This window comes from Manis javanica, chromosome 14, assembly GCF_040802235.1.
Source record: "Manis javanica isolate MJ-LG chromosome 14, MJ_LKY, whole genome shotgun sequence".
In the NCBI taxonomy this organism is placed as follows: Eukaryota; Metazoa; Chordata; class Mammalia; order Pholidota; family Manidae; genus Manis; species Manis javanica.
In genome coordinates this window covers 43,767,582-43,839,670 of record NC_133169.1, presented here as the reverse complement: position 1 = coordinate 43,839,670, position 72,089 = coordinate 43,767,582, and the positions used below count along the sequence as shown (strand labels likewise).

At 41.7% G+C, this 72,089-nt stretch overlaps 1 protein-coding gene across 1 annotated transcript; it reads right to left on the bottom strand.

Moving 5' to 3' along the window:
• Window positions 1-41,173: 41,173 nt before the first annotated feature.
• On the bottom strand, window positions 41,174-43,579 carry LOC108403934 (olfactory receptor 10AC1-like). The gene is given in 4 exon segments (XM_073221431.1): window positions 41,174-41,262; window positions 42,413-42,556; window positions 42,626-43,312; window positions 43,315-43,579. Coding segments are annotated over 4 exon segments (1,185 nt in total).
• Between the last annotated feature and the right edge of the window lie 28,510 nt (window positions 43,580-72,089).

Sequence of the window (72,089 nt, the reverse complement as noted above, 5' to 3'; positions counted from 1 at the left end):
CTTTTAAAGGCAGCTAGAGACAAAAAGGTCACCTATAAAGGAAAACCCATCAGGCTAACATCAGACTTCTCGACAGAAACCCTACAGGCCAGAAGAGAATGGCATGATATACTTAATGCAATGAAACAGAAGGGCCTTGAACCAAGGATACTGTATCCAGCACGACTATCATTTAAATATGATGGCAGGATTAAACAATTCCCAGACATGCAAAAGCTGAGGAAATTTTCTTCCCACAAACCACCTCTACAGGGCATCTTACAGGGAGTGCTCTAGATGGGAGCACTCCTAAAAAGAGCACAGAACAAAACATACAACATATGAAGAATGGAGGAGGAGGAATAAGAAGGGAGAGAAGAAAAGAATCTCCAGACAGTGTATATAACAGCTCAATAAGTAAGCTAAGTTAGGCAGTAAGATACTAAAGATGCTAACCTTGAACCTTTGGTAACCACGAATCTAAAGCCTGCAATGGCAATAAGTACATATCTCTCAATAGTCACCCTAAATGTAAATGGACTTAATGCACCAATCAAAAGACACAGAGTAATAGAATGGATAAAAAAGCAAGACCCATCTATATGCTGCTTACAAGAAACTCACCTCAAACCCAAAGACATGCACAGACTAAAAGTCAAAGGATGGAAAAACATAGTTCAGGCAAACAACAGTGAAAAGAAAGCAGGGGTTGCAGTACTAATATCAGACAAAATAGACTTCAAAACAAAGAAAGTAACAAGAGATAAAGAAGGACACTACACAATGATAAAGGGCTCAGTCCAACAAGAGGATATAACCATTCTAACTATATATGCACTCAACACAGGAGCTCCAGCATTTGTGAAACAAATACTAAGAGAACTAAAGAGGGAAATAGACTGCAATGCATTCATCTTAGGAGACTTCAACACACCACTCACCCCAAAGGATAGATCCACTGGGCAGAAAATACGTAAGGACACACAGGCATTGAACAACACACTAGAACAGAAGGACCTAACAGACATCTATAGAACTCTACATCCAAAAGCAACAGGATATACATTCTTCTCAAATGCAAATGGAACATTCTCCAGAATAGACCACATACTAGGTCACAAAAAGAGCCTCAGTAAATTCCATAATATTGAAATTCTACCAACCAATTTTTCAGACCACAAAGGTATAAAACTAGAAATAAATTCTACAAGGAAAACAAAATGGCTCACAAACACATGGAGGCTTAACAACATGCTTCTAAATAATCAATGGATCAATGAACAAATCATTGATTTGTAAGCAGTATATTTCTTTGAGAAAATATACAAAATAGATAAGCCTCTCGCCAAACTTATTAAGAGAAAAAGAGAATCAACAAAAATCTACATAATCATAAATGAGAATGGAAAAATCACAACAGACCCCACAGAAATACAAAGAATTATTAAAGACTACTATGAAAACCTATATGCCAACAAGCTGGAAAACCTAGAAGAAATGGACAACTTCCTAGAATAATACAACCTCCAATGACTGACCAAGGAAGAAACACAAAAGTTAAACAAACCAATTACGAGCAAAGAAACTGAAACGGTAATCAAAAAACTACCCAAGAACAAAACCCAGGGGCTGGACGGATTTACCTCGGAATTTTATCAGACACACAGAGAAGACATAATACCCATTCTACTTAAAGTGTTCAAAAAAATAGAAGAGGAAAGAATACTCCCAAACTCATTCTATGAAGCCAACATCACCCTAATACCAAAACCAGGCAAAGACCCGACCAGAAAAGAAAATTAGAGACTAATGTCCCTGATGAATGTAGATGCAAAAATACTCAATAAAATATTAGCAAACAGAATTTAACAGTATATTAAAAGGATCATACACCATGACCAAGTGGGATTCATCCCAGGGATGCAAGGATGGTACAACATTCGAAAATCCATCAACATCATCCACCACATCAACAAAAAGAAAGACAAAAACCACATGATCATATCCATAGATGCTGAAAAAGCATTTGACAAAAGTCAACATCCATTCATGATAAAAACTTTCAGCAAAATGGAATAGAGGGCAAGTACCTCAACATAATAAAGGCCATATATGATAAAACCATAGCCAGCATTATACTGAACAGCAAGAAGCTGAAAGCATTTCCTCTGAGATCGGGAACCAGACAGGGATGCCCACTCTCCCCACTGTTATTTAACATAATACTGTAGGTTCTAGCCATGGCAATCAGACAAAACAAAGAAATACAAGGAATCCATATTGCTAAAGAAGAAGTTAAACTATCACTATTTGCAGATGATATGATACTGTACATAAAAAACCCTAAAGATTCCACTCAGCAAAATTGCAGGATACAAAATTAACACACAGAAATCTGAAGCTTTCCTATACACTAACAATGAACCAATAGAAAGAGAAATCGGGAAAACAATTCCATTCACAATTGCATCAAAAAGAATAAAATACCTAGGAATAAACCTAACCAAAGAAGTGAAAGACTTATACTCTGAAAACTACAAGTCACTCTTAAGAAAAATTAAAGGGGACACTCACAAATGGAAACTCATCCCCTGCTCATGGCTAGGAAGAATTAATATCGTCAAAATGGCCATCCTGCCTAAAGCAATATACAGATTTGATGCAATCCCTATCAAATTACCAGCAACATTCTTCAATGAATTGGAACAAATAATTCAAAAATTCATATGGAAACAACAAAGACCACGAATAGCCAAAGCGATCCTGAAAAAGAAGAGTAAAGTAGGGGGGATCTCACTCCCCAACTTCAAGCTCTACTACAAAGCCATAGTAATCAAGACAATTTGGTACTGGCACAAGAACAGAGCCACAGACCAGTGGAACAGATTAGAGACTCCAGAAATTAACCCAAACATATATGGTCAATTAATATTTGACAAAGGAGCCATGGACATACAATGGCAAAATGACAGTCTCTTCAACAGATGGTGCCGGCAGAACTGGACAGCTACATGTAGGAGAATGAAACTGGACCTTTGTCTAACCCCATATACAAAGGTAAACTCAAAATGGATCAAAGACCTGAATGTAAGTCATGAAATCATTAAACTCTTGGAAAAAAACATAGGCAAAAACCTCTTAGACATAAACATGAGTGACCTCTTCTTGAACATATCTCCCCGGGCAAGGAAAACAACAGCAAAAATAAGCAAGTGGGACTACATTAAACTGAAAAGCTTCTGTACAGCGTAAGACACCATCAATAGAACAAAAAGGAACCCTACAGTATGGGAGAATATATTTGAAAATGACAGATCCGATAAGGCTTGACGTCCAGAATATATAAAGAGCTCACACGCCTCAACAAACAAAAAACAAATAACTCAATTAAAAAATGGGCAGAGGAACTGAACAGACAGTTCTCTAAAAAAGAAATACAGATGGCCAAGAGACACATGAAAAGATGCTCCACATCGCTAATTATCAGAGAAATGCAAATTAAAACTACAATGAGGTATCACCTCACACCAGTAAGGATAGTTGCCATCCAAAAGACAAACAACAACAAATGTTCAAGGCTGTGGAGAAAAGGGAACCCTCCTACACTGCTGGTGGGAATGTAAATTAGTTCAACCATTGTGGAAAGCAGTATGGAGGTGCATCAAAATGCTCAAAACAGACCTACCATTTGATCCAGGAATTCCACTCCTAGGAATTTACCCTAAGAACGCAGCAATCAAGTTTGAGAAAGACAGATACACCCCTATGTTTATCGCAGTGCTATTTACAACAGCCAAGAATTGGAAGCAACCTAAATGTCCATTGGTAGATGAATGGATAAAGAAGATGTGGTACATATACACAATGGAATACTACTCAGCCATAAGAAGAGGAAATATCCTACCATTTGCAGCAACATGGATGGAGCTGGAGAGTATTATGCTCAGTGAAATAAGCCAAGCGGAGTAAGAGAAATACCAAATGATTTCACTCATCTGAGGAGTATAAGCACAAAGGAAAAACTGAAGGAACAAAACAGCAGCGGAATTACAGAACCCAAAAATGGACTAACAGGTACCAAAGGGAAAGGAACTGGGGAGGATGGGTGGGCAAGGTGGGATAAGGGGGAGGAAGAAGAAGGGGGCTATTAAGATTAGCATGCATGGTGGGGAGGGAGAAAGGGGAGGGAGCGTTGTTCAACACAGAGAGGATAAGTAGTGATTCTACATTTTGCTATGCTGATGAACAGTGACCATAATGTGGTTTTTAGGAGGGGCCTGATAGAGGGGAGAGCATAGTAAACATAGTATTCTTCATGTAAGTGTAGCTTAAAGATTAAAAAAAAAGAAAGAAAGAAAAGGGGGATTACTCCTTGATAGGATAAAACAATTGGTACATCAAAGATTAACACATGCTTTAAATATCCTTAATGTTGATCACTTAAATGGTGTCAGATGATCAGCTATGGAGGTACTCTTTTCTGGTAATACTCCTTTCTCATAATAAAAATAAATAAATAAAAATCAGTTCCTGTGTGCTGACCTCCAATGAGTTCTACACAGTGGTATAGAGGGCATGTCCAAGTGTGAGCAAAGGGTCTGTTTGTTTCTATGCAGAAGATCAAGGCCTAGCTTGGCTACCCAGAAAAATGAACTAAGATATGATATGAGGAGGAGCTTCCGGCATCAGCACTCTCTGGAGGACTCGTCCCGGGGCATGATCATCAAAAAGCTTCCACAGGGATCCGGGCGATGCTGCGGTTGTGGCTGCGTCCACCACACCATTTCTCGGACTTGCCATTGGAATGAGGAGGGAGATGTCTAGGCTGGCATGTGCATACAGTGAGACAATGAATTTGACCGGATCTGTACTGTTGGAACTCAATCAGGAGTTGGGAGGGGTGCAAGTTGTAGCGCTCCAAAATCTTATGACTATAGACTATCTACAGTTAAAAGAACATATGGGATGTGAACAGATCCCAGAAATGGGTTGCTTTAATTTGTCTGACTTCTCTCAGACAGTTCAAGTACAGTTGGACAATATCCATCATATCATAGACTAATTTTCACAAATGCCTAGGGTGCCTAAATGGTTTTCTTGGCTTCACTGGAGATGGCTGGTAATTATAAATTTGCTTTGCTTATGTCACCGTATTCCTATTATGTTAATATGTGTGCGCAAGTTAGTTAGTAGTTTAAAACCTATACATACTTAAGGTACTCTACAAGAAGATATGTCAAAGAAATAATCAATCCTCCCATGTTTTCTTCCATATGCTACCTCTATAGCTTTTCTTCTTCCTTCCTAATTACAACCCTTAAATAGAATTCGTACCTCATATCGAATTTACCGAGTATCATAATTCCTCCAGGTGGTAAAGATACCTCGAGACAATTTCTGGGCATAGAAGCCACAGGGCATAAATCTGCAAAGAAGTAAAAAGCTAACCTTTTCAAACAATATGGCTTCTCTCTCACTTACCAACTTTACATTTCCCTGTATGGCCCTGTAAGATGAATGATTAGCCAGAGACGGGTAAGATTCCTCAAGGGAGGAACAACCTAAGACAGGCACAGTCGCAGGGGGCCATCAGGTGAGAAATTGGGGAACAACAGTGGTGAAGCTTAGAACCTCACCCCCACCCTGTGTTGAGAGAAAGCTTCTGCATCCGTGGATGTTTTAATGCCCTTGTCTAGCTCGGATTAGCACATAGTCTACAGGCACACACCTGATCATCTACAATTGCTCTCTTACAACACTGAACTATGTTTTCTACCTTTATCTTGCATCTACCTACCACTTCAGCATTTTATTAAAAATAAAAATAATAATAATAATAAAGGGAGAAATGTGTGATCCACATATAAATCAAGTATAAAATTCAAATGAATATTCATATTTGACCTGATTGTTTATAGTTCATAATGCGTGATCAGAACCGAAAGTTTCGGTGATGAATGCCCTTGTACTGTTCACCATGTAAGAACTTATTCACTATGTAAGAATTCGTTCACCATGTAAGAACATGTTCGTTATGCTTCAGAAGAGTGGAGACTGAAGAGAACTGGGTTTGAGGTGGATTAATGACTATGCATTGAGCATTGACCCCTCTATACAGAATTTTATTGTTGTTAACTACAATTTGATCAATAAATATGAGAGATGCCCTCCTAAAAAAAAAGTTGGCTCATAATAAATGTTCAAAGGGAAAAAAAAGAAAAAAAGAAAAGGGAATGAAAAATAAAGTTGAGAAAAAAAGAGAATATATAGCAATGGAGAAAACATTAAAATTTAGAAATGATAGGCACAGTGAATGCAATAAAAAAGGTAAGTAATATGTATGACTTTTAATAAAAATACAATATATCAATATTAGATAAAAAAATAGAGAATGACAAGAACTGAAGGGGAAAGTGGATAAGTTATCAAAGAGGCACACTTCCTTCCCCTACCTACCCTATTCACCAGTGTTTGAAAGTTTTATCTAAATTTTCAAAAAGTAAATAATCTTTTTTTTTCCAAAACATGGCATCATACCTATGTTGTACATTTGTCACATTTGTGGCTGACAAATATCTTTTGAATACCTTCCTGTGTTTGGGGAATTTCCCGTATTATCAATCCCTCTTCTCCATTGTGGAAGCCAGGCCATGCCACCCCCCGCCTCTCCTGCAGTCAGACACAGGCTCAGTCAGAGACACATGCAAAGTGAAATATAGGAAACAGAGTATGTAGTGTGGATCAACTTTGGGCAATATTAGTGCCAGGGCTTCTGCTGTCTGTTCCCCTCATCACTGATGGGAGCCACAGGGTCTAGGCCACAGTGGTGGCACAGAAGTGACCAGAGCATGGTGCCATTCTGGTCTTTTTGATGCATATGTCTCTGCCCATCCCAGGTGTTGTGAACTTCCAAATACCATTGAATAGATTCCCTTTCTGACTAAACTATGTAGAGTAGATTCTGTTGCTTGCAAAAAGAATCCGACTGATACATTATCCAGTTCACTCTACGGGGCAATGATAGAACCTCTTCCAATTTGACAACTATTTTTAAATTAGCTTTTTCAATTTTGAGATATTTGAAGATTCACAGTACCCTCTACTTAGTTTCCCCCAGTGGTAACATCTTGCAAAGCTATATCACAGCCAGGATATTGACACTGATATGACATTGATACAGTCAACCTTCGGAACATTTCCATCACCACCAGCATCCTTCATGTGCCTTGTAAAGCCACCCCCACATCCATCCTACTCCTCCCCCTGCTTAAACCCTGGCAACCATTAATTTGCTCTCTCCATTTCTATAATTTTGGCATGTAAAGTATGTTACATAAGTGGAATTATAGTATGTAATCTTTGGGGATTGACATGTTTTCATTCAACATAACTCTTTGGAGATTCTTCCATGTGACATAAATGGATTGTTCCTTTTTATTTGCTGAGTATTATTCCGCTGTATGGGTTACTGTAGTGTGTTTGCTTTATTTATTTATTCATTTTTTATTCAAGTATAGTTGATACAAAATATTATATTGGTTTCAAGTAAACAGCACAGTGGTTCAACAGCTATCCACATTATTAAATCCTCTCTCCAACTAGTGCAGTTACTGTCTGTCAACATAGGAAGCTGTTCATAGTGTGTTCATCTACCAGTTGAAGGACATCAGAGTCGTATCCAATTTGTCTATTATGAATAAAGCTGCTGCCAATATTTGGGTACACGTTTCGTGTGAACATAAGTTTTTATTTCTTTGCAATACATACCCAGGAGTGAATTGGTGGGTCACATAGTAGTTGCATATGTAGTTTTTTATGAAAATGTCAAACCGTTTTCTAGAGTGGCTTTACCATTTTACATTTCCACAAACAAAGTAGAGTCATATGGTTTCTCAGAATTTGGTGTCACTATTTATAGTAATTCTGATACATACCAGTGATATCTTGTTGAAATTCAAATTCACATTTATCTAATGACTAATGACATTGAACATCTTTTCATGTGCTAATTTGCCATCTTTATATCCTCTTAGGAAAAAATGCCTGTCCATGTCTATTTTCTAATTGGATTAATTTATCCATTTTCTAATCGGGTTGTTCATTTTTTTAATGTTGAGTTTTGAGAGGTTTTTAAAAATATGTACTTTAGATACTAGTCATTGTCAGATATGTGGTTTTCAAAATTTTTATTTTTTGAGAAAAGTATTTCTCCTCTTAACATGGTTTGTTGCACAGCAAAAATTTTTATTTTAATGAAGTCCAATTTATTAATTACTCCTTTTTTGGATTGGCTTTTGGTCCAAAGGCCTGAGAATCAGAAGGACCGGTGTCCAAGGCCTGGAGAAGGCAGATGTCTCAGGTAAAGTGATGACAGCAAATTTGCCCGTCCTCCAGCTTTCTGGTCTATGGGAGCAGGCAGCAGATTGGACGAGGCCCACTCACACTGGTAAGGGTGATCTTTTTTCTTTCCAGCTTCATTGAGATATAATTGACATATAACATTGTGTAAGTTTAAGATGTACAGTGTGGTGATTTGATACACTTATATAAAGACTGGAGGGTTGACATGGAAAAAATACTAAGAAAAAAAAGATAAGGATCATCCCTTTGAGTCATGTTGACATATACACATTTCAGACTTCAGTGTTTTGGGGATTACCTTCAAGTGTTTTCCATATTCATTACCAACCGAACTGTTACCTGTTAAATGTATTTTTTATTGATTTACTAATTTAATTGAGCAGGGATTATATATTCTAGTCATATCTATAAAAGAAAAAGTATATATGAAAATGAAAATACTAAGAGCGGTCCATCTACTTGTCACTTAAATTGTTTCAAAAGCCATAAATTCTTCTTTCCCAAAGGTGATGCCCAGTTCTTTATATGGCTTCTTTTGAAAGATGAATGTCCCCAAACCCAACCCAGTGACCTGTTTCTTCCTCTTCTTATCAAACTCCCCAACATTGCCTATGACATCAAGACTTCTCTGGTTTGTTCAGAATGTGGTTTATTGCTCCTTAGGAGGCAGCTCTTTAGCTGTTTTCACTGCCATTAGGTGATTTTAGAAGTGAATTGCCACTGAAGTACATACCTAAGAGTGTCACAATATGTAGGTAAATGTCCCATCCTTGGTTTTCATAATTTAACCATGGTGGTTATTATGGACATGGTGTACATGGTGGCTGATTATGGACAGACAACAAAGGCATGACTCTCAAAAGTGAAGCTTTTTTTTGGAGTCTGAAGAATAATAGCCCTCAAGGCAGTGATGTAACACAGTCAAGCCGTGAAGGAAGAGACTTCCCAAAACAGAACCTTAATGACTACGAGGCTCCATGGTAAAGCTTTGGCTCATTTCCCAGCTCTGATAATTATTAACTTTATAACTTTGGGCAAGTTTACTGTACTTCTATGTATCTCTATTCTCTCATTTGTAAATTGGGAAAAACAGCTCTCATCTCCCTCATGAAATTACTGTGAAGACCAAGTGGCAAAATCTATATAAGCAAAGCATCCATTAGACCCTGGCACATAGGAAATGCTCAGTAAAAAATAGGTGTTATAATTATTATTATTACTTTGATATTATTAAGGTATCAAACAAAATATCCTGAACTTTGAGTAGACTAGACAAAACAGTTAAAGCAACCAGAAGGCAGGGTCTGCAAAGATGAACACGGGCCTGCCCCACAAGCCTGTGCCTGCTAGCTGGAACTCCCTCCGTGCTTAGAGCTGGGTGGTGACTACTGACCTGTTGTGCATGGTGTGACTGGGCATGGCCGTGGGGGTGCTTGCTCCCAGCAGAGCAGGACATGGGAGCTAAGGGGAGGTGTGCTCCTGAGACAGCTCCCAGAATAGAGATTCCTCTGCCTCCAGGAGGTGGCAAGGTAGGGATGGGTGGCTGGTTCAGCTCTCTAGCAGAAAGCGAACCCAAGCCTAGGCCACAGTGACTGTTCCCAAGGCTGATGTCACACAGCACACCTGCTCTTACCTAACCCGAGTTGTCCCCATGATAATTTTTCCAGGGAAACATCAGCCCAGAGGACCTGACTGGTAAAAAAGGAGTGGGAAGGCAACAGGTGTGAAGGAAGCCAGGTGTTCACAGGTAGACTACTGGACATTCCAGGGAAGGGAGGGTATGAGAGGGCACAATCGATTTGTATCCAAATATACCCAAACCTCTAAACCCTGGATCAGCATTTTGCTCACAGGATGATCCCTGTTCCAACCTTCAACTAAAATTCCAATTTTGCCATCCCTGGCATCATTATTCTCCTGGTCATCTGGGAATAAACTGTGAAACTCATTTGTGCCTCTTCTATATTCTGCCACCACCATCCAATCAGCTCCCATGACTTTATTTCCTTCCTTTAAATATTTTCCTCCCATGTGTTTCTATCTCTCTGCCATCACGCTGGGCCAGGACCTCACTTCATCACTCACCATGTGCCACCGAACTGGTACTGTGTCTCTTGTCCCTTTTTATATTGAAGTATAGTTGATATACAACAGTATATTAGTTTCAAGTATATGAGAAAGCGATTTGACAGTTCCCTACATTATTAAATGCTCACCCCAACTAGTGCAGTTACTATCTATCAGAAAGATGTTACAGAATTGTTATCCTGTCTCTTATCCCATCAGTCCAGATCCCCAGTACCACAGCAGCCTTTAGTAGCTACCATTTTCATCATGTCAAACTCTTCCTCCAAAGCCTTCAGCCCCACCTTTGATAACGCACAAAGCCCTGATTTTTCTTCACAGCTTTCTTGATGCTCTACAGTATGGCCTCCACGGGCGCAGGGACATAGCAGCTTTGTTCTAGTCTTCAGCCCTGAGGCATCTTTACCTCCATCCCAACACATGCACCACAGCGAGTGCTGTTGTGTTCGGGACATACTGGCAACATGTCATTCATGTGACCATCTTAATGAATCCAATTCTGCTTGCAATGGGCAAGCAACGGACAGAGGTGAAATGTGCTCACTGAGACGGAAGATGAAGACTCAGTATGATGTGGGCAAGAGCATTTCTGGCTTAGAATGCCATTCATTCCTACAAATATTTATGAAGCATCTTAGGTGGATGTGAAGGTGAAAGGGGACTGTCCCTGCCACTAGAGTCTGCAGTCATTAGGGAGATGAAGATGCAAGCCAGGGTGTCCTGGGTAGTTGGTCATTTTTTTAAATTAAGCTATCATTGATATATAAGGTTATGAAAGTTTCACATGAGCAACATTGTGGTTTCAACATTCACCCATATTACCAATTCCCTCCCCCAACTGCAATCACTGTCCATCAGCAAAGTAAGATGCTATAGAGTCATTACTTGTCTTCTCCGTGCTGTACTGCCTTCCCCATGTCCTACCTATATTGTCTGTACTAATTATAATACTCCTTAATCCCCTTCTCCCTCCTCCCCACTCCCCAGCCACCCTCCCCAACCCCTCCCCTTTGGTAACCACTAATCCCTTCTTGGGTTCTGTGAGTCTGCTGCTGTTTTGGTCCTTCAGTTTTGCTTTGTTGTTATACTCCACAAATGAGAGAAATCATTTGCCATCATTTGGTACTTGTCTTTCTCCACCTGGCTTATTTCACTGAGCATAATACCCTCTAGCCCCATCTATGTTGTTGCAAATAGTAGGATTTGTTATCTTACTATGCCTGAAAAATATTCCATTGTGTATATGTACCACATCATCTTTAGCCACTCATCTACTGATGGACACTTAGGTTGCTTCCATATCTTGGCTATTGTAAATAGTGCTGCAATAAACATAGGGGTGCATAAATATTTTTGAATCTGAAATCTTGTATTCTTCAGGTAAATTCCTAGGAGTGGAATTCCGGGGTCAAATGGTATTTCTATTTTTAATTTTATAAGGAACCTCCATACTGCTTTCCACAATGACTGAACTAATTTACCTTCCCACCAGGTTTGTTGGTCTTCTCTGCACACTGCCCTGCCTGCACCACCACTGTTTTTGACATACTAAGAGGAGTTTGGGCTCCTACTCAGGAGTAGGGGGTATGGGTGCAGAGCTGGAAGACTGCCCAGGTAAGGCAGCATTTGACCTAAGAATCTAAGGAGCTGAAAGATTTCAATCATACGAGGAAGGAGAGGAAAGAATATCCCGGAAATAACTCCATGAGCAAAGGCACAGAGCAGGGCAAGAGGAGCCAGCCAAGGGCCAGAGTGCTTGGGAAGTGAAGACTCCCTCCCAACACCTCCCCTGAGACACTGAGATCAAGGAGGAGGGGAGGCTGGGTGTCTCCAGGTCGATAAACAGGCTCCAACCAGAGGCCAGTAGCATGTGCATGGGTTGGGGGAGAGGCAGAAGTTCCCCTTCTCCAGGACAGAGGAACTGGGGTGGGGGTAGGAGGAAGGTCATTTCCTGAATCTTAGTTCTCAGACTCGGCACCTAGAGCAGAACCAGGAAGGATCCTAGGAGCCAGAGAGGACAAACAGACGGCAAGTCCCCTGGAGAAAACCATTCTGTTTGGGAGTCAGAAGCCTAGGGTGGGGGAGGGGACAGTGTCCCCCACTTGCCCCCAGAGGAGGGAATGTGAGGTTTGGAGACTGAAGCAAATGGGAAAGGACAGCAGGTGCTGGGCGAGGGCGGGAAATGGGTGCCACCTGGGGAGAGTTCACACCGAAGCCCGGGTGGGAACACCATCAGGTGGAAGAATGTTTGGGGGCTGTGCCAACACGACCTGAGGTGATGTGCTTTAACGCACCCACCTACTGAACCAGCTTCTCTGTGCCCCCCTCTGCACTCAGGTCAGGAGGGTGGGGACCAGAGAGGCCACAAACCTCAGGGAACCCCCGCGACCGAGCCAGCAGAGTGGAATAGGGACTCTTTGGAGCCAGGAGGTAAATGACTCTTGTGCCTTTGCAGGGCAGGTGTAGGACATCCTTCCTGCTCTAAAGTCCTATCAATACCCACGCCTGCATAGCCTGCCTGATCCTTACCCAGGATGCGTGACAGGCCCCGCTGGTGCAGCCCCCGGGTGCACATGGCGCAGGGTGCCAGGGGGCTGGGGAGTCTTATCTCCATGAAGAGGGGCCCTGGCACTGACTTACTCGTCACCCCCACCCCCTATCCTGCCCTGTCCCCGCCCCTCTCTCATGACGCTTCCACCCTGCGGTTGTCCCTTGCTGGTTCCCGCAGAGAGGTCTCCAGAACAGGGCCTGCCCGCCGTACAGAGCCGACCGTGTCGACCGCGGGCCCTGGCCCAGCGGGGGCTGATGGCTGCCCTGCTCTTCGGTCTGCTCCTTGGTTCTTCTGTGCTTTTGTTCTACACCTTCTGGAGCTGTGGCCCTCATAAGCAAGATCCGGGAACCCCCCCACTGAGTCGCCCCCCCCCCCCACATGTGGGCCCTGTCCGTCTGTCCGTCCGTTCCCCTGAGGCTCCCGCCCTCTGACTGGTTCCTTCTCCCTGGGGTCTCCCCCTGGTCCTGCAGGCGTTCTCTGCTGAGACCCCGGGGAGCCCTCGCCTCTCTCCGTCCCCCAGCTCTGAGCCTTCCCCGCAGGCCCCTGTGAGACGCCTGTGTGCAGTGATCTCTGGGCTCGTACCTGGCCTCCGGGAACCGCAGTGCGGCGCCCTGTGCCGATTTCTTCAGCTCTGCCTGGTGAAAGGCCACAGGAACCAGTACTTCCTTCCAGACCCTTGCAAATGGGCATGTGTCTGGGGTGTTGTCCGTGTCTGTGTGTCTGCTTCCTGGGGTCCGCGCCTCCGCCTCCCCTTTGCTGAACATTCCCGTACGAGGGCTCCTCTCTGCAGTCCTTCCAGGCTCTCTGGCTTCCCGAATGTTCCTGATGTCTTCATCCAGTCTCCTCCTGCCTTCCCTGCCCACCCTTTCTCCATCACCCGTGGCCTGCTTTTTCCTCTTGCATCCTTTCCTCCCCTTTGTTTTCCTCCTATTTTCACATTGACCTTGCCTGTATTTCCCTCGCAGCCTTCTCCACACTCCCTTTCCCCACTCTCGTTCCTCCGTGGAGTCCATCTGTCCCACGATGAGCGGTTGTCCCATCTTCCCGATTTTCCTCCATTCCTCCCCGTCCTTCTGTTCCCGCAGAGGCTTCCCTTTCCTTCCTGTGAACAAAGTGTCTCCCAGCGACCCTGCATGTCTCTGCATCTTTAATTCTCCCACGCTTCCTTTTTTAGAAGCCCCCGGTTCCTGGCATCTGGGCTCTGGGCAGGAGAAAGCCTTCCAGCTCTACATGGCCTGCATGGACGCAGGTGCCACTGAGGCTGCAGGGGCTGGTCCCCTCGGACAAGGTACTGAGGAGGTAAGACCTCGGGCATCCACTTTCCTAGATACCAATGTATGCTCAGGGCTGCCTTTTTTGTATCTAGAGGGTGGGTCTCTTTCCTAGGGATCCCCAAGGGCTAGGAAGGACATGGAAATGACAACCCTGCAGAAGTATCTTAACCCTTGGGTGAGAGTGGAGGAAGGAGGATAGAGGTGGGGCCCCAGAGGGATGAGGGGGCATGAGGAGAGGTCAGCAAGGAGCAGCCGTCTGCGGATGGGGGTGAGTCTCAGAGAGGGTGCTCCCGTGCTGAGCCGTGTCTCTCCTCTTCCCAGCTTGGAGGCTGGTGAATCTCTAGGAACTGGACTTCCTTGGACTTTAACCAAACTCTCAGACTTCTTATGAATCAGTACCATTACTTCCCATTTTCAGAGCCTATCTGCGACCTCACCCCAGCCTGCCACACGCTCCAGTCATCCAGGTGAGGGGGGCACGAGCAACAGGGCAGTGAGACCTGGGCTGTCATCACTGCAAGGAGGCCGGGTGGGGGGGGGGGAGACAGGACGAATACACAGCGTAGGGAAGAGACCTATCTTTAGGGAAAATTACGGGTGTGAGGGGCAGGGCCACTAGGTGAGATGAGGGAAGGGCACCGCAGGGCCAGTCTGAGAAGGTGCCAATGCTCTGCTCCTCCTGACTGCTTGCCTGGACGACCCCCAGAGCCTCTTACTTAGTCCCCTATCTCCAGTCCTGCCCTCCTCATATTTGTTTTTCATTTTTGCCAGAGGGACCTTTCTAAAATGAGCAAATTATGCTATTGTCTCTGAATGCCTTCGATGGCTCACCAGGTCACTAGGACCTCATTCTTCATCCTTAGCAAAGCATTGCAAGTCCTGCTGCAGTCTGACCTGTACATGCTTTGCCAGCCTCATCTCCCACCACAACCCTCCCCCTGAAGCCCCAAGCCATTCCTTTACAGCTCCAAGAATATTCCTCAGTTCTTTGCACACATGGCTCTCTGCCTGCAACATTCCTCCCCAACATCCCACTCAGCCTGGAAAACTTGTACAGATTTTTCAAATTTTGGCTTTATTATCTCTTCCAGGAAGCCCTCCCTGACTCCCTGGCTATGAGTTGGGTGAACCCTGTGTCCTCCCATTCCCCACGCTCTTAGCATTAAACACAGGTTGAAAACCGAGTCTCTTACAAGTAGGACCACACCTTACTCACCTTTGTTCTCCAGGACCTAGCACAGGGCCAGGCATCTAGAGGCCCACAACACATGTATGTTCAACAAGTAAATAAATATAAACATTGGCAGCGTCAGTATTGTGCTGGGCATCATGATGCTGCATATTCAGCTCCTACTTTCAAAATTTCCTCAAAATTATATGAGGATAAATATTTAAGAGGAACTGATCATCAGTGTGAGGCGTTCTAAGGTTCGGTTCTAAGCCGTGTGCTCAGTGTAACTGGTGTGGACTATGGGGATAGTTAAGAACTGAAATGGTTTCGGGAAAGGATCAGAGCGGGGGGATTGTGAGCCGAACCTCGAAGCCTGGTTGGTCTGAACAGGTGAAGGTGGAGCTGCAGGGCCTCAGAAGGGCTGCAGGGAGGTCCTGAGCTAAGGGGGGAGCCTGGGATGGTGTGCTCCTCTGTGAGCTCAGGAGGAGGCTGGTTTGTTGAGCAGAAGTTTTGGGGTAGGGATGAGGTGCCGTGGGCAGTGAGAGTAGGGCTGAAAACATGAGATCGGGCCTGATTATTCCTGGGCTAAGAAACCAGACCAAGGCAATCACTTTTGACATAACAGGAAAAAAAAGGGGGGCCGCCTACTGAGGTCTTTCAAATGTGGTGGTTGTACACTGAGCTTTAGGTTGAGTCAGCAGTTTTGGAGGGAAACCTGGGGAAATTCAGATGAGCAATTCAGAGGCTCTGAACTAAGATGACTGTGGCAGAAATGGAAAGGAAGGCCAGGCACGAGGATTTAGGCCACGGAATCTTCGTGGTGATGGTCCACGGTGACTGGAGGGCTTGGAGACAGAATATAAATAAGCAAAACGCAGAAATCAGAGAAAGACTGCGGTTTTGATTTGGTGTGAATCAGAGGAGGTTGGTTACATCCTGAGAATGGATGGACTCTCAGGGGAATCATGGGTGCAGGGAAAGCAGAGAAGCACCCCAGTGAGGGGCAAGGGGGCCGAGAAGACCAAGAGCACCAGGAAGGGGGGAGTCAGAGCCCCAGGGGTGACCTGAGAGGACGGGGAGGAGCCAGCTTTGGGAGGGTGGGTCACTTATGTCCAGGGATTTTAGAGCCCAGAGAACAAGGAATGCTCCTTCCTTCTAGGAGGAAAGCTTCTGGAAGATACTAGGAAGACAGTTCTGGGAATGGACACAGATTGCAGGGAGTCTAGGAGGGGAGGTAAGGAAGTGAAAGCAGGGGTACAGATGACTTTTAGTTCTTGAATGTTTGGACATAAAATATGACAATGGAGTCATGTGGAAGTGTTTTTAAGATAGGGGGAAAGTAATCGCATGAGGATTTCTCTCCCCAGCCTTCTCGACCTCGTTGCTTGATCTTCCTGGCTCCATCCCTTCCGTCAGCCACCTCCCTCTGTAGTCCCTCTCAAACCCTGAGGGAGGGGACTCCCTGTCTCTTCCTTTCCTGCCCCTCACAGTCAACCTTTGTCTCCCAGCTCTAAGGCAATGGCCCCTGCCATCGACTGGTTGTCCTGCTTGCAAGCGACATTCACACCCATGTCCCTGAGCCCCTCCCAGCCCCTTGTGGTCCATGACCTGGATTATTTGAAAAACATGTCACAATTAATGGAAGAGCACCTGCTGGAGCACAGGTTTGCAGAGCCGGTATCAGGGAAGGAGGGTGGTGGGGAGAGGGGTTGAGGGCCCAGGGGCCTCAGGGCCAAGGAAGATTTTGGAGAATGAAGGATGGTAAGAGCCTTCAGGAGGATGGGAGGGATCCACAGACATGTGAGAAAAGAGAGAAGGGGTGGGATGGATGGCCTAAGAGGCAGTGGAGGAAACAGGAGGTCTGAGAGGCTTGGGATCATGGGGAAGGGGAACGCACATGAGATGAAGGATGCAGGCATCCAGCAGAACCTGGCCTGTGGGGAGCCACTGAGCAGGAGGGGATGCTGGGTGGCCAGTCACTGGGGACAGCTCAGGTGTGCATGCCTTGCTAACAGCTGAGGGGTGTGGGCAGGAGGTAGAGGCACATGAGAGGAGTGGGTGGAGAAGGTAAAGGCTGGGGTGCTCTGGGTAAAGAGCTGAAGGAGAGGCCATTTCTCAGCTGGGTGAGAGGATTCTGGGGTCCTTATGGGGAAGACAGGCTGAGGAGGGTGCAGGACATCAGGTGAAGCTTGGTGTTGAGCTCTCTGCCACCACTGATGACTGTGTGGCCACCATATGAAGACAGTGGCTTCCTTCCAGGGGCTTGAGTTCAGGGCCCTTATTAATGGTCCCTTCAGAACTAAATGGCAGCTACATCTAGAAATTTCCTTTTGAAGGAAGCAAACAAGCATACAGGCAGGTGTGAACAGGTTTACATAAGGGTGCAGACCATACCTGGGAACAGAGTTGCCAGCAGGGCAGAGAAAGGTCTTAATCCCAGCTGTGTTGTGCTTATAGGTACATCTTCAAATGAGCTGAGATTTCTTGGTTGTGGAAGTAGACAAATCTGTGTTGTTAAATCCTTTAGTCGAGTCTTCATAGAGCCCAGATCTTTCTCTCCCTGTGACTGGAGATATCTGCCTTTTAAGCTAGTTCCTTCTATCATTCTACAGCCCAAGAAAAGCTCTTCTTGATGTCAAACAGCTATTTTCTATAAATATGGAGAAGGGGCTTCTCTTAGGAGTCTCAAGGCACCTCTGCAAGGGAGCATCCCCAGAGCCCTGGAGTGGTTGTGTGGGTCTCTTTACTCCTCACAGGGACTTTCTGCAGAGCCACATGATCTTGGGGCTGGTTGGGGCCCTTTCTCCAGCCTTGGACAATAAATTCCAGGAGGCACGCAGAATGCTGAACCAGAAACTATGAGAGCTGACAAATTGACCACTCATGGTGAGGAGAGGAGGGGACGAGTTTTCCCATACTGGGGGCTAACAAAGGAGCATCTGCCATTTTGTGGGATACATGTCTGCATATCTCTTTCAGGGAGGGGACCTGAGGGCAAATACCCCTCCATGTCTGGGCTTTCCATGGAAGCAGACAAGTTGGGTATACAACGTTCATGTTGATAACTGATGCAGCAGGTACCAGATTTTAGGCACACATCTGGCCACCTTTATGGCCTTGTGTTGAGTATTAAAGTTTAAATATAAAATCCCAAAATTATCAACAACTTCTTTTCCTGTGTCATGACCCTTAAACTCTTTGCCTAGTTATTCAGAGCTCTGTGATTTAAGGACCTGGACCTACAGCTAAGTATTCATCAGAGTGAGAGACAAGTATAGCAAGCAGTGGCCTTCCCTCTGTCTAGGTGATTCCAGTGTTCAGTGTGCAAATGTGTTCCACACAGAGTTCATTTCTGATGTCCAGTAGGATCCATTGGGCTAAAGCACAGGCTTCATGGTATAGATGCTGACACACATTAGGAGGGGGCTGTGTAGCAAATGCACTTCACTAACTGAGGTCCACTGTGTTATGTAAGATGTGGAGACACTCCTTTACTGAGAACTTTGAAATCCGAGGTTGAATACATCCAGATGCAAGTGGAGGTATTTAAAACATTAGTTATGCTCTGCCCTCAGTGAAGGAAGGCCTTAGTTTAGTATTGAAAATGACAGAAGTTTTTTTCTTGGTAATTTGTGGACCTTTTTTTCTACCTTAGAGAAATTCACTGCTTTGGCAACCTGAAATATCTATGGAATGCAGAAAGGGGAAATGTATGTACTGGGCACTGGAATGCAGTTTTTGCTTATTAAGACTGTATAATGTGCTATTCATTTTTCTATACCCTTTAGATACATGGGCTGATTTAATAATCACAATTCCATGAAGTAGGCACACCATTTTATCCCTGTTTTACAGACAGGGAAATTGAGCCCTAAAGTTAAGGAACTTGCTCAAACAAATATAGCTTTTAAATTGATAGAGCTAGGATTTGAACTCTGGCAGTCTGGCTCCAGGGTCTGTGTGTTTAATCACTGTGCTAAAAACAGGCAGATACATCTCCTTAGGACTTTCCCTCAGGTGAGCACTTCACCAAGAAGCTTCTGCCCGGCCTTTCTGTCGCCTCCGATGAAGCAGAACAGAGCCCCAGCTCCTCTTAGCTGTGGTTGCTACACAATCCCTGGCAAAAAAACAGCCTCCTGTAGATCTCAGAACCATGGCCTGATGGCACTTCTTGAACAGTGTTAACCGCCAACATCAAAACTCACACCTAGGCAACTTAGAAGGCTTACAAATTGCTAAATTCTCCATCATTTATATACATAAATACATGTATATATATATCCCTTATATATTATACACATCCTCACATACATGCATTATGGTACAGAGTTGTCCTTGTACTTAAAAGCTGAGTCAAGCTCTACCAACCAAAAGTTGCATGACCTTGGGGCCTCTTCGCTTCTTTGGAACAACAGTATGAAATACGACCCCTAATAATAACAGCTGGTAAACACTGAGCAGTTACTGTACTTCAGGCACTGCATGAGCACTTTGTGTAAATGATTTTATTTAATCCTCCCTGAAATGCTCTGAGGTCCTCAGAAAGGATGAATAGCATTCCCAAGATCACATAGCTCATAATTGAAGGAACAGATTCTAAAACAGATTTCTCTGGCTCACAAGGCCATTTTTTTTTAACCACATACTGCACAGGATTGAGAAATAAGCAGTGTTGCAGAAAATGGGTTGACAAATTCTTTCTATAAAGGTCAAGATAGTAAATATTTTTGTTTTTGCAGTCCATACAGTCTGTGTTGCAACTACTTAGCTCTGTCCATGAAGCATAAAAGCAGCTGTACACTAAGTAAATGAATGGGTGTGGCTGCATTCCAAGAAACCTGTTTTAACAATGGATACTCTTGGAGCTCCCAAGAGGGAGAGGTCAGAAAAGGGTTGAATGACCAGCAGATCTCTGCAGGAGGTTCAACTGATGAAGTGTCTACAGACTTGAAGGGGTTTTCTGGCAAAGAAAGGGATGCCATTTCATTGGGACAAGGCCTGTAGTGGGCTAGCTAGAACTTGGGTCCTCCTGGTGCCCCTGGCTGAGAAGCAATGGCTAGGCTTGCATGGAAGGCTCTGCCTGCTGCTGCTGGAGCCCTGGGTGATTGAGAATCAGCAAGGAAGCCAGTACAATGGGGGCAGAGAAAGTGAAATCAGATAATAGAAGGAAATCTGGGAGGGAATGGGATGTACAGGCCTGATAGGTCACTGTAAGAACTTTCACTTTCTCCTGCATGAAAGGAGGGCCTATAGAAGGATTGATCTGTTTCACATTTTAGAAGAATGTATTTTGAAGGTAAGCAACAGGATTTCCTGAGGGATGCATGGTGGGTGTCAGAGGGTCAAAGACCCTACCAATGTTTTGTCCTTGATTTGACCAAAATTTGTGCTCCTATGTAATGGTCATTAATGACTGATTTCTAACCATGTTCTTCTGAATGAAGTCTAATTTATAGTGTCCTTATATAGAAAGATCACTAGGCCTCATCATCTGACCAAATTTTGTTGATTAATTTTGAATATGCAGTCAATGAAAATGGCTGTTAAGCCAGGTCTTTCTCTTATAAAACTTGAGAAGCTGAGTTTTAGGAAGTAAAAGAAGGACTTCACATTTATACCCATTGAATGTGAACTTTTATATTCAGCTCAATATCCCAATTAATTCAGGTAATTTTAGCCTTCATTTCAATCATCCATTGTATTTGTACTGTGAGTCATTTGCAGTTTTATTCAGTGTATCTTCATCTAGACTGTTAAGAACCTGAAGAAGGAAAAGCATTAGGTCAGATTTTTGAAGAGGTAGCTATAAATTCATCTATTCATTCATGCAACAAATATTTATTGAGCAGGTACTATATGCCAGACACTTCTCTAGGATACCACATGGACAAAAATCCTTGCCCTCAAGACACTTACATTCCAATGGAGGAAGAAAGGCAGTTAACTAAATGAATATGTTAGGTGGTGATAACTTTTATGGAAGCATAAGTTGGAGGGGAGGACTGGGCATGTTACAGTTTTTAGTAGGACAACCAAGGAGGCTCATACTAACTTGGAGTCACTAATCACTGATGTTTTGTTATGGTGCAGCCAGCTAAGAATCTGCTCAAATTACACTATCATCCAACAGATTTCTTCATCTAATTCACAAGGACTTCATTTGTGGTTTTACTAAATGCCTTCTTGAAATTAAGATAATGTGAACAGGGTGGGATAGTACATTGGAGTTCACAGAGAACTTTCAATACAATATATTGTTTCACCTGTTGTCCAGCCACCTATGTCTACATTCTGTGAGGAAGAGGAAACAGGTATTAGTCACATATCTATAGCTGGTGTATCTGAATTATGGGGGTTTTAAGTCAGCACCACATTTAGTAAATGCTGAATTTACCCTTCAGAGGTGGTGTTGGGTGGTTCTTTGAGGAGGAATGTGACCAACAGATGTGTTTGTTTGTCTTTAAAGCTCTTCACAAACTTTGACTTAATCACTAACATTCAAAAATTGGGAGACGGCATGCCTATATCAGTTTTCCAGCCCTCTATTTTTTGTGGTGAATGTGAGACCTGGGCAGCACTGGGCTAGCCCTTCTCCAGGCACAACAATTGGCTGGAGCTAAATAATGTAGCCCCATTTGGACTGGGCGTGCCTCTCCAATTTGCCGTCACCCCTCCATATCCTGAGGCTCTGATGTGGGACTCTTCTCACCTAAGCCACCACATGGCCTGACTTTGAGTTTGTGAGTCCTGGTCTGTGGTTTATTCTACTTCGGTGAACCTTTAACCAGAAAAATTGGTATTATTTTGGCATTATTTGTCCTCAGTGATTCTCTTCTGGCCTTAGTGGCCACACATTACTATCCAATTGTTGAAAAATGGTCATTTCAATGATTTATTCTGAAATTTTGTTTATAAATTAACATTAAGGATTCTTAGCTAGCCTATAATCTCTAAAATCTACTTTACCCCTACTGAAAATTGGGCAAATTTTTACTTTCCTCCAGACTCTTGGAATTTTTCTTGATTGCTATCCTTTCTCAAATATTATTATGCATGGTTTTAAGGTTATATCTGTAACTTTTCTTCTGTTCCCTAAAATTAATTTACTTAGCTTCATTATATTGGGTTTAAAGTATTTTTTCCATCCTTTATATTTTAGCAGTGATTTTTCTTCCTATTTCCTGTCTTTCTCTATTTCTAAAATATATGGTATATTTTATATTCCATGTCTTGAGAGACAGCTCAGATGCTTGTAATCCCCAGTACATGAATATGTAACCAGGCAGCCTCCACCCCTAATGGCTACATTTATTTGTAGATTCTGGAAATTATTTTCCTATTCAAAGGACATGTGGCCCAGCACAAATCTGACCAAAACAATCCCAGAGTTCCACAAGGGTGAGCAATGGATAGTCTGAGGGGGCATCTCTGTTCCCTGGTAACCAGGTCAGAGCCTGCTGTGGCCCAGGCTATGGGGACAGGCAAGGAGCAGGCAAAGGCTGTTGGAGAATGGGCAGACACCAGGGAAAGGGATCAGAAAACAGCTCAAGACAAGGACAGGACAGGCAGGCCCACACTGCCTAGCTCAAGGTTGATGTGTTTGCTGCTGCCTGGGGACAGACGCTGCAGGTGGCCAGCAAGCCTACACATTTATCGTCATTGCATATCAGACCCAGCTTTCCTTTTTTGTGTTTCTTTTCACATTTGTGCTTCAGAGCTCCAGTTAGAACACTACAGAAGTGTCCAGTCCCTTCTCAAAAGAGGAGAAGGTGCTTGACAAACCTCATGGTGACGGTAAACCTCATAAGAACACACAAATGTGCTCAGCCAGGTCTGGAGCCACCTCCAGAAGGATAGAAGGCCTAACGGGCAGGCCCAGGGAGTCTTCCTCATCGGCAGCAGCACTGCCTTCCCTTTCTGCTGCTGCTTTGGTGGGAAGCCCTATAAACTCTCTAATCTCAGCACCAGAGAGCATAGAAGCCTAACTACCTTCCCTTCCAGGAGATCTGTGGGGAGTAAATAAATTACTGGAATGAAGTCTTGTGACTTCATCCCACTTAACCCAAATTAGTACATTAGCTGGTTTTCCCAAGTCCCAGCTCAACCTTCCCGTGGGCTGGCTGTCCCATTCCTTACCCCCGCCCCTTGAGCACGCCTCTCTGTTTGCCCTGTGTCCTTGCTGGGCTGACCACCTCCACAGCCATCCAAGTCCACCACCAAAACCTCCACAGCAATTCTTATGTTTCTTATTCTTCCCTTTCTGTTGTTAAAAAATACCCCAGTTGCCAAGGCTCTCTTGAGTTTTTGTCTAACTGTCTCCATGCCTTTGAAGTCAAAGACATGCTTTTTCTCATCTTATTTTCCCTTCCCTGATTTGGCTTAATTTCTTAGCTGTCTGAATTCATATATTTAGTCTTTTCTTTTGTCTTTTTCTTCTACCAAACAACATGGCAACTCAAATCCAATTTCACTCTGATCATTTTCTTCACAAGACAAGGTCCTACCATATGATCAATGATAACTATTTGGAGAGTAGGGAAGGTGCTGGGAGGGAAGAATTACTTTTTCTAATTTCCATTGTAAGCAAAGAAGCATGGGAGGTTGGGAGTCATTGCTGGCCTCCCAGAGCTGTGTGTGTGGTGGGTGGGGACAGGGCAAACAACAGAACTGCCAAGGTACAGGTTTAGCTGCTAGTCTTATCCTTCCCAGAACCCTTTTGGTTTTCCAGGAAGACGCCTTGCTTTCAAATTCAATAGACAATAAACAAGGATGATTCACCCAACTCAGGCTCATAAAATTAATTCTGGAGAAAGTATGCCCCTTTTTGCTGAATAGCAATAACCCTAGTGGGTGTCACCGAAAGGGATAATAAAGTGAGACAAACACAGAACGGCCAGAAAAGAACACATCCTCTGAAGGCCTAGACAAGATTAGCCTAGGGAAGTGGACTGGGGAGAATGTTGTCTCATTTCAGCTTTGTCTCCATAGTCTGCCCACCAGCGATGGATGGAGTGCATGGAGGAGACAGGAACCTTCTTTGAACATACTCTGGCAGCCTTGTTTGTTCATGAGGCCTTCCGCCCGAGCACCCAAAGTGCTGTATGTGAGGGCTCTTCCCCAGCCCATGTCCCCTGTCCCTTCCCACTCAACCCATCCTCTGTAATTTCCTGAGTGATAAAGGTGCCAGGAACATATTTTGTTCTAATATGTGGTCTTTAACTCCAGTTTTTGATATAAGAGCTTGTAAGACCCATGGGATCTCTGGAGTGATAGGAGTATCTTTTTGTATGCTAATGAGATGACTGGTGGCTGGGGTCCCTAGCTTTAGGATGGTGGCTGGTCACCAGAAGACTAATGCATTATTAGAAGGTTGGAACTTTTAGTTCTAGTTCCAATCTTGGGAATGGGAGAGGGACTGGAGATTGAGTCGGTCGCCCATGGTTAGTGATTTAACCCACCATACCCACATAACGAAACTTCCATAAAAACCCTACACAAGGGTTCAAAGAGCTTCTCCGTTGGTGAACGCATGCACATGGTCACCAAGGAGGTTGGGAATCACAATTTTGTGGAGACAGAAGTTACTGTGCTCAGAACTCTCCTGCATCTCACCCCGTGTACTTCCTTTGGCTGTTCATCTGAATCCTTTAAAATAAACTGGTAAATGTAAGTAAAGTGTTTATCTGAGTTCTGTGAACTTTTCATAGCAAATTATAGCTACACTTCCTGAGGAAGGTTCACTTCCTGAGCTGTGTGAACCCCCAGTTTATAGCTGGTTGGCTAGAGCGAGAGTGATAGCCTGGGACTTGTGATTGGCATTTGAGAAAGTGGGCAGTCTTGAGGGACTGAGCCCTTAGCTTGTGGGTCTGCATTGACTTCAAGCAGTTAGTGTCAGAATTGAATTGTAGGGCACCCAGTTGATGTTTAGACAGCTGAAGGACTGGTTGGTGTGAGGCTGCCCCTCACTCCCCAATTTTGTGTCAGAAATGTTGTGAGTAGAGAAATAGGTCTTCTTTTAATGACAACGTGAATGTCATTCATGATGGACCATGTATTAAAAAATTTCTTGTACATATTTTCATTTTCTGTTCAGTTAATAATTGCTTTGTTTTGTTTCCTTTTTGCTCTCAAAGAATTTATCGATAGTTTATATGTTTCTTAACAATTTTGGTTGCATCTGGTACTCTTTAAGGTTTTTGAAAAATTTTATTTTTTATCATTAATCTACAATTACATGAAGGACAATATGTATACTAGGCTCCCCCCTTCACCAAATCCCCCCACATACCCATTCACAATCACTGTCCATCAACATAGTAAGATGCTGTAAAATCACTACTTGTCTTCTCTGTGTTGCACAGCCCTCCCCGTGTCCCCCCCCACACTGTATATGTTAATCATAATGCCCCCTTTCTTTTTTCCCGCCTTTATCCCTCCCTTCACACCCATCCTCCCAAGTCCCTTTCCCTTTGGTAACTGTTAGTCCATTCCTGAGTTCTGTGCTTCTGCTGCTGTTTTGTTCCTTCAGTTTTCTTATGTTCTTATGCTCCACATGTGAGTGAAATCATTTGGTACTTTTCTTTCTCCACCTGGCTTATTTCACTGAGCATAATACCCTCTAGCTCCATCCATGTTGTTGCAAATGGTAGGATCTATTTTTTTCTTATAACTGAGTAATATTCCACTGTGTATATGTACCACATCTTCTTTATCCATTCATCTACTGATGGACATTTAGGTTGCTTCCATATCTTGGCTTTTGTAAATAGTGCAGTGATAAACATAGGGGTGCATCTGTCTTTTTCAAACTGGAGTTCTGCATTCTTAGGGTAAATTCCTAGAAGTGGAATTGCTGGGCCAAATGGTATTTCTATTTAGAGCATTCTGAGGAACCTACATACTGCTTTCCACAATGGTAGAACTAACTTACATTCCCACCAGCAGTGTAGGAGGGTTCCCCTTTCTCCACAACCTCGCCAACATTTGTTGTTGATTGTCTTTTGGATGGTAGCCATCCTTACTGGTGTGAAATGGTATCTCATTGAGGTTTTAATTTGCATTACTCTGATGACAAGTGATGTGGAGTATCTTTTCATGTGTCTGTTGGCCATCTGGATTTCTTCTTTAGAGAACTGTCTATTCAGCTCCTCTGCCCATTTTTTAATTGGATTATTTGTTTTTTGTTTGTTGAGCTGTGTGACCTCTTTATATATTTTGGATGTCAACCCTTTATTGGATCCGTCATTTATGAATATATTCTCCCATTCTGTCGGATACCTTTTTGTTCTATTGATGCTGTTCTTTGCTGTACAGAAGCTCTTCAGCTTGATATAGTCCCATTTGTTCATTTTTGCTTTTGTTTCCCTTGCCCAGGGAGATCTGTTCAAGAAGAGGTCACTCATGTTTATGTCTAGGAGATTTTTGCCTATGTTTTTTTCTAAGAGTTTTATGGTTTCATGACTTACCTTCAAGTCTTTGATCCATTTCAAATTTACCTTTGTGTATGGGTTAGAGAGTGATTCAGTTTCATTCCCTTACATGTAGCTGTCCAGTTTTTCCAGCACCATTTGTTGAAGAGACTGTCATCTCCCCACTGTATGTTCATGGCCCCTTTATCTAATGTTAGTTGACCATATATGTTTGGATTAATGTTTGGAGTCTCTATTCTGTTCCATTGGTCTGTGGCTCTTTTCTTGTACCAGTACCAAATTGTCGTGATTACTGTGGCTTTGTAGTAGAGCTTGAAGTTGGGGAGTGAGATCCTCCCCCAACTTTATTCATCCTTCTCAGGATTGCTTTAGCTATTCGGGGTCTTTGGTGTTTCATATGAATTTTTGAACTATTTGTTCCAGTTCATTAAAGAATCCTGTTGGTAATTTGATATGGATTGCATTGAATCTGTATATTGCTTTGGGCAGGATGGCCATTTTGACGATATTAATTCTCCCTAGCCAGGAGCCTGGGATGAGTTTCCATTTCTTAGTGACCTCTTTAATTTCTCTTAAGAGTGTCTTATAGTTTTCAGAGTGTAGGTCTTTCACTTCCTTGGTTAGGTTTATTCCTACGTATTTTATTCTTTTTGATGCTATTGTGAATGGAATTGTCTTCCTGATTTCTCTTTCTATTAGTTTATTGTTAGTGTATAGGAAAACCACAGATTTCTGTGTGTTAATTTTGTATCATGCAACTTTGCTGAGTTCCAATATTAGCTCTAGTAGTTGAAGAGTGGAGTCTTTAGGGTTTCATTATGTACAATATCATGTCATCTGCAAACAGTAACAGTTTGGCTTCTTCTTTACCAATCTGGATTCATTGTATTTCTTTGTTTTGTCTAGTTGCTGTGTCTAGGACCCACAGTACTATGTTAAATAACAGTGGGGAGAGTGGGCATCCCTGTCTTGTTCCCGATCGCAGAGGAAAAGTTTTCAGCCACTCGCTGTTCAGTATGATGTTAGTTGTGTGTTTATCATATATGGCCTTTATTGTGTTGAGAAACTTGTCTTCTATACCCATTATGTTGAGAGTTTTTATCATGAATGGATGTTGAATTTTGCCGAATGCTTTTTCAGCATCTATGGAGATGATCATGTGGTTTTTGTCCTTCTTTTTGTTGATGTGCTGGATGATGTTGATGGATTTTCGAATGTTGTACCATCCTTGCATCCCTGGAATGAATCCCACATGGTCATGGTGTATGATCCTTTTGATTTATTTTTGAATTTGGTTTGCTAATATTTTTTTGAGTATTTTTGCATCTACGTTCATCAGGGATATTGGTCTGTAGTTTTCTTTTTTGGTGGGGTCTTTGCCTGATTTTGGTATTAGGGTGATGTTGGCTTCATAGATTGAGTTTGTGAGTATTCCCTCCTCTTCTATTTTTTGGAAAACTTTAAGGAGAATAGGTATTATGTCTTCTCTCTATGTCTGATAAAATTCTGAGGTAAATTCATCTGACCCAGAGATTTTGTTCTTGTGTATTTTTTTGATAACCACTTCAATTTCATTGCTGGTAATCGGTCTGTTTAGATTTTCTGTTTCTTTCTTTGTCAGTCTTGGGAGGTTGTATTTTTCTAGGAAGTTGTCTATTTCTCCTAGGTTTCCCAGCTTGTTAGCATATAGGTTTTCATACTACTCTCTAATAATTCTTTGTATTTCTGTGGGGTCCGTTGTGATTTTTTCCTTTCTCATTTCTGATTCTCTTGATGTGTGTTGACTCTCTTTTCCTCTTAATATGTCTGGCTAGAGGCTTATCTATTTTGTTTATTGTCTCAAAGAACCAGCTCTTGGTTTCATTTATTTTTCCTATAGTTTTATTCTTCTCAGTTTTATTTATTTCTTCTCTGGTCTTTATTATGTCCCTTTTTCTGCTGACCTTAGGCCTCATTTGTTCTTCGTTCTCCAATTTCAATAATTGTGACATTAGACCATTCATTAGGGATTGTTCTTCCTTCTTTAAATATGCCTGGATTGCTATATACTTTCCTCTTAAGACTGCTTTTGCTGTATCTCACAGTAGGTGGGGCTTTGTGTTGTTGTTGTCATTTGTTTCCATATATTGCTGGATCTCCATTTTAATTTGGTCATTGATCCATTGATTAGGAGCATGTTGTTAAGCCTCCATGTGTTTGTGAGCCTTTTTGCTTTCTTAGTACAATTTATTTCTAGCTTTATACCTTTGTGGTCAGAAAAGTTGGTTCGTAGGAATTCAATCTTTTGAAATTTACTGAGGCTCTTTTCATGACCTGGTATGTGGTCTATTCTGAAGAATGTTCCATGTGCACTTGAGAAGAATGTTTATGCTGTTGCTTTTGGATGTAGAATTCTATAGATGTCTATTAGGTCCATCTGTTCTAGTGTGTTGTTCAGTGCCTCTGTGTCCTTACTTATTTTCTGTCTGGTGGATCTGTCCTTTGGAGTGAGTGGTGTGTTGATATCTCCTAAAATGAATGCATTGCATTCTATTTTCTCCTTTAATTCTGTTAGTATTTGTTTCACATATGTTGGTGCTCCTGTATTGGGTGTATATATATTTATAACGTTTATATCCTCTTGTTGGACTGAGCCCTTTACCATTATGTAATGTCCTTCTATATCTTTTGTTACTTTCTTTATTTTGAAGTCTATTTTGGCTGATACTAGTATTGCAACACCTGCTTTTTTCTCTGTGTTGTTTGCATGAAATATCTTTTTCCATCCCTTGACTTTAAGTCTGTGCATGTCTTTGGGTTTGAGGTGAGTCTCTTGTAAGCAGCATATGGATGGGTCTTGCTTTTTTATCCATTCTATTACTCTGTGTCTTTTGATTGGTGCATTCAGTCCATTTACATTTAGGGTGATTATTGAAATGTATGTACTTATTGCCATTGCAGGCTTTAAGTTTGTGGTTACCAAAGGTTCAAGGTTAGCTTCTTTACTACCTTACTTTCTAACTTAACTCGCTTATTGAGCTATTATAAACACGGTCTGATGATTCTTTATTTCTCTCCCCTCTTATTCCTCCTCCTCCCTTCTTCATATGTTGGGTGTTTTGTTCTGTGCTCTTTTTAAGAGTGCTCCCATCTAGAGCAGTTTCTGTAAGATGCCCTGTGGAGGTGGTTTGTGGGAGGCAAATTCCCTCAACTTTTGCTTGTCTGGGAATTGTTCAATCCCTCCATATTTAAATGATAATCGTGCTAGATACAGTATTCTTGGTTCAAGGCCCTTCTGTTTCATTGAATTAAGTGTATCATGTCATTCTCTTCTGGCCTGTCAGGTTTCTGTTGAGAAGTCTCATGATAGCCTGATGTGTTTTCCTTTGTAGGTGACCTTTTCTTTCTCTCTGGCTGCCTTTAATGCTCTGTCCTTGTCTTTGATCTTTGCTATTTTAATTATTACACGTCTTGGTGTTGCCCTCCTTGGATCCCTTATCACGGGAGTTCTGTGTACCTCTGTGGTCTGAGAGGCCTTTTCCTCCCCTAGTTTGGGGAAGTTTTCAGCAATTATTTCTTCAAAGACACTTTCTATCCCTTTTTCTCTCTTCTTCTTCTTCTGGTACCCCTATAATGTGGATATTGTTCTGTTTCAATTGGTCACTCAGTTCTCTTAATATTCTTTCATTCTTGGAGATCCTTTTATCTCTCTCTGCATCAACTTCTCTGCGTTCCTCTTCTCTGTTTTCTAGTCCATTAATGGTGTCTTGCATCTCGTCCATTCTGCTTTGACGTCCTTCCAGAGATTCTTTTATTTCTGTATTCTCCCTCCTTAGTTCTTGCATATTTCTCTGCATGTCCATCAGCATGGTTATGACTTTTGTTTTGAATTCTTTATCAGGAAGATTGTTTAAATCTATCTCCCCAGGTTTCTTCTCAGGGGAAGATGTAGAAGATGTTGAAGATGTCTGGGTTAGTCTTGTCTGGATCAAATTTTTTTACCTTTTCATGTTGATAGGTGCAGTGGTATGCTATTGACTCATCTGTCAGCTGGGAGAGTCAAAACTCTTTCCACTTGCTCCTGGCCTTTCTTTACTGGGACAACTGCGACCCCCAGTGGCTTCTGTTGGGCAATTGCATGTAGACTGGGTCTCTGTATCTTGCCCGGCCAGTATGGAGGAAGCTCCCATGCTGTGGGCATGGCCAGCCTCAGGCTTCTGCTCTGCTATGGTGGGGCCCCAGAGGGGTAATGTACAGGGGGCTGTTTGGCTGTTTACCTCTGTGAGGGGTCTCAGAGCTGTTGCCCAGGGTATTAGTGTGGCCAGAGTTCCCTGGAATTTCCAGCTGATGGACTATGACCCTGGATGCTTCTGTCCAGCTGTGGGGACCCTGTACCTTTAAGACTTTTAAAAAGCACTCACATTTGTTTGTCACAGGGGCACCAGCTTCAAGACCCGCTCACAGGTCTTACTGTCCTGCTTCCCTAGTTTCCAGCACCCCATGCATGCACTGTGTCTGTGCTCTGGTGCGGATGGCTAGGGCTGGGTGTTTAGCAGTCCTTGGCTCCCTCTCCCTCCCCGCTCCAACTCCCCTCCTCCTGCCAGGAGCTGGTGTGAGGGACCTCAGGTCCCGCCAGGCTGGGGCTTGTATCTTACCCCTTTCACCAGGTGCTGGGTTCTCCAAGGTGTGGATGTAGTCTGGCTGTTGTCCTGTGCCTTCTGGTCTCTCTTTTAGGGGTAGTTTATTTGTTGTATTTTCAAAAATATATATGTTTTTGGGAGGAGATCCCCACTGTCCTACTCACACTGCCATCTTGGCTCCGCTTTCTTTTTTAAGGTTGTATTTTCCTGGAAAAGTCTCTCATGGAAGCCTGGACTTATCTCCATGGTTGGTGCTCCTCTCTTCATCCTGAGGTTCCATCCTTTGGAGGAGTAAGTCCCAGAGAAAGAGTATATAGAAAGTAAGCTTTTTTTTTGAGTCTTGATCTGAAAAGTCTTTATTTTGCCCTTGCACTTGAGTATCCTGACAGAGAATTCTAGGTTAGAGATAAACATTCCATTGTCTTCTGGCCTCCCAGATTACCTTTGAAAAACTGAAAGCCATTCTAATTCCTAGAATTTTGAAAGTGGCGTCCTCCTCGCCCCTTTCCCTCTCTTTGAGCTTGGAGGAGCTTCTATCCCTGCTCAGTATTCTGAAATTTTATGATGATGGGCTAGATTCTTGGCAGGTCTTTATACTATGAAAGCCCCTGTCCTTTAGTTCTGGGAATTTTTCAATTGTTTTGTTGATACTTTTTCCCCTTTCCTTTATTTCTCTCTTTTTAGAACCACTAAGCCTTAGCTACTGGATATCCTGGATTGGCATTCTCTTTTCTTTGACCTTCCTTTCTTTCTTTTTATTGTTGTTTTTTATTTTCTGAGAATTTTCATTAATTTTATCTTCTAACTCTTCTGTTGAGTTTTTAATGTCAGCTACCATGCTTTTAATTCCTGAGAGCTCCCCTTAAAATTTTTTGGACTGTTTCTTTTAACATACTGTTTTTTTTTTATTTTAGTATCATTAATCTACTATTACATTGAAGAACTTTATGTTTACCAGGCTGCCGCCTTCAACAAGTCCCCCTCACATAACCCCTTCACAGTCAATGTCCATCAGCGTAATAAGATGCAGTAAAATCACAACTTGTATTCTCTGTGTTGCACAGCCCTCCCTGTGCCCCCTCAACATTATACATGCTAATTGTAATGCCCCCTTTCTTTTTCTCACCCTTATCCCTCCCTTCCCACCCATCCTCCACAGTCCCTTTCCCTTTCATAATAACTGTTAGTCCATTTGTGGGTTCTGTGATTCTGCTGCTGTTTTGTTCCTTCAGTTTTTCTTTGCTCTTATACTCCACATATGAGTGAAATCATTTGGTTTCTCCACCTGGCTTATTTCCCTAAGCATAATACCCTCTAGCTCCATCCATGTTGTTGAAAATTGTAGGATTTGTTTTCTTCTTATGGCTGAATAATATTCCATTGTGTATATGTACCATATCGTTTTTATCCATTCATCTACTGATGGACATTTAGGTTGCTTCCATTTATTGACTAATGTAAATAGTGCTGCAATAAACATAGGGGTGCATCTGTCTTCTTTAAACTGGGCTGCTGCATTCTTAGGGTAAATTCCTAGAAGTGGAATTGCTGGGTCAAATGGTATTTCTATTTTGAGCATTTTGAGGAACCTCCATATTGCTTTCCACAATGGTTGAACTAATTTACATTCCCACCAGCAGTGTAGGAGGGTTCCCCTTTCTCCAAAACATCGCCAACATTTGTTGTTGTTTGTCTTTTGGATGGTGGAAATCCTTACTGGTGTGAGGTGACATCTCATTATGGTTTTAATTTGCATTTCTCTGATGACAAGCGATGTGGAACATCTTTTCATGTGTCTGTTGGTAATCTGATTTTCTTCTTTAGAGAACTGTCTATTCAGCTCCTTTGCCCATTTTTAATTGGATTATTTGTTTTTTGTTTGTTGAGGTGTGTGAGCTCTTTATATATTTTTGATGACAACCCATTATCGGATCTGTCATTTATGAATATGTTCTCCCATATTGTAGGATACCTTTTTGTTCTATTCATGGTGTCCTTTGCTGTACAGAAGTTTTTCAGCTTGATATAGTCCCACCTGTTCATTTTTGCTTTTGTTTCCCTTCCTGAGGCGATATGTTCATGAAGAAGTCACCATTGTTTATGTCCATGAGATTTTTGCCTATGTTTTTTTCTAAGAGTTTTATGGTATCATGACTTACATTCAAGTCTTTGATCCATTTTGAATTTACTTTTGTGTATGGGGATAGACAAAGATCCAGTTTCATTCTCTTACATGTAGCTGTGCAGTTTTGCCACCACCAAGTGTTGAAGAGGCTGTCATTTCCCCATTGTATGTCCATGGCTCCTTTATCATATATTAATTGACCAGATATGTTTGGGTTAATGTCTGGAGTCTCTACTCTGTTCCCCTGGTCTGTGGGTCTGTTCTTGTGCCAGTACCAAATTGTCTTGATTACTGTTTCTTTGTAGTACAGCTTGAATTTGGGAAGTGAGATTTTCCATGCTTTATTCTTCTTTCTCAGGATTGCTTTGGCTATTTGGGGTCTTTTGTGGTTCCATATGAATTTTAAAACTATTTGTTCCAGTTTGTTGAAGAATGTTGTTGGTATTTTGATAGTAATTGTATTGATTCTGTAGATTACGTTAGGCAGGGTGGCCATTTTGACAATATTAATTCTTCCTAGCCAAGAGCATGGAATGAGTTTCCATTTGTTAGTGTCCTCTTTAATTTCTTCTGAGTGTCTTGTAGTTTCCAGTGTATAGGTCCTTCACTTCCTTGGTTAGATTTATTTCTAGGTATTTTATTGTTTTTGATCCAATTGTGAATGGAATTGTTTTCCTGATTTCTTTTTCTGTTAATTCATCCTTAGTGTATATAGGAAAGCAACAGATTTTTGTGTATGAATTTTGTATCCTGCAACTTTGCTGATTTCAGATATTAGTGCTAGTAGTTTTGGAATGGAGTCTTTAGGGTTTATATGTACAATATCATGCAATCTTCAAATAGTGACAGTTTGACTTCCTCTTTACCAATCTGGATGCCTTGTATTTCTTTGCATTGTCTAATTGCTGTGGCTAGAACCTCCAGTGCTATATTGAATAACAGTGGGGAGAGTGGGCATTTCTGTCTTGTTCCTAATCTTAGAGGTAAAGCTTTCAGCTTCTTGCTGCTAAGTATGATGTTGGCTGTGTCTTTGTCATATATGGCCTTTATTATGTTGAGGTACTTGCCCTCTATACCCATTTTGTTGAGAGTTTTTATCATGAATGGATGTTGAATTTTGTCGAATGCTTTTTCAGTATGTATGGAAATGATCATGTGGTTTCTGTCCTTTTTTTTGTTGATGTGGTGGATGATGTTGATGGATTTCTGAATGTTGTACCATCCTTGCATCCCTGAGATGAATCCCACATGGTCATGGTGTATGATTCTCTTGATGTACTTTTGAATTCAGTTTGTTAATATTTTGTTGAGTATTTTTGCATCTATGTTCATCAGGTATATTGATCTGTAATTTTCTTTTTTGGTGGGGTCTTTGCCTGGTTTTGGTATTAGAGTGATGCTGGCTTCATAGAATGAGTTTGGAAGTATTCCCTCCTCTTCTATTTTTTGGAAAACTTTAAGGAGAATGGGTATTATGTCTTCTATATAAGTCTGATAAAATTCAGTGGTGAATCCATCTGGCCTGGGGGTTTTGTTCTTGGGTAGTTTTTTTTATTACCACTTTAATTTCTTTGCTGGTAATTGGTCTGTTTAGATTTTTCTTCCTTGGTCAGTCTTGGAAGGTTCTATTTTTCTAGGAAGTTCTCCATTTCTTCCAGGTTTTGCAACTTGTTAGCATATAGATTTTGTAGTATTTTCTAATAATTTTTTGTATTTCTGTGGAATCCATTGTGATTTTTCCTGTCTCATTTCTGATTCTGTTGATGTGTGTAGATTCTCTTTTTCTCTTAATAAGTCTGGCTAGGGGCTTATCTATTTTGTTTATTTTTTCAAAGAACCAGCTCTTGGTTTCATTGATTTTTTCTATTATTTTATTGTCCTCAATTTTATATATTTCATCTCTGGACTTTATCATGTCCATCCTTCTTCTGACTTTGGGCCTCATTTGTTCTTCTTTTTCCAGTTCCAAGAATTGTGACTTTAGACTATTCATTTGGAAATGTTCTTCCTTCCTTAGATAGGCTTAGATTGCTATATACTTTCCTCTTAAAACTGCTTCCACTGCATCCCACAGAAATTGAGGCTTTATGCTGTTGGTCATTTGTTCCCATATATTGCTTGATCTCTGTTTTAATTTGGTCATTGATCCATTGATTATTTAGAAGCATGTTGTTAAGCCTCCATGTGTTTGTGTACCTTTTTGTTTGCTTTGTACAATTTATTTCTGGTTTTATGCCTTTGTGGTCTGAGAAGTTGGTTGGTAGAATTTCAGTCTTTTTGAACTTACAAAGGCTCATTTTGTGGCCCAGTATGTGGGCTATTCTGGAGAATGTTCCATGTGCACTTGAGAAGAATATGTATCCTGCTGCTTTTGGGTGTAGAGTTCTGTAAATGTCTGTTAAGTCCATCTGTTCTAGTGTGTTGTTCAGTGCCTCTGTGTCCTTACTTATTTTCTGTCTGGTGGATCTATCCTTTGGAGTGGCTGTCATGTTGAAGTCTCCTAAAATGAATGCATTGCATTCTATTTTCTCCTTTAATTCTGTTAGTATTTGTTTCACAAATGTTGGTGCTCCTGTATTGGGTGCATATATATATTTATAATGGTTACATACTCTTGTTGGGCTGCCCCTTTTATCATTATGCAATGTCCTTCTTTATCTCTTGTTACTTTCTTTATTTTGAAGTCTATTTTGTCTGATACCAGTAGTGCTACACCTGCTTTTTTCTCCCTATTGTTTGCCTGAAGTATGTTTTTCCATCCCTTGACTTTTAGTCTGTGTATGTCTTTGGGTTTCAGGTCAGTCTCTTGTAAGTAGCATATAGATGGGTCTTGCTTTTTTATCCATTCTATTACTCTGTGTCTTTCGATTGGTGTATTCAGTCCATTTACATTTAGGGTGATTATTGAAAGATATGTACTTATTGCCATTGCAGGCTTTAGATTAGTGGTTACCAATGGTTCAAGGTTAACTTCTTTCCTATCTGTCTAATTTAACTCGCTTATTAAGCTATTATAAGCACAGTTTGATGATTCTTTATTTCTCTCCCTTATTATTCTTCCTCCTCCATTTTTTAATGTTATGTGTTTTATTCTGTGTTCTTTTGTGTTTCTTTTGAATGCTGTTGTGAGTATTTGATTTTATTTTTTGCCCTTAGTTAGTATTTGGTTGGTCTCCTTTCTTTGGTGTGATTTTATTTTCTCTGGTGACATCTATTTAGCCTTAGGAGTGTTTCCATCTAGAGCAGTCCCTCTAAAATACCCTGTAGAGGTAGTTTGTGGGAGGCAAATTCCCTCAACTTTTGCTTGTCTGGGAATTGTTTAATCCCTCCTTCATATTTAAATGATAATCGTGCTGGATACACTATTCTTGGTTGAAGGCCCTTCTGTTTCATTGCATTAAATATATCATGCCATTCTCTTCTGGCCTGTAAGGTTTCTGTTGAGAAGTCTGATGATAGCCTGATGGGTTTTCCTTTGTAAGTCACCTGTTTTTCTCTCTCTGGCTGCCTATAATACTCTGTTCTTGTCTTTGATCTTTGCCATTTTAATTACTATATGTATTGGTGTTGTCCTCCTTGGGTCCTTTGTGTTGGGAGTTCTGTGGGCCTCCATAATACACTTTCTATCCCTTTCTCTCTCTTCTTGTTGCAGTAACACTATAATGGAAATATTGTTCCATTTGGATTGGTCTCACAGTTCTGTTAATATTCTTTCATTCCTGGAGATCCTTTTATCTCTCTCTGCCTCAGCTTCTCTGTGTTCCTGTTCTCTGATTTCTATTTCATTAATGGCATCTTGCACCTCATCCAGTCTGCTCTTACGTCCTTTCAGAGATTGTTTTATTTCTGTATTTTCCCTCCCAACTTTATCCTTTAACTCTTGCATAGATCTCTGCAGGTACATCAGCATGGTTATGACCTATATTTTTAATTCTTTTTTGGGGAGATTGGTTAAGTCTATCTCCACAGACCCTCTCTCAGGGGCTGTGTGAGTAATTCTGGACAGGACCAAATTCTTCCTCCTTTTCATGGTAATAGACATAGCCGTAGGCAGGTAGCATGTGTGTCAGCTGGGAGAACAAAGTCCTTTCCTGCTTGCTGGTTGACTTGCCATTCTCTGCTGCCTTTGTCAGTTAACTGCACTCATGGAACAGCCTCTGGGTTAATCCCCTAAGCTGCTGTGGGTGGGATCTCCTTCAGAGCAGTGCAGAGCCCTATGGGGAGTGGCAAGCACACCAGGTGTGTTCTCCTATGAGAGCGGCGCCCCTGCCAGGCATGTGAGTACTGGCGGCAGCCTTTGTTCAGGCCCGGGTGGCTGTGCGCTGGGAGGAAATTCTGGGCAGCTGCTGGGGGTACAGCTGCTCCTGAGCCCCTCTGGAGCCACCGCCACCAGCATGTGTGTCTCCCAGGCACCTCTGGCACTGATGCTGCTGCACGCACCCACTACCCGCCTCAGGTGTGTGCAGCCACTCTCCCGCTGGGCTGGTGTTTCAGGATCTGCACCAGCTGGAGTAATGACTGGCTGGCTGCTTATGACCCTGAGGGGCTTCAGGGCTGTGCTGCCACCCAGGGAATAGGATGCCTGGAGTTCCCCAAGATTCCCAGCTGCTGGGCTGAGTGTGCCGGGATGATTTCATCCAGCTGTGAGGTCCCTGTCCCTATAAGACTTTCAAAAAGCTCTCGCTTTTCTTTTGTCCCAGGGGAGCCAGCTGCGGTGACCCGCTTGCACATTTTACTTTTCCGTTTCTCTAATATCCAGCACACCATGCACCATGTGTCTGTGCTCCCAGTGTGGATTACTAGAGTTCACTGTTTAGTAGTCTTGGGCTTTCACTCCCTCCCCTCTCTGACTCCTTTCTTTCCAAGTGGGATCTGGGGTGACGGTGGGGGCACTTGGGTCCCACCAGGCCATGGCTGGTATCTTACCCCCTTTGTGTGATGCTGAGTTCTAGCAGATGTAGATGTAGCCTGCCTGTTGTACTATATCCACTGGTCTCTCTTTTAGGAATAGTTGTATTTGTTGTATTTTTAAAAATATGTGTGTTTTTGGGAGGAGATTTCTGCTGAACTACTCATGCTGCCATCTTGGCTCCTCCCCCCTGATTGTTCTTTAAAAAAAAATTCCTCTGCATGTTCTTTTCCTTTACCTAGCCTTCATTTTTATTTTGAAAGAATTTACTGAATAAGTAGTGCATATATGGATGTGAAGAAAATATTCAGTGAAAGATGAAGTTCTCTTCCCACTTCTGTCCTTCATTCCCATCTCAGTGATCTCATCTGTCATCTTTACCAGTGTTGTTGGGCAGCTGCATTTGGGGAGGTCTCTCCCTGCACAGTAGGTGAAACCACAGCCTGGATGGGGGAGGGTTCTTGACTCTGACTGAGAAAGAATTCTCAAACAGGTTGGATGAGTGTAGGTAAGTAAGGAGTTCATTAAAGTGAGAGTAGCTGCGAATGTCAGCAGGTGTGCAGGAAGCAGAGAGCAAGGAAGATCACAGGGAGGAAAGGGAAGCTCATTGAACTTCTGCTTGGCATACTGTGCCAACTCCTAAAACCAGGGTCACCTGGCATACACTGCCTGCCTGAAACTTCATGGTATGGGAACTAAGCCCCTACCACCCCAGGATTTGGGGAGCCACAGAGCACTGGATGGAGTGAGATTATGTTCTGAGAACTTCCCAAAGGCAAGAAAAGAGATTTTCAGGCAGGATACTAAAGAGCATGATCATACAGCTGCAGTCTTTTCTAGGTCACCAAGGTGATGTGAACTTGCAAGCCCAAATCACAGATCTCAGTAGCCCTTCCCTACTTGTCTGAAGTAGAACAGAGAAGGAAAAGACTTGTGCTTAAGTCTAGAATATTGAATGAAATAGCAAAGTAAAAAGGTACCACTGGAAGAGCACAGAGACAATGCTCAGTAAGTTAAGCAGTGAGAAGGCTTTATTTAAGGCAAAAAGTACATACTCAAAAAAGGGGAGTGTGGGCAATCTCAGAGAGGAGGTGCATTCAATGGCTTAGGATTCTTTCCTCTGAGGATTTCAAAAATGGGGCAAAGCGTGGAAGAGAAGGGGCATAGGCTTGACACGTGGTCATACGATATCTCTGTCTGGTGAGAGACATTATGTCACCATCCACAGTCAATTCTCTAGATATTCTGCAAGATAAACTTAATATAAGGAATTTATTAATCCTCTTCTTCTCCAAGATAGTGGCTTCCCTCAAGCATTGGGGACTTATTATTCAGGCCTACTTAAGAGACTGTCAGGTATTGTCTGATTACCATAAAATACGTTATGAATCTTACCTCCTAACTCCCTGGTTTTTAAAATATAATCAGCCTTAAGGTGGAGTCCCCCCTGTTCTAACTATAGTGCTCTAACTATACTGTTTATATCTCATCATTTTTCATCATAGGCAGAAAAATTTAATCATGATGCTTGTCCTATGTCCCTGCCCTGTCTCCCCAGGACAGTTAATTTGCATTATCCCTGACTTCTCTTTTATACTATCAATTTGCATTAATTTCTGTTATATCTACCTTCTAATTATTTCTCCAACCTTTCAATTTCTCTCCCCTTCCACCACCACCTGTGTAAAATGTGCCAACATCATCTCTAACGTGTATTTCTGTACTAGCTGCCTAATATTTTTTGTCATTTCTTTCTCTATTTCATTCTCAGCATAGTAGTTAGCATGTTCAAACTGGTTCATATCACTCCCTTGCTTGAACAGGTTTATTGGCTTCTTCTTTTTCTCATCCTCCCCTTCCTTCTCCTTCTTTTCTTACTTTTTTCTACTTTCTTTAGGATGAAATCCAAATTCTTTAATATGACTGAGAAGGTGTGCATGCCTTGGTCCTTATCTGCACCTCTAGCATGATCTCTTAATACTAGCAGCACACAGTACACCCCACCATTCCATCACCACCAGTGAGAGCCAGTCCCTTGGGCAAGTACTGGAATGTATAACAGTCTCCTTTGCCTTGGGCATTTGCACTTCCTGCTCCCTCTGTCTGGACTCTCCTTTCTCAGCTATGTCTCTCTGGCTATAACTACCCATTTATTTTTAGATCTTACACATGACTTCTTCCTACGCTTTCCCTGATGCTCCTACCACTGTAAGTCTAGGCTATGTACTTCCTGTAGGACCTTGTCTTTTCCCCATCACAATACTTATTAAATAGTATTGTAATGCCTATTGATGTACCTAACTAAGTCCCCTAGGAGACTTTGGACTCCACATGGGCTTCAGATTCATTCATTTGATCATTTGGATTGAGGTGGTAGGAATATAATGACATTTTGATTACGGTTGAATCCTTAACTATCTAGTTCTTGACATGCAACTGTCACTAATAACATTCATTTGTTGCACGTATGGATGAATAAATAAATTCTGGCATTTTTCTAGTGTAACCTAATGTTTGTACTTAAATTTTTGTGCCAGTTTGTTTCCTTCAATATACTAGGATATACTGCTTGTAACATTGTATAGAAATAGTCACATCAAGGGAATTTACTTTCTTTAGTGTTACAAGGCCACATGGATTAGTAATTCTTCCTCTTAATGTCTCCTCACTTTATCCTTGACAGTAATATTTCCTCCCAGCTACTGTGTTGTGGCCCAGCCGCAACAGTCGAACAGGGCTACCAAAGGACATGAGGAGACCTGGACAAAGGACACACAAAGGGGAGGGCTGACGCTCCTGCGCATCACCAGCAAAACTTTATTGAAGGTCCAGGGTATTTATACAGCAAAGACTAACATGATTCCAGAAAATAGCCTTATCTAATAAACAGTCGAGCACAGTATTGACGTCAGCGGCAGCCGGGCAAAGATAAGAACAATAGGGCTCCTTCTGTTCCTCATGGAATGCATAAACAGGTTGTTAATTTGCAAGTGGGGGAAGGCAGGCCAGAAGCAGGGGCGGTGTTTCCACACATCTTCAAGGTCTCCCTATTTTCATAGTGAGGAGTCTTGGCTCCTCTTTGAGGACAAAATATATTTTTGTGGGCAGATAACTTTCAAGGACTGCACCGGTTGTTCTCAAGCTTGTGCTTTCCCATTCTGCCTACAAGCATGTGAGAAGACAAAGACCATCCCCAACACTAGTGGTGGATTAAAAGCTCTTCAGTGCCCTCCTACTCTTGTACTACAAGGCACAGTACCGGATCCACCCCTGTAAAGCTCAGTCTAGCTCCATTTTACTCCACAACTATTGGTAAGGAGACAGTTTCAGACAAGTGGGACTCAGGCCTTTATCTTGGGGATGGAGAGTAAGAAGTCTGATTCCCTGAGGGTGCTCCAATATAATTTGTTTTAAATAATGATTGTTTATATATAAAAATAATCTCCATTGAAAATGATTAGGGGAAATTTGGAAGATACACAAGCAAGAAAATAAAAATCACCCAGAATCTCATCACATAGCAACTGTATCTTTTTGGAGGGTAATATCACCCATTCCATGGTTTCAGTGGCCACCTATAATTCCAAATCTGTCCTTCCTCTTGAACCTCTTCCTGTGCTCTAGATGGGTGTGTTTACCTCGTCATTCAGCATCTTCTCTGGCTTGTCCTGGCAGCATTTTAATTCACATGTTCAAAATAGAAGTGCCCATTATCCCCCTCTCCCCACTGTCTCCTCTCCATACATCTGTGGTTCACGCTTCACATCACTGCTCGCTATGGCTGGGAGCTCCTGGAGGTCATGAGTTGTGCCTTCAGCAGTGCAAGCCCACCACTTTGCAGAGGCCCCAGCACATGGGAAGAACCAACAGGTAATTAGGGAACCACTAAATGCAAGTCTGGGGCTCTACTGATTTTGGCCATTCCTTCAGGGAGGAGTGGAGGATGGGGCAACTGCAGGGAGATGCCCTGTGCATGGACATATTTCCTGGTTCGCTTTCCTGAATTCGGTCCTTGAACAGCCCCCTCGGTGGTGTTCCCTAGGCGGACGCCACCTGAAGGAGGAAAATTTAGGGGGGCGGAGCTCCAGCCTGCCTGCTGTCAGGGCTCACACACACCCTGACCTGGGGCGTGGCCAGGCCTCCTCTGCCCCAGCATCTGGCGGATGGTGGCGGTGATCTCTCGGTTGCACAGGCTGTAAATGAGCGGGTAGAGCAGCGGCATGATGTTGGTGTAGACGAGCGCCAGCGTGCGGGCCTGCTGTGGGGAGTAGCTGGCCTTGGGCCACACGTACATGAAGGTGGTGCAGCCATAGTGTAGCAGGGTGACAGCCAGGTGCAAGGTGCAGGTGGAGGCGGCCTTGTGCCGGCTCCCGGGGCAGCGCAGGCAGCGCAGGGAGGTGGTGATGGCGCCATAGGAGGCCAGAATGAGCAGCAAGGGCATCAGCAGCAGCACGAGGCAGACGCCCAGCAAGGGCAGCTCATTTGCATAGCTCCGCTTGCAGGCCCGGTGCAACAGTGCCGTGATGTCAGGGAACAAGTGCACCAGCAGGCGGGAGCTGCAGAAAGGCAGGTGGAAGATGGCCAGCGTGAGCCCCACTGACACCACCAGCACCCCGAGGCAGCAGACCAGGGCCAGCCACGCGCACACCCGGGGGCTCAGCAAAGCTGCGTCATGCAGTGGGTGGCAGATGGCCACGTACTGGTCATAGGCCATGGCGGCCAGTAGGAAGCACTCAGCACCCCTCAGTCCCACGAACATCTGCATCTGAACCTCACAGGCCAGGAAGGAGATGGGCTGCCACTGCCGAGGCCAGGTGTGGCCAGGTCAGCCAGGGCGCAGGGCACCATCACCAGCGTGTAGCGGAGCTCAATGGCTGACAGCTGGCACAGGAAGAGCAGCATCGGTGGCCAGCTGGACATTGAGGCCACGGCCACTAGAATGAGCAGGTTTCCACTGAGCATGGCCAGGTGCACGGCCAGCAAAAGCAAGAAGAGCACAGGCCTCAGCTGTGGGAGCTCAGAGAAGCCCTGAAGGAGAAAGCCGCAGGGCTCGGTGGCATTGCTGGGGCCGGCCATGTACCAGCCACCCAGAGACGCCTGTGGGAAAGAAACGGGGGAAGGGAGAGCTTGTGGGGCAGGGGGAAGGAGTAGTGGCTGTAGACAGGGGACGGCACTTACCACTTGTTCAGAAAAGTGGTGCAGTTATTCCTGCCTCCTGGCCTGTTGCTTTCTCAACATGCTCTTTTCAACCAAGCCTATGTTTAGGCCCTTTCCTTACAGCGCCTCACTCCTGACTACTTACAAAGAATTCCCTGCCTTTGACTCCAGTTACTGTACTGCGATCCTATGAGTGTTGTCCCGTCTCAGCCTGAATGCCCCAAGGCAGGAAAAGTGCATCTGCAGGACCCGCTTCTCTTTCTTCCTCCCTGCCCCCCTCTGTCACTGCTGAGTTGCCTTTCTGTGGTGTGTCACAGAACCACAAAGACAGAAGCAGATAAGGACCTTAGTGATCATCTCAGACACAACTTCATAATTTTAAAGAGATAAATAAAGCTGGTGTGTGTGTGTGAAGGATTAACTGCTTATGGAAAGTTAAGAAAAGAATCTGGGTTTCTGAGGCTGAATCCAGAACTTCCCATGGCTCCTTATGTAGTCATAAAAAAGGTCACTGACATCAGTCAGTCAACCTGTTTTTATTTAGCCTTAAATAGACACCTAGGTCTCTTCCAGGTGGGGAGGCAGACACTTAAGGCAATAGGGGCTGGTTAATGGGATGGCCTCACTGGGTACATCAGAAACAATACCTCCCTAACATTTTTATGAATACTCTGTCAGCATGAGGAAAAGTGATCTGTATCTGTTCTAACTGGCCTTTCAGAGTTCGCCGTGCGTTCCAAATTTGCCAACTGAATACAGCTTCTTTCTAAGCATTATCTAGTGATTCATTTTCAGGCAACATTTGGAAAACATTGATAGCATGCAGTTCGGCTGCAGTTGTTACACACCTCTGAGGCAGGGTGTGGGAAGGAACATGAATTGGTAAGAAATGCAAAGTAGAGAAGGATGTTTGATTTTTTCCAGTCGTTATTAATGATATCTCTTTTATTTATCGCTTATGTAAATTAACTTTAATTGTAACTCAATTGCCAATTCCTCTTATTGACTGTTTGAGTCACTATTGATAATCATTGTTGGGATTTGTGCATATATGTTATAGCACATATATAGCATATATATGTGCATATATAACAGTAATAAAGCTGGGTAAAGGGCAGCAGGTAAATTGGGTAGAAGAACTGGTAGGAATTGGAAGAGCTTGGTTTTTGCTGCTGCATGCTCCTTTTTGGAAGGAGACTTCTGAGGACTTATTTTACCAGTATTGCCTGTTCTCTTTCTTGTCCTGTGAATGAAGCACCTTCAAACACAAGTCCACAGTCTTGTGGAGGAGAAGTCTGGAGGGTTTTGTGTGGGTGGCAGAAGGTGTTATCACTTTCTATCTGTTTCAGAGCCCTTACTTTTTTTTGTTTTGTTTTTGGCCAGTATTCATTCTTTTGAGTGCATTTGACAAACCTGTGTTGAGCCCCTCTTCCTTGCGAGGTGTCGCTTAGGTGTGAACCAGATGCCTGGCTTCCCTGGAGGTCCAGGCGGGACAAAATGGAAGGACCCACGGCAGCTCTCTTCCCTCTGTCTCGACTTGCCTTTTCTTTACTTCTGCCTTTTCATCTCTTTAGGGACAGGGAGACGGAGACACCCCAGTTATTTCTCCTTCGTGTTCATACTGCACAGAAATGCAGATGACAAGAAAGGTTGGGTGGTGGCACCCATAACCATAGTTCAAGGTGTATCATGTTTTACAAACAAGGTCCTATAAAGCAGGCCAGATAGTTCAGTTCAATCAAAAGGAGACTCAGGAGTCTTTTACTTTGTTTAGAGTATTTAGGAGAATTTGTCCCAAACTCTAGGAGTGTTTGTCAGAAATATCTTTTCTCTGGGAAGGAAAGGGAGAGTCAAACACTCGCACAACTTGAATTTGGTCTCTTCAAAAACTGGCTCCACCGCAGTGGGAGAAGCTTCAGGGGAAAAAAGAATGTTGCAAGGCCTGCCTGAGCCACCTCCCCGCCGGCGAGGGAGAAGGCAGGGAGTCATGCCCTTCCAGTGGCGAAGAACATCAACAGTAACCCTTCCTTGAGAGAAGTTGGCAGGCAAATGCTCATAAGGACTTTGCACATTTAACTCACATTTGATGAGGTACGTGAACCCTTATATCCATCTGATAGATGAGGAAATTGAAGCCTAAAGGAATTCAATATGTCATGTAGCTAGTTAGTGGTAAGGCCAGGCTTTCCACCCAAGCAACCTAGGCCCTGAGAGTCCACGATCTTAGCCCCACACAGCCTTCCTTCCTTACGCCTCTCCTAAAAAATCTTCCTCTTGTGGGACACACCCTATCCAGCTCCCCGCATCTCCCACCTTCCCCTGCCCAGGAATTACCTGAACTCTCCTTGGCGTTGTGCCTCAGGTTCCCCTTTGCTGACATTCTCTTGGGGACATGTGGATGTGAGCAGTGATGAAGATAACCTAAGATAGCAAACCTAAACGTAATTTCTCCTTAGCTTTGATATTCATTGCTGCTGCTTGTTACTGTTCTGGCAGAGCTGCTGTGCTAATAGTGTGGGGCTCCGTGGAGCACCCAAAGGGTAATGAAATGGCTGGCTGGTGGCCCAGGATATCTGGATGTGGCTGGAAGCCTAACTGGGCTGGGGCTGCACATCTGGGATTTGATTTTCATTGTGCAGAATAATTGAAATTATCTGTAACAATGATGTTTTAATTGGTCATTTTAATAGTCAGTTGAAGTACTTCTAAAAAAAGGTTGTGGAATGAGAGATTTGAGAGGCAAGTCAGCTCCTCCAGGTCTAGAGGATTCTATAGACTGCTGAACTGGAATGGAGCTCAAAGATTAAACAGTCCAGATCCTCATGTTATGTAGCAAGTGAGGCCCTGAGAGGTCACATAACCAGCCTGGGTCCTCACTGCTGTCTGTTGGCTGCAGAGTTGGTAAAGGGCCCAGGTCTCACAGCTCTTGGTTGATGGTTATATTTCTGCCAGAATTGTCTACCAGAGTAGACCTTAGCCTATTGATCTAGTTTTATTGTTTACAAAAACATCAAAGTAGAGATCACAGAAAAATCAGATAATTCTAGTTTTAAAAGATTATAAATATGCCTGAATGTCCCTGATATGACTTAATAACCTGTCAGGAGCCTCTAGTGTGTGGATTTATACAAGTTGTTCTGGAATCTGTTTTCATCCAGTGCTGCTGTTTAGGAAAAACACACACTATACATTCAGAAAGATAGTCTCTCTTTTCCTTAATGCTCAGTGAAGTAGACAGGGTTCTTATAGTGTAAATTTTTGCCTTATTATTCACTGGATGCTTGATTTGGAGTGGGGACAAGTTAATTAACACTTTCAAAGCCTCGCCTCCTCACTGGTAAATGGGGTAACAAAGGAGGAACTTTGTGAGGATCCCATGAGGTAACATGTAAGAAATAGCACAGAACCCCACAGACAGTGGGTGCATAAAAAGACTGAAAAGAATTCTTGTCTTTTATCTCATCCTTTGTGACTTAAAGTCATGGGTCATATTTCATCTGAGGATTCATCTTTCCACCATGAAAAATCTCCTCATCTCTTGCTTGTATTCTTTCTGTCACTTTTCTGATACCTTTCCTGTCTTTCTGGGGAGCAGGAAGCAGAGATGACATTGTATTCTGATTTAGGAAACTCATGGGGAGTTAAGTAGACATAGATGTAGATAAATCTGTCTCCTATTTACCTACCTGTCTTCCTATCTATTTATCTATCTATCTATCTATCTATCTATCTATCTATCTATCTATCTATCTAATCTATCTTTCTATCCATCTGTCTCCCTATCTATCATCATCTCTCTCCCACCCTCTCTTTTTCTATCTTTCCACATATTCTCTTAGGGTTTCTATTGTCTTCCAAAGACCATACAGATTATGGAAGAAGATATCTGTAGAGTCAAGTTCTGATTCACCCACTTACCAGCCCATTACCTTTGGGTAATGTACTCCATTTTCCTGATTCTCAGTCTTTTTACATCTGAATGGAGATACTGGTGTCTAAATCACAGTGTTGTTGTGAGAAGTAGATACACTGCAAAGGAAGCCCACAGCACAGTGTCAGGCACAAAGTAGGCAACAAGAGATGGTTACTAATTATATTATAACCCAACTTCTATACATGCCAGCCATTGAGCTCCATCTACATAACAGACGATAACTATAATTTCTGTGACTCCTTTTCCTACACTATCAGCCTTTTCCTTGGTTTATGCCAGATAACTTGAAAGTCATAATTTACATCTATTTGCAATATTATGTATGTCAACTTTAGATTTGTTTTCTGAAGTAAAATCCCTTGAATTACAATACATTTGCCATTTCTTGCTCTGTCATTCAAACTTACTTATTTAGTGTTTTTTCTCATTGTAACTTGGTAATTTCTTTACTCAGAGGAGCTAAATATTACCCCTGATGTAGAGATTTCACTGGGTACCTCCTCTTCCAACCATTTATGGTCCCAGGCTTGAGCCCGGGGATATGTGCCTCTTTTCTGGCATGGTGTTTCTGTCTTGTGAGCCAGTTCCTTTTACAGGATAAAGCAGTATACTGAGTCCTTCATGACTAAATTTGGCAAGAAAGCTTGTCAAAGGCTTTTGTAAATAAATGCAGGAAATCCTTTTATTTAGTTTCTTGTTGGCATCTTTATCCCCTAAAATTATTTAAGGAGATTTAATAGGGAATGCTTTCCTTACATAGACATTCTTGCTTTTTTCCCTTTATGGTGTTTTCTGAAGTATTGAGTGATTCTACACATTACAAAATTTCGATGCCCCTGATTTTTTCTGTCTACTCTGGAGCTCTTCTGAAAATGATGGTTACAAGGGCAGTGTTTTATTTCTCTAGCTCTGGGTCAACATGTAACCTTGGGCTTTGCATTTTGGCCAACATTTTTTCTACAGGTTTCTTGATAAATCAGAATTACAACAATGTGAACACCTCTGTTTAAGCTCCCTGAATAGTTGCCACTGTTAGTTCTCTTTTCTCTAAAAATCAATTGTGGGATTTGGACTTTGAGTAAAGTATCACTTCAGGCTCTCTGCTCTCTTTTATTTTTATCTGGAAAGGAGCTTTGAACTGTACAAATCTAGGAATCCTACTGATTTTGGAGCTGGCTTTCTGCCTTTGATACTTTTAAAGAAACTCCCTGCTTAGGTAAAGCAGCACCCATATAAACTAATATCTCTGACCCAGGTTTCCACCTGAGGAAGAGGAAAATGCTTCAAAACAAGCACTTTAATGTTCAACATCAATATTATCTGGCAAAGAGACTGTCCCAAATCTGGGACCACCATGGTCAACTTTATCACACATAAATGTGTGATTATTGTACTGTTAGAGTTTGAAAAGTATTCTGGGCCTGTGGATCAATCACATTGTCTACTTGAAAAAATATTAGTGTCTTTGCTCTAAAGGGGTACTAGTTCATTTTAAAATTTTAGTTTCAAAATCAACTGTCATTGTCCAGGAAGTCAATTTTAATAGGCTTGAAAATACTTTTCATTTCTGAATTGCACCTTGTGTTACAAAACAGCCAGAGGGCTCCCCTCAAAAACCTGGAAGACCTTTTTTCTACAAGATGCTGTTTTGTTTCTTGTTGATCATAGACTAGACTGAGAGCTGGAACTAAGTAATGGCGAGGCAGCTGCCTGGAGGAGGAAGTCAAGGACACCTCAGTTGTGCCAGGTTATATTTATGATTCATTAAAATGCAAAACAAAAGCAAAGCACTGGTGAGAAAAAAATGTTGATCTCCTGAGGCAGCCACCTTGCAGGAGAGAGCTCCGCTGATAGCTGGGGGTCAGAACCCCTTCAGCCACCCACCTGAGAGGTGTGTGCATGACAGTGGCTTCAGGAGCTCCTTCCAAAGGGGCCCTCTCCCACCCTTGTGCTACCCACCCCTCCGTTTCCAGGCTAGACTCCTATGGTTGCTGAGAAAGGCAAATGACTAGATGGAATGAAATGGACAGTACATGGTTCTGCCAGCCCGAGGGTGGGTTCTGATGGGGGCCCAGGTGTTCTTTGAGGGGTGAGGGCCTGTGGTTGGTGACAAGACTCTCCTGTTTTAGAAGGGAAAGCTCAGGCGAAAGAGATGCATCTGGGCAAAGTCATTCAGTGAAAGTAGAACTTAGAGGTTCTGGTCTGCAGCTGCCTTGTGTTCCCCGTGCTCAGCCCTACCTGCACTCAGGATCGAAGGTTCCCCAAGTCAGAGCAGAACACTTGAACCCCATGTGCTCCGCGATGTGCTGGTGTGGGGCACCGACTCTGCCCTCCAGAGGGTGGTGGCGTGGGGAGAAATGCTTCTCTCACAGGCATCGTGTCCTCCAGGCAAACCAGGCTGGGAAGTGCTTTCATTTCCTTATCTCCATGCTGTACTCTGGGTGTTCCTCTCTCTTCCTCTGTCCACCCACCCGCAACCTGCCAGGCTTCTTACCTGGGCTCAGAAAGAGGGCTGACTTGGAAGTGAATGGATAGCAGGCTCACATTATGGTGACTGGGTAGAGAGGCCACAGGCCAAATGAGAACCAGGAGGCTAGGGAGTTGTGGTGGGGAGCTGGAGAGATGCCCTTGAAAGGGGGAGAAAGGGAGATGCAGCGCTGTGAGAGGGGAGAGCGGCATCTGACTGATCCTGTAACCCTAGCTGGCTTTCTGCCCCTTGGAGGGTGAGGAGCAGGGAGGAGGGGAGTACTCTAGCCCCTTCCAGAGGGAGGGCAGAACCGTCCTGTGATCAACTCACCACAGAATCCCTCCCCAAGGTGGGAGATAAGGGGGCTCAGCACACATGCGATAATGTTCTGGTTGTCCAAGAGAAAAAGCTCTTTCTATCCCGGAGGGTCCCCCGCCCTGAGTCCTGTCTCGCTGGTGCCAGCCTCTTCCCCTAGAGGGCTCCTGTTCCTCTCTCATCATGGCAATTCCCATCTCTGCATGCCGGACCGGGTGGCAGCTCCAGGACCTGCAGTGGAGTGTCAGAGGTCTTAATTTATCCAATGACTAGGGCAGGGGCTGGTTGTTGAGATGCACAGATGATCTCCTTTCTTAACTCTCACGCATGTGAAGGACCCAGAAAACTGCACTAGGTAGCCCCCAGCAAGGGGTGCTTCTGCCCCTAGGTGACTGTGGCAGGTCCCAGTACATCCTGTGTGTGCATCGCCATCATTGGACTGTAGAGGTCCTCTGTTCTAATTTGTTTATCCATTCATTTTTTTCACTAATTGAATAATTCAACACATGTTTGTTGAGTATCTACTATGTTCCAGGCTTTGATCTGGGTACTGGGGTATATAGCTCAGGGAGCAGGACAGACAAAAATTCCTGTCCTGACAGAGCTTACATTCTGAGGAAAAGAGATAGACAATACCCAAATAAAGTAAATATATAGCATATTTGAAAATTATAAGTCTATTGGAGAAAAATAAAGGAGGGTAGGAAATGTGAGGGGTGAATACAATTTCAGTAGGATGCTTAAGGAAGGTTTTCATGGGAAGGTGATGTTTGATGTAAAACTTGAAGGAGGTGAAGAAGTGAATCATGTGGCTCTCTGGGGAAAGAACATTCCAGGCAGAAGGATTACCCAGGCAGAGGTCCTGACTGGGCAGCAGGCCTGGCCTGTTTGAAGCACACTGAGGCCAGTGTGGCTTGAGTAGGGTGCGTGAGGACATAATAGCAGCAGAGGATGTCAGAAGTACTGGGCAGTCAGCAGGCTATGCCTCTTATGGGATTGTGAGAGCTTGGCGTTTATGTGTGTGAGATGGGAAGCCCCTGGAATGGCTCTGAGAATGGTTCGTAGGCAACAGGATGGAAGCAGTAGATCAGCATTACAATCAGCTGGATGAGGAAAGATATGACTTAGATCAGATTGGCAGCAGAAATGCTGAGATGTGGCTGGAATCTGAATATATTTTGAATGTAGAGCCAGCAGAATTTCCTGATAGGCTTCATATAGGGTGTGAAAAAAAGACAGGGGTCAGAATGACTTTATTTTTTTCTGCCTGAGCATTAGGAGGTGTAGAGGTGTCATTTCCTGAGACAAGGAAATCCTCAGGGGCACATGTCTGGGATGAATGAGTGACCAGAGGTTCTGCGTGGGGCACCGTCAGATTAGCTGTCTATCAGATATCCACTTGCACCTGTCTCATTGGCCTTTGGGCATGTGATCTGCAAACCCCAGGGAGTTCATGGGAGAGGTCCAAGATAGATGTATACATTTGAAGTCATCAATTATTGGTGGTATTTACAGTCATGAAATTGGGTGACATTATTATGGGAATGAGTATAGTTAGAGAAAGAAAGGTCCCCAAACTCAGCCCTGGGGTACTCCCTATGTGTGAGGAGTTTAGGAAGATGAGAAGAAACCAGAAAGGGAGATGGGGGTGGAGGAAACTACCATCTCCATTTCTCAGCTGAGTAAACCATATCCTTCTGTTCTACACATCTTCCAGTTTGCAATCTCCATCATCACAGAATATTTACATGGTAAACAATCCCATGAGAGTGTAGAGTGACTTCCCCTATTGTTGGTAAACAATTATTTGAATCCCTCCATACTTCTTATATTGAAGCTACTGTGCAATGTTGCAGAGTCCTGTGGGAAGCAGAGCATCTTACTGCTCCTATTTCCCTTCTCCATAAAGTGTAAGTGTCTATACCAGGGGCTGGAGGTAAGGCTGGAACCCAAACGCCATGGAGTAGTGCTGCCAGGCAAATACGTCTGGGGAGGTCTCTCCCTGCACACTAGGTGAAACCTCAACCTAAATGGGGGAGGGTTCTTGACCGATTGAGAAAGAATTCTCAAGCAGGTCTGACAAGTGTAGGTAAGGAAGGAGTTTGTTAAAGTGAGAGTAGGTGCGAATTTCAGCAGGCGTGCAGGCATCCGAGGGCAAGGAAGAGCGCAGGGAGGAAAGGGAAGCTCATTGAACTTCTGCTTGGCAGAGGGCAAATCCCTTGCCAACTCCTACAGCCAGTGTCACCTGGTGACCAGTGTCTGCTTGAATCTGCGAGGTGTGGGAACTGAGTCCCTACCCCTCCAGGATTTGGGGGAGCCACAGAGCACTGGAGGGAGTGAGATTATGTTCTGAGAACTTTCCAAAAACAAGGAAAGGAGATTTTTGGGGCAGGCTGTTAAAGAACATGATCGTGCAGCTGCAGTCCTGTCCAGGTCACCCAGGGGATGAAACTTGCAAGCAGAAATCAGAGATCTCATCAGCCCTTCACTACTTGCCTGAAGTAGAATGGAGACAGAGTGAGGACTTGTGCTTAAGTCTAGAAAATTGGATGAAATAGCAAAGTAATAAATCAGTTAACCACTGAAAGAGCACAGAGACAAAACTCAGTAAGTTAAGCAGTGAGAAGGCTTTATTTAAGGCAAAAATACACACTCAAAGAAGGAAGAGTTCAGGCAACCTCAGAGAGGAGGTGCACTTACGGGCTGAGGGTTCTGAGTGGAGCAAAAGGCTGGGGGGTGGGATCTGCATAGGTTTGACATGTGCTCCTATGATGTTTCTCTGGTGAAAGACATTATGTCACCATTCACAGTCAGTCATCTAGGTATTCTGTAAGATAACACAAGGAATTTATTGATCCTGTTCTTCTCCAAGTTAGTGGTTACCCTCAAGCACTGGGGACATATTTTTCAGGACTTCTTGCCCAGCCTTAAAGTGTCAGGTATTGTCTGATTACCATAAAACATGTTAGGAATCTTACTAACTAACTCCCTGGTTTTTAAAATGGAATCTTAGCCTGAAGATGGAGTCCCTCCTATTCTTACTATACTGTTTATATCTTGGCATTTTTCAGCATAGGCAGAATAATTCAATCATGATGCTTGTTCTGTATCCCTGACCTACCTCAGTAGCAAAGAGTTGGAAACAAAATTCTAGGTTCTTATCCCAAATTTGCCTCTTTTTTTTTTGCTATGTATAATTAGGAAGTAATTTTCCTTGTTCAAGCCTTAGCTCACATGATTGATATATAAGGAAAAAAATGCAACCTGTGTCTCATTAGCAGGGTTTTTTTTTGAGATTTTATTTTATTTTTAACTTGGTAGACTTGAAATATACAAAGCTACACATATTTAACATGTACAGTTTGGTGAGTTTGAATATATGCAAACACCCATGATACCATCACCATAATGAAGGGACTGGACATACCCAACACTTCCCAGAGTTTCCCTGTGTTTCTTTTTGTGGCAAGAACACTTAACATGGTATCTACTCTCTTAACAAATTTGGAAGTGCACAATATAGTACTATTAACTATAGGTAGATACAGTGTTGTACAGCAGATCTCTAGAGTTTATTCATGAAGCACAACTGAAATAACAATGCCTCAATCCCCCCCACCACCCAGCCCGTGGCAACCACTATTATATTCTTTTCTAGGAGTTTGGCTACTTTAGATTCCTCATATAAGTAGAATTAAGCAAACATATTTCTCCCCTCTTAAAATATTTCTTGATCCCATCTTTTCATCTAGGTCCCATTTTTATGCAATTGGAAAACTCCTCAAGAGAGATGTCTGTACTTCTGTGTATACTTCCTCACTTCTTTTCTCTCTCTTTTTTAAAAATTACTTTATTGAGCTAATGCAAAAAGCTGTTGAAATTTTAAATGAGCTCCCATGTATAAAAAGTTTGTAAATTCTAAAGTGCTATGTAGATGTCATATAATTATTATTACATTGAAGAGCCATGATCAGTGTATCCCACCTTTCTGTTTTTCCCTGGCGTGGAACCTTTAGAACTTAGAGTGACCACTCATTTTTTTTATGCACGTGGTTTCCTGTAAGGTGAGAAGCAGTGGGGAAGGGACTCAGTTTGGACAGGCCTCCTTAGTGAGCAGGACTCACAGATATTATATCATTCACAAACAACAGTATAGACATGATTCTAAATTTTAGAAACAGAGCCAGGAGAATGTTGGATGTAATTTTTAGGATGTATAAGCCCTGACCTAAAGCAAAGTTTACCAGTGACAAAGTGTTTGGGGTTTTATAAATAATGTTTTCTTTGGCTGGATTCTGGCTTTATTTGAAGACTTCTGTCAACACAGGGAATTCTCTACTTGGGCCTAGGATTCCCCAGATTGGTGGTGCACTTGTCCCTTTCTGGAGGTTTGCTGTGAGTTTTCTCAGTCTTAGAATCATGTGGGATCTGTATTTGAACAGAGACTGAAAATAACTACATCATCTCCACATTCCTCAACCCTTTGTCACTAGATTGCAGACCCACTGGTGGGCTGCCTTCTTCTGGGGAAAAAAGACATTGCTCCTTTTTGACTTCAGTGGAGAAGAGGTTGGCAAAGTTACTGGGTTTGGTGATATCTATGGAGAAAGACCCAAGGAGAAAAAGTTAGTTACTTCTGGGGCTTTGCATAATTTTTAGGGTAAATTCATAGAAATTTAGGTGGTAGGAAAAGAGCAAGAGAATAAAACCTAAATTATCAAAATAAATGAAATCATAATGATACATAAGGAAATCAAAGGCATAGGAAAGAAACAAGACAGTATAACCAAAATCTTGAGTCTCTAAAAATTCCAAGAGGGTGGAGAAACTGGACTTCTCAGTAAGGAAAAATGAGAAATGATTCAAATAAATTTAAAAAATGAAAAGGTAGGAATTTTAGATATGGTAGAGAGTAAAGCTAAGGAAACAACATTGTTAAAAAGTATTTATGGATACAATAGACACATATCTGAAAATAAAAGCATAGTTAGTCTAAGAAGAAATAGAAAACTTGGTAGAATTATAATCATTAATGACATTGAATTATGTTAAAAAGATAACATCTTTGTTCTTCTCACTAGTCCCATAAAAAATAATTTTACAGGTGGTGGATTTTACGAGTTTCAAGGGACACATAATCCCCATAATGTTTTTCCAGAAAATAAAAAAGAAAGAAAAATTGCCCGACTCATTTTATGAGTCTTGTATAACTTAGATTAAAATTAGTCCCATAAATATATGAAAAAGATACACTGATTTTTTTTGTGGAAACATTTTTTAATATTATCCAAGGAAATTGAACATTTATTTAAAAAAAACACTGTATTGTTACCAGGGGGCAGCTTTCCTGGGAACACAAAGATGATTCAGCTTTAGAAACTTTATGAATTCATATCACAATGGTTGACTAAAGGAAAACAGAGTTAGTTCAATATGCTTGGGAAAAAGTGATGACAATTCTTAGAAAACTAGAAATAGGAACTTGATAACCGAATAAAGCCCCATATACAAATATCCTACAACAGATGTCATATTGTTAGGGTGTCAAGTTCTCAATTCTCGTCCCCACCACAACAAAAAATGGAAGGGTAGAAACACAGTAGTGAAGGGGAGCAAAAGTTTTGTTTAAATGTCCTCGAAGGAATAGGCCAGCAGCAAGGCAGACAAAGGCAGGCTTGCTTGAATGAACAGAGAGGAAGGGGAAGCTCACTGACGGGAACTTGCAAGCTCAAATCCCAGCTCTAAGTACCTCCTCCCTACTTATCTGAATTAGGACAGAGTGAAGACTTGTGCTTAAAATCTGGAAAACAGAATTAAATAGCAAAGGGATGAAGACACTATTGGAAGAGCACAGAGATAAAATGTAGTAAGTTTAGCAGCAAAAAGTCTTTTAAAATTACACACTCCAATAAAGGGTAGTCTGGGCAATCTCAGAGAGGAAGTGGGCTTAAAAGCTGGGATTTCTGTCTGGGATAAAGATAAAGGGTCACGGGCATAGGCTTGTCAAGCAGTCTCATGATGTCTATCTCCGGTGAGAGACAATATGTTATTATCCACAGTCAGTGCTCCAGATAATTCTGTAGGATATACTTCCTGTTCCTCTCTAAGATAATGGCTACCTCCACGCACTGGGAACATACCTCTTAAGACTGCTTGCCTTGCCTTAAGATAGGTTGTTGGTTGATTACCAAAGAATATGTTAGGAATCCAACTTCCCAATTCTCTGCTTTTAAAATGGATTCTTAGCCTTAAGATAAGTCCCTTCTGTTCTTACTATGCTATTCATATCTCAGCATTTTTAGGAAAATTAATCGTGATGCTTCTCCGTGTCTCTGCCCTCTCTCACCTGCATTAATTAGAGCAGGTCTCAAGGTCAGCCCAGATTTAGAGCCTGTGGAGTGAACTCACACTGCAAAGGGCACTGACTCTGCGAGTCCTTCCTGGCTCTCTGGTTCTATGTGGTTAATTCTTTTGACTCCCATACAGTGGCCTTTACTGGCCCTATGCTCCCTCCGCCTGCTCATATCTATTGTTCTGCCTAACAATATTTAATAGATAAATATAAGGCACTTCTTCTAAACGCAAGAGCAAGACATATACTTTGTATAAATGGTACTTACTAGGGTACTAATTATTCTAGCCAAAAGGAAAGGAAAGAAAGTACTAATTGATATGGAGAATATATTGTAACTATTTACTGATTCAAAATCCAAGAGAATTAATGGGCAAATTAGTCACACCAATAAGAAACTTTAACAAGATTCCCCAATATAAGATTAGCATGTAAAAGTAAATAAGACTTCCTTTATACCAACAATAATCAACTTAAAATATAAAAGAATTAGGGTCTTTTATAAGTGCCAGACGTGATTGATGTTCAATGTATTAAACCATCTGGCTGAGGCTGGTGTCTAGCCTCAAGGTCACATTGCTTTGCAAACTAAGGTATAACAGTAGTTGAAAAGGTGTCACATATATTTGTAATGGCAACACAAGCTATAAAATAAGTAAATTAATTTAACAAGGTACACAAGAGCTTTATAAAGGAAATTGTAAAACTCTAGTAAAGGACAGGAAAGAAAATCCAAGTAAATGTAGAAATATACCAGGCTCATGAGTAGGAAGACTTTACCATGTAAAAATGCTAGTGTTTCCAAGTTTGGAATATATTACATGCATTTTTAATAATAATTACAGTCGGAATCATGAGGCAAGTTGGCATGTGGATTTAAAAATATATATAGAAAAATAAAGGCCCTAAAATAGCTAATAAAAGTTTAAAATTTTGAACTTAGATGGAGAAGAGAAAGAATGAGTGACCCTCCTAGATACTGAAATACACTGCAAAGCAGTAAGTGGTAAAATACATTGGTAAATGTATAAGGGTAGACATACAGTACAGAACTGACAGTCCAGAAACAGATATGTGTCTTTATGTGAACTTGCTAAATGATGGTAATGGCATCATAAATCAGGGGAAAATGCTTTAATTAAAAACTTTTTTTATTTAGGTATCACTGATATACACTCCTGTTTCATAAGGTCGGCTCTGTTCTCCAGGTGTATGCAGTCTTGTGCAGCCTTCTTTCCTGTTGCTCTTTTAAGATTAGTTGTATTAACTATATTTTTGTATTATATGTGGTCTGGGGAGGGATTCTCTGTCTCACCTCTCACACTGCCATCTTTAATTGGAAAATGCTTTAATTTTAAGATAAATGTTTCATGAAAATAGGTTCATTATATGGGAGAAAATCAATTAGGTGCTCCAGACATACCAAAAAGGTAAAATACATAATCTTTTAAGAGAAAAGTTGATGGATTTGACTAAATTAAAAATAAATACTTTGGTTAACAAAGGACAACATAAGTAGAAATAATAGTCCAGGAAATGTTCCTTGAATTGTTAATATATATAAAAAAATCTAGAGTACCATAAGGAAGTACCACTATTCATTAAAAAAAAAAGAAAAATGGACAAAGGATGTGATTAAGCTGTTTAAAAAGAGGAATTTGAATGGCTAACTAGTCATTGCAGAGATTCTCAACATTGTCTTTAATCACAGATAATAATGTTTAAACAACCATGCAACCTCCCTTGTTTCTTTTTGCATCAACCGCTATGACTTGGATACTTGGCTTTCGTTCGACCATTTCTTCACACTAGCCTTTCAGGATCACACTATCTTTTGCCAAGAAGTAAAAGAAAAATTGTCCAATTTCTCAAGGGATTTAAGTAAAAATTATTAATCAGATCAGATCTCTAAGAGAAGACAACTTTGTTCTTTGGGAGAACAAAACTGGGCTTACATGAAGATAGCACGTGTTGACCCACATTTATCTTGCATCCATTCCATGTTCCTTACCGTGCCCCTCTGAGCCAGTACCTTTCACAGGAGCTAAGTGCAGTGTGTTGGAAAACATAACCCACTGAAAATTTCCCCCGCATTTTCTGAAATTCAATAATAAATAGATGTAACACCTTTAGAATTATTGCTCTACCTTAGTTTGTGGAGGAGTGTATTTACCAAATGTGACTCTGAGGCTAGACTCCCATCCTTAGACAGATGACTTAACACATTGGGCATCACTTACAAGATGCTAAACAAACTATTAAATGAGACACCTAACCAGAAACAAAACAAAAAACCGAGAACAAATGAGAAGCCCATTTATTAACCATCAGCTTAGCAAAAATTAAACTGCCAGATAATATAAAGTGCTGGTGAGGATGTGGAGAGAAAGGAACAGCCTTGTACGGTGAGGGAGGCTATAAATTAGTGTAGTCATTGTGGAGAACAGCTTAAGAGTGTTAGTGAAATTGCAGCATGTTCGTATTCTGTGTCTTTGCAGTATCATTCCTAAGTTTATACCTCACAGAGACTCTTCTGGAGATACAAGAAATGCGAGTTCTCAGAAATTTTCTGCTGCCTAGTTTGAACTAGCAAAGAGTTGGAAATAACTTGAATGGCTGGTAGTAGAGAAATGGATAGAAAAAATCTGATATATGCAAATAATGGAATACAAAGCAGGGGTTAGAAGTAAATGATCTGAATTGAAGTGTGTCTACCTTAATCTATTTAAAAATATAATTATGAGTAAAAAAAAAAGAAAAAGAAATGTAGCATAATGCCAGTATGTTAATTAAACACGTAAGAGTACCTGAAAATAATATGAATATATTATTAATATATTATGGAACCATGCATGACTGATAAGTGATGACAGTCCAGTTCGTTTTTGCTTCACTCCCTGAAACTTAATTTTTCCCTTTCACCCCTGAAATCAGTGGGAATGGGAAAAACTATGTTTGGTTATATCTATTAATATCAAATAGTGATTGATCCTTTATTTTCTAGTCTTTTCACTTGAGGTCTATGGTATCACCAGTTCATACAGAAATTCTTGTCAAGATTGTTAACAAATTTCTAAAAGACTACCTTTCTGCTTGCTTTGATGATGCCTTGTAATTAAGGCAGCAATATGGACTGAGGGTTATACTTTTAACCTCCTTGCAGTCACATAAGGTCCTTAAATGAATCAAGACTACATGACCTCGTTCCCAGTTTTCTTGTCCATTCATCATCTGCTGCATTTTCATGACTTTAGCACTTAAGTTATAATATACTAACCATACCTCCCATCCTTGACTGTTTCACCCCTTCTCTTAACTAGTAGTAAGGTAGGTTTCACCAAAGTTTCAAGGGACACAGGAGATGCTTAATCTTCATGGCTGAGCATAACCAATCTTCCTCTAAGATATGATCTGCTAAACTTTTTAAGTAGTTGTACTCTTCTTTGTGAAGTATGACTCACTGCTTATTCCATTTTCACCTATTCCACTAGCTTCCTTTCTGACTGAACTCCTAGCAACCTTTCCCAGTACCAATGCCTGTACAGAATTTCAAGTGAGTTCCTACAGATGCTTAAGATCAGTTTATTCATTTGCTGATGAAATCTCCATAGCATCTCTCAACCAACCTTCTGTGTTTCTGAAGCTTACTTCTGCTAGCTTTATTCTTTAACAATATGCATTGATTATTGCTGCTCTTGCTCCTTCTACATCTGTTAGTACTGCTGCAATAGCTTAGAAAGGTTTCAGGCACTTAGTAAACAAGAAGTGTTTGCTTCTATGCTGCTCCTACGCCTAACCGCTAATATTAAGTCTCCTAGGACACTGTATGTTAAACAACTATTATGTGTTAAACCTTGTGCCAAGTATTTTACCTATGTTATCTCCTTTAATTTAATACATTTTTACTGAGAACATCAAAACTGTTCAGGGAAAATCTTTAGCTTTTTCAAAATTGAGCTCCTTAAAATCTGAGCCCTCCATTTATCCTTCTAATGTCAGACAGGTCAGCTCTTCCTCTTACGGCCAACACTTTCCATATATATTTTTTTATCCTCATTCTTTTCTGTTCCTCCAAAGACTATTTTCTTGGTTTCTGACTCCCTGGGTTCTTCAGTGTCTCTTTTCACTGGGTCCTCTCTCAGCTTTCAAACATACCCAGATCTGCTTACCTTGTCTGGAAAACCCCCAGGTTTGAACTTTTTTCTGTATAACATTCTATCATATTTTTCTCCTTCCTATCATTGTATATCCTCTTTCCTAAATTTTCAGTGTATCTGTCTGAATTTTATACTCCAGAACTCACTTCTATCATTTTCCAAACTTATCTCAGTTGGTAATGTTTTCCTAGATACCAAAACCTCCCAGCTACTTATTCTCCATAGATTTTTCTAGGGAATTTTGCCCCTTTGACCACTGTACCCTTGAAACTCATTCTCTGTTTTTTTATGGTAGGATATATTCTTGATTCTCTTACACCTTTCTGCATACATCTTCTGCCTCTCCCTGCCTCTTTTAAGGCCAGATGGTGAGCATGATGTGAGGGCCTATCTGAGGGACCTTGGAATTAGAGCATGTATAGAAGGTCAGGGTTGGGGCGGCATCCAATTGTCAGAGAGAAGTCAAGAGCACACAGAAAGGCAATGAGAGGCATAAGGTTCATATTCTTGGCATCAACAGGAGAGAAAGCTGCAGTTGTAGGTGAATATTGTGACAAGTATGGAAAGGCAGCTGTGCAGGTGGCAGTTGGGTGGGATGACAGGAAGTACGTAAGCTGGTGGGCAGAAGAACTGATGGACACCAGAAACAAAGGGAAAAGAGAAGGAGCCCTGGCTCCACTTCCATACCTGTTCCTGGTGAAAGTTATACCTGGGTTAGCCTTGCTCAGAGCCTTGGGTGACAATAGTCTGAAGTACCAAGCAGGGTGATTGTGAGAATAGGTGAAAACCTGGCTTGGTCTGATTCTTGGCGGTGGAATGATTAGAACCCAGGTACAGATGTGATAAGCAAGGCACTTGGACCCTCATCATCCTTTCCCTTCAACACACATCAGTCATCCACACATTTTATAGCTTTTTACTGTAGAAATTTTCACACACACATAAAAATAGAGTTGTATATTGAGCCCTCAAGTATTTGTTCTCCAATTCAACAGTTATCAACATTTTGCCAGTCTTATTTAATCTTTCTTTGACCTATGGTCTTTGGATATTTGTTTTTGCTGCAGTGTTTTGAAACAAATCCAAAATATCCTATTATTTCACCCACAAGTAATTTAGTGCATTCATTTGTTTTGTAAGCACCTAAATACACTGGCCCATATTCTGCTTTTGTATAGTTATTCAAGTAGTTTTTCAATTATGATCATTGAGCACCAGGTGAATCTTAAAAGGAGCAGTGACCTGAAAGCCCAGCAGGTTCTGCAAATAGGTGCAATAAGGACTCTCGTATGAGTGTCTTTTGTTTCCCTTAAACTTCCTGGCTTGAAAATGCCTCACTACAGACTAGACCTTACTATTTGAAGCAGGGTATTATTTTCTTAGGCAGTTAGCTTGGTCTTTAAAGCTGAAATCTGTATTTTTGGGTAAAAAGGATTTTGCCATTTCAAATTTTCTGAGCTAGTCTGACAGCAACCTTAGAGTGATTATAATGAACATATGTTATTGAGCATCTACCTTTGTTAGATCAGTAAGTACTGGAAATATACGGGCCAACCTAGTAGGAGAGATCTGAAAGGATTTTAAACATAATTAACCATATAGTACTGCATACCGTGCTTCCAATAAATGGTACAAAAAGTAGGCATGCTCAGTACTATACAGTGAACCAACTATATAAATTGTAAATCAGGATATGTAATTTAATAAGGGATTTTTTTTCTAACATGTGAATTTACTTACAATAAGAATCCCTCAAAGTAAAAAAAAAACAAAAACTGCATTCCATAGTGTATTTGAATCATTTTTATTAAACAGGAAAAATCATATGAAGCTGGGACCATGTAGGAAATTCCATGTAGGGAACACGTGGTCTCAAATGCAGTGAGCTGAGGCTGGAACACTCAGTAGGCTTCGGGTGGTCAAAAAAGGACAGTGTTCAACTCAATGGTAATACTCCTTCCAGTTTGGTCAGGAGCCAGTTTATAGGCCGAGAGGGATTTGTGTAGGGGAGTAGTGGGAGGTAAGTCCAGAAAGGGGTGTGGAAGTAAGGTGGTGAATGTCCTGAACTGTGTTTTGTGGAATGTTGGTGCTAACCAGATGTTCTAAAGTTTTCATTGAAAAAAACGTGTTCTGTGGCCAGAACCATTTTGAAGTGCTGGTTTAAAAAAAAGTTTCAGGTCCTGTCACATATTTAGGCACTTACCTAATGTGCATGTGAATGGAGAAGTGATGGTAGCTTCCTTTTTTTAAATGAAGCATCTTTTAATATCCAAATATCAGTGGTTTTTCTCAGCACAGTTTAGGAAGCACATGTTCAGGAATTGATATTATCTTAAAGGGTGTGGAGAGCCACAGAAAGCTTTTCCGCAGGAGACAAATGACATAAGGTACCAAGCTTAATCTGGTGTGGTTTCAGGATGGAACAAAAAGGGAGAATACAAAAGCAAGGCAAAGACTAGAGTAATAGCTGACAGGTGAGGTTGTGAGGGCCTGGATCCCAGCAGTGGGTGTAAGAGTGAGAGGGGCGGTTCACATGGGGCAGATAATGCAGCGGAACAATGTCTGATTTCAAGAGATACCTGAATGGGACAGGTAGGGGCAAGGGACAAGTCAGTTGTTACTCTGAGATTTTGATTGTAGTGAAAATCTGAGGCCATTGACAGAAATGGAGCCATACTATAGCCAGTGAACTGAGTGAGCACACTGAGCCACACCTGGCCCCCAGCAGCTGTTGGTGCAGGTGTGAAAGTTTAGGAGAGGGGGCAGGGCTGGATGGGGAGGCTTGGAAATTGATGTTATGTTTTTTAGGGAGTGTGGTTTTTAACAATTGATTGATCCGGTGGATAAAGTGAAGGTTCCTGTGGCCAGGACCCTCACCTGGCCCTAAACTTCTTGATGATGTAACTGGCCTGCTGCTAGGCTGCTGCTTCTGCACCCGTAGGCAATAAGCTTTTATTGACTGAGTCACTATGTAAAGAGCTCTGCCCAGTGCTCTGGGCTGAGGCAGAGACAAGGGCAGATTGCAGACCTGCAGGCTGTTGGATGCAGACGTAATTCTAGTGCTCCAGCGCTCCACCTATCGCTGGGAAAACAAGCCAGGTAATAAACACTTTCACCCCAAGAACATTCCATTGCCATTCTTTGGTCTCATTGAATCCATAGTGAACTTGCCTGGGGCTGAAGCCCACTGGCAAGACAATCCTGATTGTCATTAACTTCCAAAATCACTATGCTATTTGCTTTGATCTTGTTGTATAATATCAAACCTTTGAATGAGGCTTGAAAATTTTTATAACTGAGTTTTGAATGGTGGAAGGCTGGTCTGAAGAGTCTGTTCAGACTTAATAGGTATTGTGGCATGCGGGAAAGAATATAGTGTCTGGAGTCAGAAAACCTGTTTTTAGTTCTATTTCTGCAACTAATTACTTACAACTTTGGACAAGTTATTTATCTTGCCTGAATATATATATGTGTGTGTGTATGTAAGGGCTGCTCCAATTTTAGTTACTACTATGAGTTATAGGTCTATGCAAGTAGGAACCTAAAATACAAACCCAGATGCAGTTCCAGAGTAAGTGGGCAGTGAGTAAAGACTTTAGAGTCCATGTCTCCATAAATGTCAGGATCTGTGGAATTGAACTAGTATGAGGGAGGTAAGGTAGGGTAAGGTGGGCAGTTTATAATAAAAAGTTCTGATAGCAGTTATTAGAGATCTAGTCATTGGGAATCTGGAGCATGAGGGGGCAAGTCCCAGGGTGCTCATATAAGCTATGACATCCAAGTCAGCAGGCCTGGGATGGAAGATAAGGACACCAATTCCTGCAGGTTGAAATGAGCAAACAGAAACAAAAGCAAGCCTGGCAATGCCAAGCAGGTAACTAATAGCAAAGTCTAGTCTCACAGTCGGGAGCAGAGTACACTCAAGGATGTCCTTACATCGCACAAATACAATGCAGTAAGCGGTGCTCCAGCACTTACTGTGTGCCAGGCACTGTTACAGCTCTTCAGTTACACTGATTGAGTCACTTAATCCTCAGACAACTTCATCCTTGTTAGCATTTTGCAGATGAGGAAACTGCTGCTCAGAAAAGTGGAGTGACTCATGCAAGTTCAGACAGCTACTAGGGGGCAGAGGCAGGATTTGCCTGCAGTGCTCCCAGCTTCAGTGTCGCCTCCTTCCCTGTACCAGAGCTGCCAGTGTTAGAAGGGAGAGGGGTGCCCTAAAGGGCAGTGAGGTATAATGAGTCATAAGAAATAAATACTTGGTCATTCAAATGACCAAATATTTATTTCCCAGGTATATTTGGTCTTCATTCACAGTTCCTGAACACACTGCAGTCTTAAAGAAGGGAATGTGGGGGAAAAAGTTGTTTAGGCTTTTAATGTCTGTTAATATTTTTATATGTCTACACAATGGATTGATACTTTGGGTCACTGTGAAATTTTGTGCTGAAAATCATATTCCTCAGAATACATGGATTTTTCTGAGGATCATCGAGGATTGGAATTGAGGATCATTCCATTGTTACTAGCTGCCAGTGTTGCTTTTGAGATGTGTAATAACATTCTGATTCTTACTCCTTTTCATATAACCTATTTTACTTTTTCTTTCTGAAGGCATTTGTGTCTTCTCTTTCTCCAGCATAACCTGAATACCATGGCATGCTTTGGTGTGGGTCATTTTTAAAATGAATCATGAGTGCTTTGGTGGGTCCATTTAAACTTAAAACTCAAGGCTTTCATTCTGGGAAATATTCATGTATTATGCTATCGATAATAATTGTTCCTTCTCTTTTCTTTTTTTCTTTCTTTTTGGAACTTCTATTCAAGTATTGAAGCTTCTGGACTGCTCTCCATTTTTTTTTAAGTATAGATTTTCTCTAGTTTTCTCTGTTGTTTGTTTTATTTATAGGAGATTTTCTTGACCATCTTCATTGAGTTTATCATTTATACTGCCAAATTTCTGACTTTAAGGGGCATTTTATTCTTTGGGGGTTCTTTTCATGTGTGATGTGATGTTCTATTTGGTTTTAATTGATAGATGCAGTACCTTTTCTGATTTCTCTAAGGAAATGTATTATATATTTTATCTAATATCTTTCTTTCCCTGGAGATTTTCTTCTTGTATGTATGTTTTCTGTAATATTAGAGGTTTTTAAAATGACTGGTGATTCATAGCTCTTTATATTTATGATGAATCAATAAAAATTATTTAGAAGCATAGTATGCACAAAGCTGGTTGATTGGTGGCCTTCACAACTGAGTGATGTCTCAGTCATTTCAGTGGGGGACCTCTAAATGTCAAGACCTGGAAGTCTCTTCTAATAACTTGCCAGTATACACAGAGAGAAATTCACTAATTTCCAGCCTGTAGAGTGTAAGTCTGGCTGCCAACATCCTGGTAATCTTACAGGGAAAGGGATCTGTGGATGAGATGGGAAAGAAGTGTCACTCAGTGGCCCTGATTTCAGTTCACTGCTCTTTTTCTTGGATCAGTATGGAGTCTCTGAGTAGAGAGTTCTCCCAGGTTAACCCCTCCCATCTTCACGTGGGCTAGAGTAGGGGCACCTCAGTGACCATAGGGATCTAACTACTTCTGTGCAGACTTTTAAACCAGCCCTCATGCTCTTCACCAATCAAACCCCCACCCCTCCCCAATTCTAGAGACTTCTATTAATCTACTGTATAAATATGCACTTCAGGGCTACTGTATTACCAGCTTAAACTTCTGTTTCCTTTGTGTGCAATGTTGATTACCCATTCATTTTGCAAAGTCTAAAATTTTGTTACTGTCATCTTCATTGCAACTTTCTTGATTCTTAAAGATTTATACTATTTGTAATCCCTTAATTGTCATTTTAGTGAGGTTTGAGAGAAAGCAGAAGTGGTAAAACTCATGGTAAAATTCATGCATAACTGGGAGTTTCTTGAGAGGTATTCATCACCTTCTGCAGGGTGTGTGTAGTTACCAAGTATGAAAGATAGTTTTTTCTTCTTTTCATATATTTTCTTTCCTTACAGTAGCCAGATTTGGTTTTAGGATTTAACTTTTCCATGATTAGATGGAACTATAACCTCTCCTACTTAGGGCATGGGGATATGACCCCTGCCGAGTCAGTTTGATTCTTGAGCCTTGGAATTCAAATCTTCAGAAGATGTAAAACAACTCTGAAGATATTTGGCATTCATCCTTCCCTTCCATGGCTTCCTAATTTCTTCCTTGATTTCCTTATCTATTAGGCAGTTCTGGTTTTCTTGCCTCATAGACTGCAGCAACTATCTTTAATTTTATTGGTTTCAAATGGGAGCCTGTGGGCTTCCAGTTAATTGTTAGCTTCTGACAATGTTTCAATAACATCAACAACATGAGGCTGTGTAATAATTGCCATACCTTTGATATGGTAAGAACTTCTTCATTATCCAACCCTGCACATTCTTAGTTGACTGTAGAACAATTCAGGAAAATTTGACATCATAGCAACATCATTGAGACTTTGAACTCTTTTGTTATTTCCTTAATACTTTAGCAAGTAATTATTTTAGCTCAGCTGTCAATATTCTTCCTTGAAATATTTTTGCCTAATGTTATCATTTCATTAGCTATAGTGTCTGTCTTATAAGTTATCACAGGCAACATTTATGCCAAATATTTTGCCTCTGTATAATACATGGCAGCATTTTTCCTGCTTCCACTAACAGTCTCCTTGCAGCCCACAACCAAAGCTACATATTTCTGGCTACAATTATGGAAGTACCCCACATCTGTGTGTCAATTTATGTACCAGTCAGCAATTTGCTGTGTAACAACCAACCATAAATCTCCATGTCATAGGACAAGATTACTTTTTCTCCATTGAAATCCCTTTACATCTTCATCAAAAAATAAATTGGTGATTTATGTGTGAGGCTATATCTAGACTCTGCTCCTTTACATTGTTTTATGTGACTATTCTTTCTCCAACACTATACTGTCTTGGTTAATGTAGCTTTATTAAGTCTTGAAATGAGACAGTTTAAATCCTCCAACTTTGCCTTTTTCAGAATTGTTTGAGCTCTTGTAGTTCCTTTGATTTTTCTGTATACATTTTAGAATTAGCTTCTCAATTTCTACAGAATATCCTGCTATGATATTAAAATTGCATTGAGGGAAAATTGACATCATAGCAACATTGAGACTTTCAACTTATGAACAGGGTATATCTCTAATTTGTTTAGGTCTTTGATTTCTTTAATCAATGTTTTGGAGATTATACACAGTTTGCTAAATTTTGGTGTTAAATTACACCACAGTATTTTGTATTATTTGATGTTATTATAATGTCACTATTTGAAAATTCTCACCTATTTTGGTAATATATAAACTATATATAGAAATGCAATTAATTTGGTAAATTGAACTTATATTGTCCTTCTATCCATTGACCTTGCTAAACTTCCTAATTAGTCCTTCTGACTTTCTCATGGATTCTTTGGCATTTTCTAATATACAATCATGTCGCCTGTGAAGAGAATTACTTTTATTTCTTCCATTCTAATTTGTATGCCTTTGTCTTTTATTTCTATTTCTTCTCTTACTGCAATGAGTAAAACTTTCAGTATGAAGTCACATAACAGTGGCGAAAGGGGACGCCCCAGCCTTGTTCCTGCTACTGTTCTTGATTTGCCCTTTCACAATTAACTGTGGTGTCAGCAGGCCATTTTATAGAGACTTTTCCTCAGTTTGAGAAAGTTCCCTTCTATTATTAACTATCTGAGGGTTTTTATTAGGCATGAATGCTGAATTTTGTCAAACGATTTTCTGCATCTCTTGGGATGAGCATATGTATTTCTTTTATCTACTGATATGGTGAATTAACTCGATTGACTTTTGTATTTTTAACTTCCCTTGCATGCTGAGATAAACCTCACTTTGTCATGTTGTATTATCTTTTTAACATAATGTTGGATTTCAATTGCTGGTATTTTATTGAAGATCTTTGATTCCATGATACTGAGGGATATTTGGTCTCTAGTCTTCTTGTAATGTCTTTTTCCAATATAAGGTAATGCTGGCCTTAGGAGGTGAGTTGGGAGGCATTCCCTTCTCTTTTATTTTCTGGAAAAATTTGTGTACAATTGTTAAATGTTTGAGAAAACTTGCTGGTGCAGCCATCTGGGCCTAAAGCTTTTTTTTTTTTTTTCCTGGAAGGTTTTTAGCCACAAATTTTATTTTTTAAGTATGTATTAGATTATTCAAGATATCTGTTTCTTCCTCATGTGTGCTTCATCTTTATGGTCATAATTATCTGTAGGATCTGCAATGATGTCCCTCCTTTCTTCCTAAAATTGGTAATTTATGTCTCCTCTCTTTTTATCTTGGCCAGTATAGCTAGTCAGTTAATAATTTTTTTTTCAAAGAACCAGTTCTTTGTTTCTTTCTATCTTTTAAGATTTTCCCATTTCTTGTTTTTTGTTATTTTGATTATTTCCTGGATTGCTTTGCAGGAATCAACACTCTAGGTCATTGTATTTTAAACTTTAAAAAACTGTGAATTACAATAAATATTCATTATATCACATCTCCATATGGGCAACAAAGAGCCCTCATGCATATAATTAAAACAATCTTTCTTATATTACCTGTGATAAATGTCACTTTCCCCCCAATTCCACTCCATTTTGTTCCAGCCTGGCTGTATTCTCTTTTGCTAAGAAAAAGCTGTTCACAACCTGCCAACTATATCCACTGCCTACTAATAGTTAGTGATACGCAGTTTGAGAAACTGCTGAAGATGATTCTAATAACAGGTCACATGTACACCACTTTGTGAAGCCCTATACCATGTTTGATCCATGTCATTGATGATAATGTGCCCTATCTTGTTTTCATTTTTTAGTCCTACATCATATCCCTAGAATTCTCTTGCCAGGTACAAATGGGTAATTATTGAACATACTTTGCATGTGGTAGTTTATGCATTCATTTGACAAATAATGAACCCAGATATCAATTTAGGCACGTGGATATGGCACTGAATAAAACAGAGTCCTTTATCTATGATATTTCTATCTTAGTGAGTAAAAACCATCAGTAAAATAGACAAGTATGTCAAATTATGGTAAGTGCAATGGCAAAAAACAGAACCAGATAAAGAAGAAAGGCATGGCAATGTCGTGCCATCTTATTTGTCAGTGACTGCTTCTCTTAAAAGGTAACGTCTGTGCAAAGAGCTGAAGTAATGAGAAATAACTGGGAAAGAGCATTCCAAACAGAGGGAAGAGCAAGTGCAAAAGCCCTGAGGCAAGATCCTGCTAAGAACTGGAGAGGAGCCTGTAGGGGGAGGGGAGTGGTGGAGATGGGGGCTGAGAGCAGAAAAGCGTCCTGGCCTCCGGATCACTCTGCAGCCATGGCAGTGACAGGAGTTCACTCTGAGAGAAAGGGGAAGCTGTTTGAGGTGGTTTTGCAGCTGAGTTATATGGTCCAACCTTACACTTAAAAAGAATGAATCAGTCTGCTGTGGGAGTGTAGAACACAGGGAGTAAGGTGAGGGCAAAGGAAGGTGGTGGTGGTGACTTGGATCAGGGGGAGAGAGCGACAAGGGTGGTGAGAAGTGATTGGAGTCTGTGTATATCTCAGAAGGTAAAGCTTACCAAATCTGATGGTAAATTGTACAAAAGCAGGCAAGAAGCCAGCCCCCACACTCTATGATCCCATTTCATGTATTTTTATAACACTTACCATTTGAAATTGTATATTTTGTTTGTCTTGTTTATTATCTTTTTGGTTGCTAGATGAGGCACCCATGAGGTCAGAGACTACATCCGCCCTGTCCATAGCCATATTCCAGCACCTTAGAAATGTGCGTGGCACATACAGCTGCTCAATAAATATTTGATTGTATGTATGAGTGAAAAGATAGGGATTTGAAATCTAACACGGAGTCCTTAATGTATTTCTGCCCTTTCATGTCTAATTCTACTTCCAGGAATCTACTTTGAGGAAATGCCAAAGACTTATCCCCATAGGTATTTGTCAGAGCAACTGACCCTAATAGTGGAAAATTGAACACATTCTAACGGTTCAACAAGAAGATAACTGGGGACATCTCCCAAATGGCTCAAGGAAGACTTTGCCCACATTCAGGGCAGGATGGTCAGTGGTGGGAAACTGCCCTCTTGGCTGGAGCCTGGCAGGCCCACGGGCACAGGATTATGCCAGCCAGATGGCCCACGGGCACAGGATTATGCCAGCCAGATGGCAGGGTAATGTTAGTTCATTTCAAATCGAGCATTCTAGTTACAGCTCTTAAAATCTCATGGGCTTAATTTAAAAAGTTTTACAGCAGGCTTTGAACAAGTTTCTGGGGCCTCATTATGTCGGCTCTCTTCACCATGGCCCATGGATAGAAGGTGTTAAGGAAGGAAGGTGACTAAGGGGCAAAAAAGGAGAAGTGTATATGGTAGAAACACCCAAGGGAAAGTGGAAACGGGGCTTTCATTAAAACCCAGCTGGACAATTTGCATCCGTGAGTTTAGAGAAGAGGGTAGCCTTAGAAATTGCTGTGGGAATATGGGCTTGCTTGGCTCCTCACAGGTGACATTTCAGTAGACGCTGCTGAACAGCTCCTGGCAGGTACTCGCTGCCTTCCTGTGGGAACTCACGCCTGTGCGCACAAATGTGAACACACTGGCATTTACTGTTTCACCGATTAAAGGAACCTACCTTTATTCTGCTGAGTCTTGGAGAAAATAAGTGATATTAGTTCCTTTTTAAAAAAATTTGCACAATGAAGTTCTGAATCCTAGTACCCAATACTAAATTTATTTATTCCCAGATCAAATAATTTCTCAGTGAAAGGTACTCAGACTATTTTGCCCTTTCATTTTACGAATTTTTCAAAAGGAGGAGGTTTGGTGGTTCAGTTTAGTGTTACTAACCATTAATTCTTTAATTTTTTTGAAATTAGTTGCCCATTTTTCTAGTAAGTCAGTGGCTATATTGTGCTCAGGGGTGAAGATACAGGTAGGGCCCTTTTAAATCTTCTTTAAAACTTTAAAGTAGCCATTACTTGTTTAAACAATCATCTATTTTATAAAAGTATAAAAGTACCTTCCCTATAGTAACCTAGGTGGTATCCTTGCTTTGACATTTATACAATTTGCAAGGAATTCAAGTATTGCAGATATTTGTTGCTGCTGCCTCTCAGCCATTGCGCGCGCAGTCT